Source organism: Manis javanica, chromosome 3 (genome assembly GCF_040802235.1).
Source record: "Manis javanica isolate MJ-LG chromosome 3, MJ_LKY, whole genome shotgun sequence".
NCBI lineage: Eukaryota > Metazoa > Chordata > Mammalia > Pholidota > Manidae > Manis > Manis javanica.
Window position 1 is genome coordinate 177,330,322 of NC_133158.1, and position 72,089 is coordinate 177,402,410.

Sequence of the window (72,089 nt, forward strand, 5' to 3'; positions counted from 1 at the left end):
TAACACAATACTTAAAATGTCAGGATACAATCTAAATTTATTCAGCATATGAAGAACTGCAAAAATTTCAATTTGCTTGGAAAAAGACATACAACAGGTGCCAATACAGATATAACACAGAAGACAGAATTTTCTGACAAAGACTTTTAAGTCAGCCATTATAAAAATGCTCAAACAAGCCATCATGAATGCTTTTGAAACAAAGGCTAAAAATAGAAAGTCTCAGTGAAGCAATAGAGAACATAGAAGAATTAAATGTAAATTTTAGACCTGAAAATTACAACAACCAAGATGAAAAACTCCGTAGACAGACTCATTAGCAGAAAGAGAAAAGAAACTGGATAAATTCCAAAGATCTCTGTCAATCTGAAAAAAGGGAGCAAAGCCTGAGGAACCTGTGAGATAAGGACAAAAGGTCCAGCAGAATGATCAGAAATTAATGAAATTGGCACAGAAAAATAACAGATAAATCAATGAAACCAAAGGCTGAGCATTTTGAAAGTATCAATAAAATTAATGAACTTCTAGGAAGATTGAGAAAGCAAAGGGAAGAGAAGACCCAAATCACCAATATTAGTGATACTGGGTTGAAGATACGAGTTGAAGAATGAACTTCGTGAACAAGCAAGGTAGGAGATTTACGGAGAAAGTTTTATTCAGGATAAGAGAAAGTATGGAAGTATGGAACTCCCCGCAGGTGCAGGGAGGGGCACGGCTGCCGCCTGGGGTCTCCGTGCCTAGGGTTTTATGCCTGCTGCTGTGGGAGCTGTCTCAGGTTCAGCTAGAACGCTAGTTATGTTTTAACCAATCTCATTAAAGGTTGCCCTATTTTAAACTGATGTGCCTACCTGACTGTGGTCAGCAAGCTGTTCCATATCACTGGGTCGGGGGTCGGGGGTGCTTCTCTACATATTGTTACATTGTTTTAACCTCAGGTACCCTGTTTTTCCTTTACATTCCTGAAGCCTTAGTGAGACTTTGTCCTTTTCCAGGGGCCCACACTCTAACTGGGCAGGGGTTATTCCCTGCTGCTTCCCAATCTCAGTAGGAATAAACAAAAAAGGAAATATCATTAGTCTTCACAGGCTTTCAAAAGAATACTACAAATTACTCTCCGTATATATTGGAAAACTTAGATGAAATGGACCAATTTCTCAAAATCCGCAAACTATCAGATCTCACCTAAGACAGGGAACCTGTATTGCCCTAAATTTTTAAAGAAATTGAATTTATAATTAAAATTTTTCCATAAAATAAGTTTTCAGACCCAGATGGTTTTGTGGGCAAATTCTACCAAATACCAATTTTGAGCACTCTCTATGAGAAAATAAAAGAGAAAGAAATATTTTCCAGCTCATTTTGAATCCAGCATTTTCCTGATGCCAAAACCATAATACACTGGCCAAGTGGGTTTTAGATTGGGAATACACACTAATTCAGTATTCAGAGATTGATCCATATAAATCACCACATTAACAGTCTAAAGAAAGAAAACACCGCATAATTACATCAACAGGTGCAGAAAAAGCATTTGGCAAATTCCAACATCCATTCCTGATAAAGATTCTCAACAAACTATGAATAGAAGGTGTGATATTGTGATTTAAAATAAGAAATATATACTTGGTCTGTTCCTGTTCTTGGCATAACTCCTAAAACCATTGGGATTTCCTGTAATGAGAGCAATAAAAGTGACTTATGTTAATAAGGCGACTTTTGCAAAACACCTAAGGATTGAGGCTGGTTGCCAGGAGAACCAACCCTGTGATCAGGGGTTGGAACTTTCAGTCATCACCCACTCCCACTCCTCCAGCATCCACACACACCTACCTAGGAAGAGAGAGGGGCTGGATGTTGAGTCAATTACCAAGGGCCACTGGTTTAATCTGTCCTGCCTATGTAAAGAACCCCCCATAAAAACCCGAAAGAACTGGTTAAGAGAGCTTTGCAGGTGAACAAGTGGAAGTGCTGGGAGAGGGGTGCCCCTGGAGAGGCATGGAAGCTCTGCACCCGTTCCCCATACCTTTCCCTGGGAATCTTTCCCATCTAGCTGTTGCTGAGCTATATATCTTTTTATAATAAACTGGTAATCTACTAAGTAAAATGTTTCTCCGAGTTCTGTGAGCTGCTCTAGCAAATTAAGAGAGCCTGTGAGATTAAAAGACCCTCAAGGAGGGGGGTCTTTGAAACCTCCAATCTTTAACTGTTTGGTCAGAAGCACAGGTGGCAACCTGGGTTTAAGATTGGTGTCTAATGTGGGGGAAGGGTGGGCAGCCTTGTGGGACTGAGCCCTTAACCTGAGGGATCTGATGCTATCTCCAAGTGGAGTTTCAGAATTGAGTTGAATTGTAAGATACCCAACTGGTGTTATCAAATTGCTTGGTGGTATGGAAAACACACATATTGGAATTGGGTGCAGAATTGTAGAGGGAATTTCCTCAACCTTATATAGGGCACCTACAAAAAAGCCTACAGTTAACATCATGCTTACTGGTAAAAGACTGAATATCAGGAACGAGACAAAGATATCCACTCTCACCAATGCTATTCAACATTCTACTGGAGGTATTAGCTAATACAGTCAGGAAAAAAGAAAGAAGCAAGAAGTAAAACTGTACAGATTGGAAAGGAAAAAAATCTTTCACAGACAACATGATTTTCTATGCAGAAAATCCCAAGGAATCACCAAAAAATCTCCTAAAACTAATAAGTAAGTAAGCAAATTCACAAGATATTAGGTCAGCATACAAAAACCAGTAATATTTCTATACACTAAATGATTACAAATAGAAAGCAGAATTTTAAAAAATACCATTTAAAATAGTTCTCCCTACCTACAAATACAATACTTATGTATAAATCTGACAAACATATGCAGGGTCTGTGTGCTATTATAAAAAGCTGATGAAAGAAATCAGGACCTAATGAATGGAAAGAGATACTAGGCTTATGGATTCAAAGACTCAAGAAAGTAAAGTTGTCAGTTTTGTTCAAATTGATCCATAGGTTAATACAATATCAGTCAAAATCCCAGGAAGTTTTTTATTCAATGCATAAAAAGCTATTCTAAATTTTATGGAAAACAAATAAGTGGGAATAGCTAAAATTTTGAAAAAGAAGAATATAGTTGAAAGCATTACACTTCTTGATTTTAAGACTTACAGTAATCAAGAGAGCATGGTATTGGTGAAAAGACAGAAACATTGATAAAATAAATAGACTAGAGAGTACAGAAATACATCTACACAGATGTTCCCACCTTATTTTTTACAAGGTCTTAAAGTAATTCAATGGGAGAAAGGATAGCTTTATCAGCAAATGGTGTTAGAACAACTGGATACCTTTAGGCAAAAATATAAACCTTATACTTTATATAAAAATTTATTGGAAATAATAAAGATCTAAATATAAAACATTATAAAACTTACAGAATAAAAGAAGAAAATCTATGACTTGAGGTTAAGTGAAGACTTCTTAGACCTAACAAAATGATGATCTATAAAAGAAAGTATTGACTTAATTGGATTTCACTAAAATTTAAAACTTCTGGTCTGCAAATAACACTGTTGAAAGGATGAAAATAGAAGCTATAGACTGGTAGAAAATATTAACAAATCATGTATCTGACAAGGGATTTTTTTTCTAAAACATAAAGAACTCAAACTCAACAATAATAAAAAAATTTAATGTGAGTAAAAAGACATGAATAGACACTCCATTGATGATGATATACAGATGGCAAATAAGAACACAAAAAGATGTTCAACATCATTAACCACTAACAATAAATAAATACCCATTAAAATCATGATGAAATATTGTTACACTTCTACCAGAAAGCAAACATGAATACAATTCTAAGTGTTGATAAAGATGTGGAGCAACTGGAATTCCTTACATTGCTGGTGGTAATGCAAATCTTGAAAATAGTTTGTAACAATACGGTTTCTTAAGTTAAACATGTACCTACTGTATGACTCAGCAATCTCACTCCCAGGTATCTAGAGAAATAGAGACTTATGTTCACAGGAAACCTGTACATGAGTGTTTGGAGCAGCTCTGTTCATAATTGCCAAAAACTGCAAACAACCCAAATGTCATTTAATTAGTAAGTGGATAAACAAACTGTGGAACATCTACACAATGGAATACTACTTAGCACTGAAATGAAATGAATCATTGACAAATGCAACAACTTAGATGAATTGGAAACACATTGTACTGAGTAACAAAAGGTTACATGCTGTGTGAATACATTTATATGACATTCTTGAAAAGATAAACTATAGGGATTAAAGAACAAATCAATGGTCACTAGGGATTGTAGAGGGAAGAAGGTGACTATAAAGGAATAGCACAAAAGAGTGAAGTATAGTTTTTGTGTTAGTCATTACCTGAATCTATTTGTTAAAATTCATTAAGCTATACACCCCAAAATTTCCCCAACATAGAGTTTTTTGAGAGTCAAAATATATGCATATATTTAAGTCTTTTGAAAAATATTCCCATAATGACTTTTAGAAGGGCTGTAATTACATTCCAATCAGCAGCATGTATGAGTACCTATGCTCCTACACACTCACTCACCATCAGTGGGATATATTCTTTATCATATTTTCCAACTTGATGGGTATAAATGTTAGGTGAACTTCTTAAAAGATTGAGAGAGAAAGAAGCAATCAATCTTTAGCCTAGTTTGTTTTCTCAGACCATATTTTCAAGTGCCTTTTCAAATTATGAAACACCTATACTTGTTTCCTAACTAAGTGGAATAAATCTTGATCAGTGACATTCCATATTCAGGAATCAGGTACATGACTTCTGCTACTGTATTTATTAAGCTGTGAGTAAGGAATAAAGGGCCATATCAGGAACTACTGTACATTTGTTATTTCTCTTAAGACTTACAGAGACCAGTGAAATATAACCTTGTCTGTCATTGTGGCTGCCACAAGAATGGCACTTTAGAAAAATGGCAGACTAGGAAGGCAAAGTAGAAACCTCCTCCCACACACACCCAAAAGAAACAACCACAGCAAATACGACTAAGCCTGAAAATGACCTGAAGACTGCAGAGCAGACCACTGACACCTTGTGAAGAAGATTACACAGAGAAGGGCAAAGTGTCAGAGCCACAACTGAGTGGAGCCCAAGACTTTCTGCTATCCTATTCTACAGGTTGGAGGAAGAGGAACAGATCAGGGAAGGGGATTGGAGCCCAGGAATGATGCACACCAGGCCCTAGAAATCTGCCCTGGGAACATGAGTCCACATTGTATTCTGGTGATTAACAGAGCTGGACACCAGAGACAGTTGGAACACTCTGGGAAGCTGAGACTCCAGCCACATGTGGAGGGCAGGCACACTCTGTGGGTCCTGAGACCCAAAGGAGAGGGGCATGTTTGAAAGAATTGCCAAAAGTAGGAGGGGTGCCAGAGGGGCAAGGGTTGGATGGACCTCTCTCTTCACAAGAAAGATCAGGTGGATGATACCTCCCCAGCTCTCCATCAGTTTAACAAGTAGGGCAAATGGGAGCGCCAGATGTCCTATCACTCTCTTGGCAGCTCAGCCCCAAGGTGCTTCCCTGTGCCCGGCAAGCGCACCAGCCCATTCAGCCCAGCAGCATCAGACTTTGCTGCCTGGCAGGCACAGGGAGGTTCTCCAGCTTTCCAAGTCCTGTCTCCACCCAATTAGAGTACCGCCTGAAAGAGCCAGCTCCAAGCACTCCTTCCTCCCCCACAGTGGCCCAAGCCTGGACTGTAGGCCTCACTGCCATGAGGGTCATCTGTGCAACTCGCCACCTTGCTACCACACTATTTACCATTTCATGTGGTTGCCCCAGAGCCATGGACTGCCCTGCCCTGCCCATGCCTTTAACCCAGCAGCACCCACATTACTGCAGGGAAGGCAGAGGGTGGCCCTTCCCACAACAATCCCAGCAGAAGCTACTGCTTTGATAACAAAGGGCCAACTGAGGCAGACTGGAGTAGACTTAGGTAGAACCACTGCTGGCAGACAGACAGAAAGTCATCCATGCCCATTGCCCATCAACAGCAACTGAGGCTCCACTATAAAGGAGAACCAGGTACTGGAGAGAACAGAGTCCTGAGCCTCTGGGCACCACAGGATGCCTTATTCATAAAGCCATTACTGTCCAGACAAGGAAGCATAGTGGATCCACTTAAGACAAAGGAAGAAACACAGAAAACCTGACAATATGAGGAGGTAGAAGAATGTGTTCCAAACAGAACTAGAGGATAAGTTACCAGAAAGAGGGCTAAAGGAAATGGAGATCACCAATCTTCTTGATAAAAGTTTCAAAGTAACAGTCATAAATATGCTCACTGATCTGTGAAAAAGTACTGAAGATCTCATGGAGGACTTCAACAAAGAGATACAACCAAGAATCCTCTACACACCAAGTTTATCATTCAAATTTGAAGGAAAGATTAAACATTTCTCAGATAAATGAAGGCTGAAGGAATTTGTAACAACTAAACCAACATTACAAGATATGTTAAGGGATATCTATAGATGGAAATGTTCCTAAACCTAAATAGATTTCACCAGTGAAAATCAACCCACAATAAAGGTAGTAGGCCAATTACTTATCAAGCAAGTATGATATTAAAACAAAATAAAACAAAAGTAGTAAAACCAACTACACACAAAATCAGTCAAGGGATATATAAAACATACAGATTATGATTCTAATACATAAAATATGGAGGAGAAAGAAGAAGAAAAAAATAGTACATTTGGAGTGTGTTGGAAATAGAGCAATCATCAACTTAACATAGACTGTTATATAGTCAGGAAGCTAGCTTTGAACCTTTGGTAACCACAATCCTAAAGCCTATCATAGATACGCAGAAATCCAACCACAACACTAAAAAAACCATCAAATAGCAAGAGTGTAAGAGAGGAAGAAAGGAACAGAGAAGAGCTATAAAAACAAATAGAAAACAATAAAATGGCAGTAAGTATATACCTATCAGTAATTATCTTAAATGTAAATAGACTGAAGGCACCAGTGAAAAGACATAGAGGGCAGAATGGATAAAGAAACAAGACCCATCTAGATGCTGCCTACAGGAGACTCATTTCAGACCCAAAGACACACACAGACTAAAAGTGAAAGGATGGAAGAAGATATTTCATGCAAACGATAGGGAGAAAAAGCAGGAATAGCAGTACTTATGTCAGACAAAATAGATTTCAAAACAAAGAAAGTAATGAGAGACAAAGGAGGACATTACTTAATGATAAAGGGGTCAGTCCAACAAGAGGACATAACCATTATACATATCTATGCACCCAATACAGGATCACTTACATATGTAAAACAAATACTAACAGAAGTAAAGGGGAAAATAGATTGCAACACATTCATTGTAGGAGATTTTAACACACCAGTCACATCAATAGACAGATCAACCAGACAGAAAATAAATATGGAAACAGAGGCACTGAACAATACATTGGATGAGATGGACCTAACGGACATCTACAGAACACTCCACCCAAAAACAGCAGGATACACATTTTTCTCAAGTGCGCATAGAACACTCTCCAGAACAGATCACATACTAAGCCACAAAAAGAGTCTCAATAAATTCAAAAAGATTGAAACTGTATCAAGCAACTTCTCAGAAGAACACAATGGTATGAAACTACAAACAAATTACACAAAGAAAACAAAAAAGTCTACAAACACATGGAGGCTAAACTACTTGCTTCTAAATAATCAGTGTATCAATGACCAAATTAAAACAGAAATAAAGCAATACATGGAGACAAATGAAAACAAAAATTCAGCAGTCCAAAATTTGTGAGATGCCACAAAAGCAGTTCTAAGAGGGAAGTACATGGCAATACAGGCCTACCTCAATATATAAGACAATCCCTAGTAAACAGTCAAAACTCACACAGAAACTAGAAAAGGAAGAATAAATGAAACCCAAAGTTAGTAGGAGAAGGATACAATAAAGATCAGAGCAGAAAAAAATAAAATAGAGAAGAATAAAAAACAGTAAAAAAAAAAATCAATGAAGACAGAGCTGGTTCTTTGAGAAAATAAACAAAATAGATAAACCCCTAATCAGACTTATCAAAAAAAATGGAAAGTACACAAATAAACAAAATCAGAAATGAAGATAGATACCCTAGAAATATAAAGAATTATTAGAAAATTCTATGAAAATTATATGCCAATTAATTAGAAACCTATAAGAAATGGACTAATTTCTAGAAAAATACAACATTCCAAGACTGACCAGGAAGAAACAGAAAATCTGAACAGACCAATCACCAGCAATGAAACTGAATTGGTAATCAAAAACTCCCAACAAAGAAAAGTACAGGACCAGATGGCTCCCCACTGAATTCTACCAAATACTTAAAGAAGAGCTCATACACATCCTTTCTAAAGTATTCCAAAAAGTAGAAGAGAAGGGAATACTTCCAAACTCATTCTATGAGTCCAGCATCACTCTAATACCAAAACTAGACAAAGGTACTACAAAAAAAGAAAATTTCAGACCAATATCCCTGATGAACATAGATGCAAAAATCCTCAACAAAGGATTAGCAAACTGAATTCAAATAAACAGAAAAAAGATAATCCATTAAGATCAAGAGGGATTTATCAAAGGGATGCAAGGATGGGACAATATTCATAAATCAATTAATATTATATACGACAATAACAAAAAGGATAAAAACCACATGATCATCTCAATAGATTCTGAAAAAGCATTTCACAAAATTTAACATCCATTCATGATAAAAATTCTCAACAAAATAGACACATAGAGGTTGCATATCTCAACATAAGAAAGGCCATATACAAGAAACCCACAGCTTTTCCTCTAATATTGGGAACAATACAGGGATGCCCACTCTCACCACTTTTATTCAACATAGTACTGGAGGTCCTAGCCATGGCAATCAGACAACACAAAGAGATAAAATTAATTGAAACTGGTAAGGAAGAAGTTAAGCTCTCACTATTTGCAGATAACATGATATTATACTTAGAAAACCCTAAAATATCCACCAAAAAACTATTAGAATTAATAACTGGATTCAGAAAGTTGCAGGATACAAAATTAATACACAGAAATATGTTGCATTCCTATATACTAACAATGCCCCAGAGCAAAAAGAGAAATCAGGAAAACAACACTGTTTACAATTGCATCAAAATGAATGAAATACCTAGGAATAAACCTAACCAAGCAAGTAAAAGACCTGTACTCTGAAAATGATAAAACACTCGGGATAGAAATTAAAGAAGATGTATGTAAGTGGAAATCTATCTTGTGCTCATAGGTAGGAAGAATTAACACTGCAAAATGACCATCCTGCCCAAAGCAATTTGCAGATTCAATGCAATCCCTATCAAAATACCAACAGCATTTTCAAATAATCCTAAAATTTATGTGGAACCACAAAAGACCCCAAATAACCAAAGCTATACTGAGAAAGAAAAACAAAGCTGGGGGTGTTATACTCCCTGAATCCCAGGTATGCTACAAAGTTATGGTAATCAAAACAGTATGGTCCTGGCACAAGAACAGAACCATAAATTAATGGAACAAAGAGCCCAGATACACCCCATGCATATATAGGGGTCAATTAATATATGATAAAGGATCTGTGAATATACAATGGGAAAAAGACAGCCTCTTCAGCACCTGATGTTGGGAAAACTGGACAGCTACATACAAGAGAATGAAACTGGGTTGCTGTCTAACTCCATACACAAAAGTAAACTTGAAATGGACCAAAGATGTGAATGTAAGACATGAAACCATAAAACCCTTAGAAGAATACATTGGCAAAAATCTCTTGAACATAAACATGAGCAATTTTTCCCTGGATACATCTCCTTGGCAAGGGAAACTACAAGAACAAGTGGGACTACATCAAACTAAAAAGCTTCTGTACAAAGGGCACCATGAGCAGAAAAAAAGGCATCCTACAGTATGGGAGAATATATTCTTAAATGACTCATCTGATAAGACGTCAGCATCCAAAATATATAAAGAATTTATATGCCTCAACACTAAAAAAAAATATCCAATTAAAAAATAGGCAGACAACCTGAACAGACACTTCTTCAAAGAAGAAATACAGATGGCCAACAGGCACATGAAAAGATGTTTCATATTACTAATCATCAGGGAAATGGAAATCAAAACCACACTGAGATATCACCTCACACATGTTAGAATAGCCACTATCTAAAAGTCAAGAAATAACAAGCATTGGCAAGGATGTGGAGAAAAAGGAACCCTCCTACACTGTTGGTGGGACTGCAAATTGGTACAACCTCTGTGGAAAACAGTATGGAGGTTCCTCAAAAAACTAATACCATTTGACCCAATAATTTCAGTCTTAGGAATTTACCGAAAGAAAACAAAATCCTTGATTCAAAAGATACATGCATCCCTATGTTTGTCACTCCATTGTTTGCAATAGCCAAGATATGAAAGCAACCTAAGTGTCCATCAACAGATGAATTGATGATGAAGATGTGGTCCATATACACAATGGAATATTATTCAGCCATAAGAAGAAAACAAATCCTACCATTTGCAACAACAAAGATGGATCTAGAGGGCATTTTGCTAGGTGAAATAAGCCAGGTGGAGAAAGACAAATATATGATTCACTTACTTGTGGCACTGCAGCTTTGGAGGGTAGGGGTGGGTGAATAAACCCGTGCAACCAAAAGCAGTCAAGGGAAAGGCAGGTTGGGAGAAACCCTTTTATTGCTCCTAATGAGGCCTGGGTCCATCCTCTGGCTGCCACTCTCACTCCTTCCCTTTCTCCAAGGCTCCCCTAGCAGAGCCCACTTGGTGCTCTCTGTCTCTTTAGCCAGGGCACATGCTCACTTCCCCACTTGTCCCTTCTGGGAGGACGTCCATAGGTATGTCCCTGGTGACTGACAAGCACCAGACCAATTATGTACCCGGAACAGAAGGGAGGCAAGAACTGCTATTCTCCCTGGAGGCTGTAGGGAGCTGCAGTGGTGAACACCTGTTGATACATAAATGAACTAAGGCCAGCAGGAGAGTCTGGAGACTCGGCGCTGCACCCCACAGACATACAAAAACAAAACAAACAAAATAGCAGTAGACTCACAGACACTGAGAAGTGACTGGTGGTTACTGTGAGGGAGGGTTGGGGCAGGTGGGTGGGAAGGGTGAGGGGGATAAAGGGGCACAAAAATCTCAGTCATAATATGTTGGTCACGGGGATGGTAGCACAGCATGGAGAACATAGTCAAAGATTCTGTAACATCTTCTTATGCTGACAGTAACCACAAGTAGTAGTGATGATTTATTAATAGTATGGGTAACTGTTGAACCACTGTGTTGTATATTCGAAACTAACATAAGATTGTACATCAACGATACTTCAATTAAGAAAAAAAGAATGTCACTTTGGGCTCTAGAAAACATAAGAATCACCACTGGAAATGTCCAGGTGAAGGTGAAAGTTGTTTCTTTCTATGCAAAGGACCATATGAAAAAATAACAAGGTTTTTGCCTGTCTTGACTATTGTAAATAATGCTGCTATGAACATGGCGGTGCAGATGATCTTTCTGAGTTGTGTTTTTTTTTCCATTGGATGTATTCCCAGAAGTTGGAATTGCTGGGTCATATGATAGTTCTATTTTTAATTTTTGATGATCTTCCACTCTGTTTCCCATAAGGGCTGTATCAGTTTACCATCTACCAACAGTCCACAGGTGTTCTTTCTCCACATTCATGACATCATTTGTTATTTCTTGTCTTTTTGGTGATGGTCTTTCTAATAAGTGTGAGGTGATATCTCATTGTGGGTTTAATTTGCATTTCCCTAATGATGTATCTTTTCATATACTTGTTCTTCATTTGTACATATTCTCTGGCTAAGGCTTGTCTCCATGAACAAACTCACAGTGCCTGCAGGCAAAGCTGCCCCAGTAGCCACGGCACAATCTTTCTCAGAGGGTTATGGGTTCAGGCACTGAGAAGGGCAGGGAGGGGCACACAGAATGGTGAAAGGAATCTGAGGGAATCTGGGTAGTGCTGCAATAGCATCTCCTACAGGCGAGGTTTACCAGTGAGCCCAGCATCTGCTTTTACAGGACTGCCTTCTTGGAAAGGGTGCCCTCACAGCATCACGGGGCTGGCGTTCAAGCATTGTGGCAGTGTGAGAGTAGGTAGATAGCCAGACATAAGCAGGGAGAAGGAGGGGGATGTCTGTTGGATACGTGCACATTCCAGGGAAACTGCTCCCATGGGGTGGAGAGTGAGGGCACAGGTAATAGAGCCACCCAAACTGGCTGGTTCTGATACGGAGAAGTTGACCCCGACTTCATCTCCAAATATATTATACAGTCATTAACATAGTAAAATTCATGCCCCTCTGTCATTAACAAAGTAAAAATTATGCCTCTCTGCATCATGCCAATTCCGAGGAGAACCAACTATAGTCAAAATTCTACCCCTGGGGATGTGGGGGTGGGAAGCCAGAACTCCAGGAAGCCTCCATCTGTTCACTTTGAACCTAAACTCTTAGTAAATATTAATTTCCTTTCATATAAAAAAGACTGCCTATTGTTCCCTTGGTGTGACTCCCTCTGGGTCTGCCTGTGTTCCAACCTTCGGGTGTGTACTCTTTCTCTGAACTTTATTCTCCAAATAAACTCTGAGTGTTCAATGACTTTTCTCTGTGCTTTCTTGAATTCCTTCTCACACCAAGATCAAGGACCTATCTGGCCACAGCAGCTCCTGGAGAGTCACTTCAGTGGCAGGCCAGGGTCGTTCTTCTGGGCACCCCTTATTTAGTTGCAAGGAATAATTTGGGATCAGTCCATGAAAACCAGAGCTCTGCAGAGGACAGTGAATGGCTGACTCCATTCTCTGCCCACAGGGGATGAAACAAACGTCCTGACATTGGGCCTCCTACTCAGGGGCAGCCTATCAAACAAAGCGGTGGTTGATGCAGCTTATGTGATTCTCTCATGTGGCTGTTTCTAGGTATCTTTTAAAATTAGTTGTGCTTAAATTAGCAGCACTTTACTTTTAATATTCCTCTCTTGAAGCAGCTAGCACAGTTTCAATCAGGAGCCTGATTAATATGCAAAAAATGATTTGTTTTGATTTTGGTCTAGTGGGGTTTTTTTCCTTTGCCAGGCAACTACTTTACCAAATTTCTCTGCTTTTAAGGGAAAAGAAGAAATGCATCTTCTTAAAGTCAGAAGGCACAGTTTCCTTGAAATTGGAGATGGAAGACCTCTCTGGGAGCCGGTCTGAAATTTTAACACCACAACTTTGCCGGTAGCAAAACCTCTCTTTGTGACTTTGTCTGCCTCCAGGTGCCACGGCCCTTGGCTCTACCCTGTAGTCCTGTCCACTGGAAGTAGCAACTGACATGATTCTATCAAAGTGTATAATATTTTGCTACTTATTGTGTGATCTCAGGTAGGTTGCTTAACATCTCTAAACCTATTTTACTATCCTTAAAATAAAGATAACACTTACGCCTTGTGGTCTCATGTCATATAAGTCTGTAATCTCTTACCTAAAAAGCCTTGACATATTTCCAAATTCAGACCTTCTTTGGATTTTTAGGATAGTGATTCAGCACATATATCATATTATTTAACATCCCCAGTGGAACCTGGGGAAGTACCCTATAATCAAACACATATATTTCTGCAGCCAAAACTGAATATTCACACTGAGTAGCATAAAGACTAAAAATAACCTCTTGTCAGTCCATTGCAAGGTTTGTAACTAATTGACTTCCAAATAAATCTTTCTGCTTCCAGACCTCTTTGGATTTGGGGATTGGGAACCAGAGGCTGTTGTCCTATGATGAGACAATCTCTGTGTCCGTCTATCCATTTCGCAGCCAGTTCCAGAAAGACTGAAGGCCATGTAGTGTTGCATATGGGGAGGCTGGCTCCCAGAATCGTTGTTTCCCTCCCTGCTTTTGATGTGTGTGGGCTCTCGTGAATTTCCAGAAAAGAACTCCGCAATTCTTAATCCTGATTTGCCTGAATAGAAGAGGTCATTCTTAAGGTTCTAGAGAGGAAAAAACAATAAGCCAAACATTTAATTGGTAGGCTCATTGAGCAATTAATCAAATTGTCTAAAAGTTGGTAGGAAGTTCTAAGGAATTCTCCTAGTGATAAGTTTCAGGAAGTTCAGAACTAAATATATAGCAAGAGTTTGTCAATATACAAATAGGGCTGCATGCCTGTGGCAGACCCTCAAAGCTGCCACACCCCTCTGCTCCCCATGGCCTTACCAGTGCCTGCTTAGCTGTGACACGACTATGTTTAACTTTTATTTATGATATCAAAATATATAATACTTATTATAAACCCAAGAAGATAAATTTTGTACAAAATTTATTTTCACCATATATGCTCCAGAAATTTTCTTGTGAAAATTTAAGTTGGTGTAAAATTTTGCCAAAGTTTATTAAATCAGTGACCTTGATCATGTTTAGGGTTTTTTTCTTCTTTCACTACATTTGTATTTCTCTTAGTAGAAACTAATAATAGTTGGCATTTATTGAACAGTTACTATATGCTAGGGACTGTTGTTAGTACCTACACTTACTGCCAACAATCCCTTATTCATTTTGGGGTTTTAAAAAAACAGTGCATGGAAGATGTTGATTATACTGTTACACTTCCTGGGGGTGTTTGTGGCACCATCCCCCAAATCACACACAGTGATATTTCTGTAGGAAAAATGTATGAAAATTCCCACTAATTGGGATGTAAATGTTGCCACTAAATGACTTATGAGAAAATTCCAGGTTTAAGAGCATTTGGGATTTTGGAATTGCATGGAATGGTATGCTTCTATTAATCCTCACAACAGCCTCATAAAATAGGAATTGTTTTTACCCCCTGTGTAGGGAAGAATTAACCTTACTAAAAGAGTAGTCTTTACCTTTGGCTCTAGGCTCCTGGAATGTCCTACCTGATAGAAGTACCTTTGTCTTGGGGTTTTGGCCACCAGACACTCCAACAATATGAGTTATGATGGGGCTTTGGGTCACTCATTATTAGTTCTGGAGGAACTGGAGACTAAAGGTATTAGCCTAATTTCTGGGAGGGACTGGGGACTAAAGGTATATGATCAAGGCTTAGTAAATATTCTGGATATCCAAGGCTTGGTGACCTTCCCTAGCAGGCAGTACTCTTTGTGTGTATTGTTTTACCCTGTGGCTAAGAAGAGTACTGCCCTCCAGGACCCTGTGAGGAGGGGACAAATGGAAGCTCTGCATTTGAACCCCTCCCAGACTCTTCTCTATGAGCATCTTCCTTTGACTGATTTTAACCTGTAATTTTCATTGTAATAAACTGTGAGTATAATAGCTTTCAGTGAGTTCTTCAAATCCTTCCAGTGAATAATTGAAGCTGTGGGCAGTTTGGGGAACTCCTTGAGTCAGCAATTGTCAGAAGTGAGAGAAGTTTTGTGTGGACTGTTGTTCCCTCAAGCTGCATAGCTACCTAAACTCATTGCATCCCCATTTGCCAGAAACTTTTTAGTTTGGTATAGTCCTACTTGGGTTTTTTTTTTGTTGTTGTCTTTGCTTTCAGAGTCAAATCCAAAAAAATCATTGCAAAATCATTTCAAGGAGTTTACCACCTGTGTTTTCTTCTAGGAGTTTTATGGTTTAAGGTTTTACCTTCAAGTCTTCAATCCATTTTCAGTCAACTTTTGTGTATGGTGTAAGAGTGTGGTCTAGTTTCATCCTGTTCCATGTGGCTGTCCAGTTTTCCCAACACTATTTATTAAAGGACCTGTTTTTTTCCCCATATATTCTTGGCTCATTTGTCATAAATTAATTGACTTTTAAATTTAATTTTAGTACATTTCTGGGCTCTCTATTCTGTTCCATTGTTCTATGTATCTTTTTATGCCAATACGCTACCGTTTTGATTACTATAGCTTTGTAATATAGTTTGAAATCAGGGACCATGATGCCTCCAGCTTTGTTCTTCTTTCTCAAGGTTGCTTTAACTATTAGAGGTCTTTTGTTGTTCCATACAAATTTTGGGATTGTTTGTTCTATTTCTGTGAAAAATGCCATTGCAATTTTGATAGGGACTGCACTGAATCTGTAGATTGCTTTGGGTAGTATGGACATTTTAACAATAATAATTCTTCTAATCCATGAGCACAAACTATCTTTCCATTTATTTGTACTGTCTTCATTTCTTTTATCAATGTCTTACAGTTTTCAATATGCAGGTCTTTCAAGTCCTTGGTTAAATTTACTCCTAGGCATTTTATTCTTTTTGATGCAATTGTAAATGGGATTGTTTTCTTAATATCTCTTTTTGCCTAGTTTCTTATTAGTGTGTAGACATGTAACATATTTTTGTATATTGATTTTGTGTCCTGAAACTTTACTGAAATTGTTGATTAGTTCTAAGAGTTTTTTGGTGGGGTCTTTAGGGTTTTCTATATATAATATGCTATCTGTTTTACTTCTTCCTTTCCAGTTTGGATGACTTTTACATTTTTTCCTGCCTCATTGCTCTGGCTAGGATTTCCAATAGTATGTTGAATACAAGTGGCAAAAGTGGGCATCCTTGTCTTGTTCCTGATCACGGAGGAAAAGCTTTCAGCTTCTCACTGTGAAGTATGATGTTAGCTTTGGACCTGTCATTAATTGTGTTGAGGCATATTCCCTGCATACCCATTTTGTTCAGAGTTTTCATCATAAATGGATGTAGAATTTTGTCAAATGTTTTTTCTGCAGCTATTGAGATGACCATATGATTTTAACCCTTTATTTTGTTAATGTAGTATATCACATTGGTTTGTGATGTTGAACCATTCTTGCATCCCTGGAACAAATCCTGCTTGAATATGGCATATGGTCCTTTTAATGTATTTTTCAACTCAGTTTGCTAATATTTTGTTGAAGATTTTTGCATCAATGTTCATTAGGGATATTAGCCTATAGTTTTCTTTTCCTCTGTGTCCTTGTCTAGTTTTGATATCAGGGTAATGCTGGCCTCATAAAATTACTTTGAAAGTATTCTCTCCCCTTCTATTTTGTGAAGGACTTTGAGAAGGACTGGTATTAATTCTTCTTTAAGTGTTTGGTAAAACTTATCAGAGAAACCATCTAGTCCTGTACTTTTGTTTTTTGGGAGGTTTTTGGTTACTGATTCAATCTCCTTACTAGTAATCAGTCTGTTCAGATTTTGTACTTCTTCATGATTCAGTCTTGGAAGACTGTAAGTTTTTAGGAATTTATTTCTTCTAGCTTGTCAAATTTGTTGGTGTGTAATTGTTTTTAGTGGTCTCTTCTGATCTTTTATTTATCTGTGGTATCAGTTGTAACATCTCTTTCATTGCTGATTTTATTTGAGTCCCCTCTTTTTCTCTTGGTGAGTCTTGCTAAAAGTTTGTCCATTTTATTTATCTTCTCAAATAATCAGCTCTTATTTTCATTGATCTTTCTTATTGTCTTCTTAGTCTCTTTTTCATTTATTTTTGCTCTGATCATTATTTCCTTCCTTCTTTAAATTTGTTTGGGCTTCATTTGTTCTTCTTTTTCTAGTTACTTTAGGTGTAAATTTCAATGGTTTATTTGAGATTTCTCTTGTTTCTTGAGGTAGACCTACATTGTTATGAACTTTCCTCTTAGAACCACTTTGCTGCACCCCCTAGGTTTTGATGTTGTATTTCTGTTTTCATTTGATTCTAGGTATTTTCTGATTTCTCTTTTGATTCCTTCTTTGACCTGTTTTTTTTCATGAACATGTTGTTCAATCTCCACATATTTGTGAATTTTCATTTTCCTTTTGTAACTGATTTCTAGTTTCATACCATTGCAGTTGGAAAAGATGCTTGATAAGATTTCAGTCTTCTTCAGTGTATTAAGACTTGTTTTGTGACCTAACATATTATCTGTTCTGGGGAATGTTCAATGTGCACTTAAGAAGAATGTGCATTCTTTTGCTTTTGGATTGAATGTTCTGTGTTTATCTGTTAAGTTCATCTGATCTAATGTGTCATCCAAGGTCAATATTTCCTTATTGATTTTCTGTTTGGATAACCTATCCATTGATGAAAGTTGGGCAATAAAATCCCTTACCATTATTTTTTTTGTTGTCTATTGCTCCCTTTGGGTTGCTAATATTTGCTTTACATATTTAGATGCTCCTATTTGGTGTGCATAAATATTTACAAATGCTATCCTCTTGTTGGGTTGACCCCTCTATCATTATGTAATGCCCTTCCTTGTTTCTTACTACAGTCTTTGTTTTAAAGTCTATTTTGTCTGATTTAAATATAGCTCTCCCAGCTTTTTTTTCTATTTCCATCTGTATGGATCATCTTTTCCATCCCTTCACTTTCAGTCTATGTGTGTCTGTATATCTGAAATGAGCCTGCTGTAAACAGCATAAAGACGGGTCTTATTTTTTTATCCAAAGAATACAAATTCTTTATGCTTGTTTGCATCATAATTTAAAACATATTTTTGCATTTATAATTTCATTTCTTCCTTACACCATTCCAAAATGGGCAGGCAGTACAGTTGAGAAAGCGTAGATATTGGAGCCTATATTGAGTCATTTTCTGGTTGAGTAATGTGATGTGTTGCTCAGTGTCTCTGGGCCTCAGCTATAAAATGGGGATACTTATGGTACCTCTCTTGGAGGGTTGGGTGGGGAATAGGGATGTGTGCAAATCACCTGACACAAGACAGGCATTCATTTATTGTTGATTTCATTATTTTACACATGAGAAAAATGAGTTTAAGATGTTGATAGCTTCCCTAAGTCACTTACCTCTATGAGGCAGGAGCATATTTTGAGTCATGTTCTACGAAGTTATAAAAGATAAGGATAGAAAGGGCCTTAAAGAAATATCTGGTCTAGTCCAACCTCTGCTGTACAAATGAGATTGCTGAGGCTCAGTAAGGTCATTTTACTTGCTCAAGGTCACATAGCTGGTCTCTGGCATGGGTGGGGCTTAAGCCTTCTTGACAGAATCTAAGCTTAATGCTCTCCCCATTCTACCTCAACACTTTTGTCAGGCAGACACCACTCCCCTTCTGATGACTGAGGGTATGTTGCTCTTCATCCAAGGAATTGTCTGTGGCACCTCAGCTTCACTCACATTCTTCAGTACTGTCCTTTGCCATCTGCACTGTGAAGGCTGAATGCATTGAGTTGCTTTTCTAGTTAACTTTCCCAGTTGGGTTCCTGTCAGGCTTTGCCAGCGTAAGGCAATTGAAAGAAATCAGGAGAGGTAGAAGTCATTGTGCAACTGGTTCTGGAGCTGCAAACAACTGAAGGTGACTTTGCAGATTTCAGCAGCATCCATGTTTCTAGGAATAGCATCTACAGAGACCACTCTATATGTGGCTTTGTGACAATCACCTCATTTTGAACGCCATGGCATTTAAAAAAGCTCTCTGAAAGTAACAACTACTTCCCCTGGCTAAGGAGGACCAGGGGCATATGCAGCGATATACTGTTTAATGATGGAAAACACATATAAAGGTTGTTCTGTATCACATCTCCTTGGCCTACACCTGATTTCAGCACCACAGTGGCGGACAGCTCCCAATCAACGGCTGGAGTCCTGCCCGATTTGTGTCACTTCGGGTACTCCTAGCGGCAGTTGCCAGCCGAAGCAGGATTAGATGAGCAAGAGGTTTCTAAGGGGAAACTTCTGTGAAGGATAAAGGGAAGGAAGCAAAAGTAGTCAAGGAGAGCCTCAGACCATACTATAATTCTGAGGCAGTCTTGACTAGTTCAATGTGGAGCCAGCCCCTCAGCAGAGATGTTTAGAGAAGTCCTGTACCGGGCAGGAATGACCTGGTTCCAGAGCCCCTGCTGTGGTCTTGTTGGCTGGGGGCAGCCAGGGACAGCATGGCCTCCGGGTGAGTGCTGTGGCAGATCTGAGGGTGCTGAAGCAGGAGATACCCTGCAGCAGGTTCTGCTAGAGAAGATCTGAGTAGTGAACCCCCATGGGTGCTGTGATTGGGCCCTGCAGCTTCTCTCTGCTCTTCTGCCTTTGAATTTTCTCCAAAGCTGATGAGGTCCACTGGACTTTTTCACACACCATCAGCCCAGAAGTGTAAAGTTCATGCGCCTGGGGGATGGAGGCCTATGGATGAGTGTGCAGCTTCTCATCTGAGGTAGATTTATACGGTTCCTGAGAAGATCCCCAGCAGGATTGTAATCAGTCACCCATAGTAGTAAGCTGCTCATTAATGTACCCTTTATTTCCTCTGTTTCCCACTACCGCACTCTTGTTCCATGAGATCAGTCTATAAATGCCCGCATACAGATACTATCTCAGAATCTGCTTTTGGGGGGAGCTTCTCCTTTCTGAGAAGCTGAGCACTCTTGATAGTCAGTGGCAAAGTTCAGAGTAAGAGCACCCTAAGAGGGGATGACACTCCAGAGTGAAATCTGGATGGTGCCAGACTTCTGCTTTTTATAGGGGAGACTGGGTGGCCCAACACACTCCATTTTAAAATTTCTCATCTTTTTAATCACAAGGTGGCTCTCATCTGCTCCCCTGCGTCCCTGGTCACACAGCATTTATCCTCTTGTACTCACTCATGCTAATGGTGTTTTCCAACCTTTTCAAACCCATGCTGCACTTTGGTAGCTACCAGACTTCTCATGATCTTCCATTGCCCAAGAGTCTATTACATAAGGCTCATCAACGTGAGGATCACTCTTCTGTTTTCTGTGTATGGTAAGCTGTGAGATTTCTTTGAACTTTTCTTTCTATATTTGTATTCTAAAAAAGCAGTACCCTCTAGCTCCATGTGAAATTATATTACAATGTTTTCACACCAGTTGTTTTCCCCTAGAGATCACTCTTACCCTTCCTTCATCTTGAGAGGTGCTACATGAGAAATACGGTGATGAGAGTGGATTTTCTCCCCTTCACCCTCTTCCTTCCTTCCCTCCACTGGTCTCACTACTAATAGGAAGTGATCCTTGATAAGACAGTGAAGAGGCAGAGAATTCTATTAGCCTAAGAATCTGTAGCTCCTTCTGCCAATGCCTGTGTCCCTTTGCCCTTATCACCCTGCCATCAGACTTCCATCTGTATTTTTTTCTCCTGAGGACTTATTCTGGCAGCAGAAGATATTTTTCCTAATCATGTGGTGGCCTGAAGCTCCAGGGAATTAACAAGCCCCTGGGAGTAGGCATCAACTAACAAATACCCCAGTTTTTCAGGTGTTTGTCCTACACCAAATCCTGGAATGTCCCTGTGGGTGGCATTAAGCTCCAGTGAATCCCAGGTATGACTAGCTTGGTAAGGAACCCTTCCTGTCCCACTTTTGTATTCCCCTCACAATGGTTCATTCCTAGGGTCACTTCCCAAGTAAAATTGCTTATACTGAAATCCTTATCTTGGGATCTGCTTCTGACAGAATCTAAAATAAGATATAAATCATCCAAGCCCTGCCCAGAGGGAGTTGAATATCCAAAGGGAAGTTTTTCTGAACCCACAGAACAAGAACTTTTCCCAGCAATTCCATGTTGCCTCTCCAGCTAAAGCCAGGACCCTGGGGAGGAAGGAAGATAAATAACTATGGGGCTTAGGAAATCAAGAGAGGGAGGCCCGGAGCTGGTGGAGGCGCAGTGATGTGGTCCTCTGGATAACCATCTGATGGGGACTGATGGGGACATGGTGGATAAGTACAGTAACGTGTTCACATCTTCTAGTCATAACAATGACCCCTTCCTGGAAATGAGCTGGACCTAAGCCTCCTTGGAGACCAAGCCAGCTTAAAGAGAGGTTATCCTGTGTGTGGATCTTTGGCTGCCTTCACATATGTGACAGATTGGCTGATGAGGATGAGCACATATTGGCTATCTGTTTCTAACTGGACTTTCTGGGCTTCCTGACTCCAGGCCATTCCCTTTCTACCAGTTAAATCTGCAATATAGTCTAAAACAAGCATCCAGAAAAGGAGGATCCTGCTTCTTAAGATCTCTCTTGCAATCCAGTGTGAAGGAGCAAGCTTTTGATTGGATACCCATTGAGAGCTGACTGATTAACCTCTCTGGGTGGTGGTGCTGGGCTGTGTTATGCTGAAAGGTGACTGCTACAGTGTACATGCCTGTCTAGAGAACTATTTTGACAAATTTCTTTTGTCTTTAGCTATTTTGATGCTCATTTATTTTTAATTTTTCTGAATCTTGATCTGAATGGAGATGATTACATGTCAAACAAGAAGCTCAAGAATGTGCAGGTGGAATATTTCTAAGCAGAATTAGCCAAGCAAGAATGTTGGATGGAGGTGATGTTCCCCTCTGATGTTAGGAAACTCCTAAGGATTTGTATCTGCAGAATCTATACCTGTTACATCCATGCCAAATACCCTAAAGGGGCAGTCTGTGCATTTCTTCTGTTACCATTTGATGTAATTAATTTTATCTCTAGGGAGTGTGCATTATAGTTAGCTCATAGTCCTGAGATATCTATAAATAATCATATTCATGCAACAGAATAGTTTAGTAATGTATAAACTGGTTCATTTGTGGGCTTTTAAACCTCAAGGTACATGATTCTTTGTGAAGCATCAGATTATCAAGCTGTTTGTTCACCTTTGATAGGCAAAGAAGCAGCATTTTCTGATCCACTTGAATATCTCTGGGGGCTTAGGGCAGAGGTGGGCAGAGGAGTGCTTTGAGAAACACTGATTTAAATGAACAAAGTGAGAATCTAAAGATGACCCTCATTGGAATGACAGCATCCCATCTTAAAAAGGAAACTCAAAACCTAAAATCAGCCTCCTGGAGTGGGACGGAAGAGCTGCATTTAAAAAAGCTCCTCCCTTCTCCAGGACTCTTGTCTATACTAAAATTTGAGGCTCTCTGATGTCGATAGGTAAGGGTGCGGTGGGTAGGAGGAGATGAACCTCTCTTTAACTTTCTGATTCAAACTTTCTGTCACAGGTATTCTGATTTCTTTTTTTCCTTTCTGAAAACACACAAAGCAGTCTGTGAAATTGGAGGGCAAAAAAGCCAACAGCTTAAACAATATCAAGGTGTTTCATATCAGAGGTCAGGGACTATGACTCACACTCTACACGTTGGCAGGTGTGTGGGCCTAATTCTATTTTTCTAAGATATGGATACATTATGGAGTAGAATTTGAAAAGCGTATGAAAGTTTCAGCTGAAACAGGATATTCAAAAGAAATGGTAAGCCTGGTGGAATTGTGGGGGAAGGACTGCCTCCAGCTCTCCCTTAGACAGCCAAGGTACACGCTCACAGGAGCTCAATTTGGGGTTCCTACTGCAATGGACAGTATCAGTCACACCTTGGGACAAATTCGTTCACAATGTAGTTTTATTTTTGGCAGCTGAAGTAAGTTAAGTTTAGGAAGCAAAAGAGTTCTCCTACACAGAGGTGGGTTTCTCTTTGGGCAGGCGCCATGAGCCTGAAGGGTGAGCGGAAGAGGGCACCACTTCCTATGTGGATTTTGTCTAGGCCTTCTCTGCTCCAAGCAAAGACTCTTGGGATATAGAAGAATTTAGAAGAATTTTATTGGAAAAACTGATCTAGAAGACAGAATCTCTCTCAATAGTCCCTGTGAAGATCAAGAATTTGGCAGATGACCATCCACAGTAAAATCCCAGATTAGAGGCTTTCTAGCTCAGGTAATATAGAGCTCCAAAATGTACAAAATGCTTCTGTATTCAAACTCTACTCCATCCCCAAGTGTGTGTAATATGCATAACAAGAGATAGTGTTATTAAAGTGTTCCCTGTGCTCTGAGCATGACATGCATCCTCAGTCTTCCCCACGCCATGTGTGATGGGCCGTTAGGTTCAGTTATCTCCAAAGAAGGCCCTGAGACAAAGACTCAGGTGGTTCATCTGGGTGATCCCCGGACAGTGCGGGGAGGTGAGACAGGCAAGGGACGAAAACTGATACAGGGTACATGAGTGGGCAGGTGGCACAGTGAACACTCAGTGCTCCAGCCCAGTGGGGACTCTTTGAAAGAATCTGTGGAGCACACTTCAGAATCACCTCCCCTGGGCAAGAAACCCAGAGCATCTCCCCACCAACCCCCATCTTCTTTGGCTGAGGCTGCTTTTGGAGTGTTCACTCTTTAGTACTTAGGGCCTGCCCCAGGTGTGCAGGCAAGGTCAAGGCTGTGGCTGGAGGATACTGTCAGGTAGGAAGGAAGTTGTGGACTTTAAAACTATCCCTAGGTAACCTCTGGGGAAGCCAAATGGCTATGAGTGGGACCCAAGAACACCTGCTATTGGCGCACATTACTTCTGTTTGAAAGATGAGAAAACCGAGACTTTAAGGGACTTCCAAAGCCACACAGCTCAGGTCTGCTCAGATCTGCTAGATGAAGATGCTGCTTGATGTCCTTCCTGCTAGGACACGTTCCATGAAGAAGCAGTAGTGAGGCCCCGAGCCACTGAACCTTCATCTACGCCTTCAGGGTGATACCAAGGCCACCAGAGCAGACTGCAAAGCTAACGTGGTCCTGCCGTAGTCCTGGGACCTCCTCTTACCTCTGTGGTATTCCAGTGGCAGCACCCATAAGTGAAGCCATCTCACAAGAGCCCCTACCCACCTCACAGAGCCTGGTGCCTAGAAGGGCACTCACAGGGACCCCATACTTCTGATTGCCTCTCTCTAAACACATCAGCACCTTCTCAATTGTACCTTCTGGGCTATTCCTCCCTTTGGTCTTACAACAGCATGTTAGACACTGACAGTCCGGAGTGGTCATTTTGTCTGCCAAAAACCTGGGGGTGAAGAGACGATAACAAGAGTGAGCAAAGATCTGAGGCTAATAGACAAGCAGCCAGCCCTTAACATCCTGAAGCTCTATCATCACTCACAAAAACAGAGCTGGCCTCTCTCTGCTCTCATGAACACCTCTTCAGCCACTCTCTTCCCAGGCAGGGCAGTCCTAGCTGATCATCTTCGTGGCATGATGTGAACAAAAAGCACATGTTCGGTAGTCGGACAGGTCTGGGGTCAGGTCACAGCTCCGTGACATGTACCAGCGGCTTAGACAGGCTATTCAGCATCAGGGACGGAGAGACTTGAGTCTCATCTGTAGAAGGCAGGACGGTGGTCCCTTGCAGGGTCATCATTAGGATCAAACGAGTCAGGCACTCACATACTCTAAGTACTCCATTAATGACAGCCGTTGTTTTTATTGTAACTATTATTATTGCATTATCTCCGAGAGGGAAAGTCTCAGTGTGACTTGTCCAGTTGGTGTTCCTGGAGGATGGGCCACACCCACCCCTCTAATAATGTTCGTAATTACTTACGCTAATTACTGATAATTACACCATAGTCCCCTGACCGCTGTCCAAACCACCTCAGAAGTCTTCCAAGTCTCTGAGGGTTTCAGATGACCAGCCTAGCCCTGGGATTTATGCTAACGAGGAAGTAAAGGAGCTTAAGGTGTGCAGGAACTGGTATCTGGCCTGGGTGACACAGGGAACACCAGGACGAGGCTGCTACAGAATGAGCTCGCCCTCTGGTCCTGAAGAGCCAACTCCTTGTCCATGTTTTCCTTTTCTACATGGGGGCTCGGTTCAGCCCAGACCTCCAGCTGGCTCCTCTTCTGCAGGGCGGAGGAGGTGGGGTCTGTGTTGGGCAGACTCCCTGCCCCCTGAGTGCACCGTGGCAAGCTGAGTCATAGCCCATCTCGACCGTGAAATAGGTCACTCCTGGGGAAACTTCTGGTCTTCCAGGCGGAGCTGCGGCTCACAAGGCCACTTGGGCTAATCACGGATTATAGTGCTCCCCACAGGCCTCTAAACCTTTACACTGATTACAAAGTGAAACTTCTGGAAGACTTGGACCCGTGTTGGAGGAAGAAGTGCACCGGGCTGGACTGGCCTCTTTTCCAGGAGCCGCCTCTTGCTGTTTGACTCCCTGGGCAGCCCTGCATGCGCTGTCATGGGGCTTCTTGCATTTCCTTCCCGAGGGTATTTTCTGTGTGACTTAGAATGAGTATTGGGTCATGTGGATGTTACCATGGCAACTGGTGTTTTATATAAAAATAGTCCTATCCCCCCCACCCCCCACCCCCCTGCCGTAGCTGTCAGTGTGAAATGCGCCTATACAGCAGTGAGAAGCTGTTGGCAACTGCAGCCCTTGCATTCCCAGCAGCAGCCTCCTGGTTCCTCCAGGCCAGTCCCCCCAGGCCGAGGACAGGACCGGCAGCTTGGTACACAGGGCGGGAACCCTGGCTGGGTCAGGGAGAAGGTGGGTGGAGGGCACAGGCACCTCCCAGCTGGCCAGGGGTAGGGGTGGGGGTCCCCTCCAGGGCACTTTCTTCCTGGACCCCTGTCAGCAGTGGAGGGTGCTGCTGTTCTCGCAGCCTTTCTGGTGAGCAGATTTAACTGATTCAAGAGGGGCTTTCCTTGAGGTCTATTCTGGGGGAGCAAACTGAAACAAGGACTTATGTGCAAGCAATTTATTTGGGAAGTGATCCAAGGAAACAGCAGTGGAGCGGGGAAGTGAGACAGGGCAGGGCAGGCATGCTGTCAAGGTGAGTTTTCAAAAATGACTGCTGAGGCAAGGGGAGCTCCATCTCCTTGCCCCCTGAGGAACTTTGGGAGACCATGTTATCCCCCAAGGGCAAGGGAGCTGCTGAATTTACCTAGGAAATGCCCCTGTTTTGCGGGGTGGGGGGGTCTCCCACCAGGGGCTGTAACTCTACACTCCCAGCTTGACCTGTGAGCAATCAGAATGAAACAAACAAAACCCCACAAAAGCCCTTCAGCGCAGAGTCACTGGCAGGCAGCAGCCTCCAGCATTTGAAGGTGAATCCCCACCTAGAGGCTATGGACAGGGCACCACATCACAGCTGCGGGTCTCCTGGCAGAGCTGTCGGCCTTCTGCGTGTTTGTGAATTTCCCCAACTATCAGAACGTTTTAGGGTTGGGATAAGGAGCTTAATTTGAGAAAGGAATGTGAAACAGCCTTTAAAAATATTAATAAATCCTGAGACCTTTGAAAAGTTACCAAAATTTGAGAGAACTGGCGATGAAACTGGTTCTATCAAAACCTGATGTCTTCCATCAGGGTGAAAAATGGAGGGAGAGTTAGGGTGGTAAAGGGGTTGTTCTCTTTTGGAGGAAAGGGATGCAGTTTAAGACATTCCAAGCAAGTATTTTTGAAAGAGCTTGAATATACCCTTCCTGATTCCATAACTGATACTTTTGGGGGGATGGAAAACACTTAAGATTAAGCACAGTGCTACTGAACCCAAGAAAGTCAAAACACTCGGAATAGATGGATGGTGGTTTAGGCAGGCCTGAGCAGGTGGAAATGCACTGGCGATAAATGGCTTTTGAGCTCTTGGCACACACTGGGGCAGGGCGGGCATTGCTCCTTCCTGTTTGGTTTGCCATGTGGCAGGTCCATGTACCTGCTGACAGGCACCTCCGACTTGACTGGATGCAGTCACTGGTTCTGTCCATCAGCAGAAGAAAAGTTGCTTCCGAAAGTGCCCTACTGCCTCCTGGGACACCTTCTCCCTGGAATCTGAACCCTAGTGGGATATTACAAGGACTGAAATTTGACCAGAACTTAACCAATGTCAACAGTGGAGTTCTGGAAAAGGGAGAGCTCATGATTCCAGGCGAGTGTGAGCTGTTGGGTCCCTGTCTATATGGAGCCTGGTCTTTAGCTTTTGCCTAGATTCTCTGAGAATCCCATAGCGTTCCAATAAATTCCTGTTGTTTTTCCTATTAAATTACCTAGGGTCTGTTTCTATTGTTTGCAAACTGATCCTGATCCTTTGGGGGGATTCCACTGAGATTAGAGTCTGGAGCCCCTCCGACACAGCCGTAAGAAAATCCTCTCTACTGTGATTCTGTGCAGTAGTGGGTGTATTCATAAATAAGAGGAAGAGGGTGATGTTTCAGCACCATTCTCCAGAGGACCCAGCTGAAAGGGAAGCAGTAGTTCGAGAGCTTTGTTTGGGGCCTGGGAGGGTAGGAAAGGGAGGAAGCAGGACTGGGCAGGAGAACCCCAGGCTGCCCTCGGGTCTGATGAAGCAGATGGGAGCTCCAGAGGGAAGATTTCCCCTCAGAGAAGTCCCACAATGGAAGGAAAGTGCCAGGCTTCAGTCTTTGCTGTGCAGTCCCTGGTGGGACTGACTGGAAAGAGAAGGGCTACCGCCCAAATGCTGAGGCAGAGAGGAAGGTGCTGCGGCTGGAGGCTGCCTGCTTGGCTACACTCCTTGCAGCTGGACAGCGAGTCCTTTCCTGAAGCCAGGTCTGAGAAGTTCAGTTCCACGGCTGCCTCAGAAAGGGCAGCTGCCTTCTGCCGAGCACCTATCTTGTGCTGTCAGTGTTATTTCCACTCCCACTGTTGGTGAAACGGAGGCCTGGCAAGTTACTTGCCCCCTGAGTTCGCCTGGCTAGTGAGCGGCAGAGCTGGGGTTTGAACCGGGGTCTCTGTGGCTCAAACACTCCTGGGCTGTGGCCATTGCTTCAGCTGCCATTGCTGAGGACTTGGCGCGCCGCAGCCCCAGCAGCTACCTGCCGCCCCCACGGCCTCTGTCCCGTGTGGGTAACGTGTAAGTTTATGCAGCTGGGTCTGTCTTGGGCCCTAAGCCCAGCTCTCTGTCCCAGGCACCGCGGTGTGGGTTCCCTCAATGGCAGATGCCGAGACAGGCAGTGTATTTGAGAGGAACCTGCGGGAGGCAGGAGTTGAGGGGAGGCGTTGGAGGAGGGGCGTCAGGGAGCCGGTCCCCCGGGGCCAGCGGGGCTCCACCCTGCTGGGGGCTGTCCGAGGAGCCATGCAGCGTGGCGGGACTGTTTTGCCTGCTATTCCTCCCTGGTGAAGGCAGCCCCGGGGACCCGGGCTCCACGCACGGCCCGGCAGACGAGGTCCGCACGGAGGCCCAGCGGGCTCCAGCCGCAGCCGCAGGAGCTCTGGGCGCACAGCCCGAGAGGGGACCAGGCAGCGCACAGGGAGCGGCCCACCGCGGTTACGGGGAACCCACGTTGGCTTGGAGTACGGGTGGGTGTCCACAGCTTCCGCCACGCCGACGCACAGCTTGCGGAGAGCACCTGCCCCCGGCGTCAGGCCGGCGATTGTTCGGGCTCGAGCCGCGGGAGCAGCCGCTGTGATCCGCTCAAGCACGGGGCCGCATATGAGTCTGGGGCCGCGGCCCTAACGCAATAGCACGGGGTGGCTGCCCTCAGCAAGGCCAGTCACCTGAATTCTGGAGATGGAAGGCCAAGAGCAGGCTTGGTTTCTCCCGAGGCCCTTTCTTGGCTTGCAGGAAGCTGCTCTGTGTTCTCACAGGCCGCCCCACTGCGGGTGCCTTGCCGGCCTCTCTTCCTCTGCTTACAAGGACACCAGTGCTATCAGACCAGGATCCAGCCTTACCACCTCACCTGACCGTAATCACCTCCCCAAAGGCCCTGTTCCCAGAGACAGCCGTATTCTGTGGCATGGAGGTTGGGGCTTCAACACAAGGCCTGTAAGGGGACACAGTTCAGTTCACAGCAGGTGTGAAGGGGACAAGAGGACCCGTTTCTGAGCCAGGCTTCCTCATTTGTACTGGTTCCAGAAACGAGGAAGTGAGAAGCTTAGGGTCCCACAGTGTGAGGGGCAGCACACTGCAGCATCAGGGGCAGACCTGTGTATCCAGGGTGATCCCCACACCTGGGATCGCCCACCCCCGCTGCCTGCTGGGCATCACGTCCCCATGGTCTCCCAGGTATGGCCTCCCTTTCTTGAGAACCCCTGGTACCTGTTCCTGCCATCCAAGCCACTGCACCCTGCACCAAGACTCTCCTGAATCCCAGGGCTTCTGCCCGACCTACTGGTGCTCCGGGAGGTGGCACAGTGGGTGTCAAGGGACCTGGCCTGCAGTCCTGAGGCCTTGGTTCCAGGGCTGGCAGAGCTGTGTGGCCTTGTGGGCGTGCTTCCCTCTGTCCCCTCATCTGGGAAATGAGGGCGCTGGGTTGGGCTTCCGTTCCTGTTGTCCTGGTCTTTTTCTCAGTATTGGTAAAAAATTTGGGGGAGGTGATGGGCACTGGTATTTGCTGGGGTTGTGCATTGGAACACTCCATCTGCTAGGGCGATCTGGTAGGATATTTCAAAAGTGCTAAAGAATGTGCATATCCAAGATTAGTCCCTGATGACACATTCCAAGAGCGAAACTGCTGAACCGAAGATGGAGCTGGGAGGGGCCACTGGTGTCGGCTCCTCACCCTTTACTCTCACGGACATCAAATGCCCAATACGAATGGACTGAATAAACAAACCATGGAACCTTACATGATGGACACACAGACATAAAATGTGAATTTAATGATTTGGGAACAGTTTTCACCCAATCAAGAGGAAAGTCTAATTACAGAGCAATCCATAGTGTCATTTCATCCATGTGAAAATACAAAGATCTGGAAGGGTGATAAACCAGGAATAAACAATGGTTACTTCTGTGTGATGGGATTATAGAGAGCTTTAAATATTTATTTTCTGAAGTTACAATGTATATTCATTGCTTTTATAATAAGAAAACCCATGAAAAGTCATATTAAAAAATAACTTATGCAGTTTTGGCAAATGCTGCTGGCTGGCTAATTTTACAGCTACGGACTCCCTCCCCCCTCGCTGCTCCTGCTTTTCCACTGTCTATTGTTGAATCCCCACCCTTCTTGCTTCCCTGACATGGAGGGCAGCCAAGTGATGGAGCGCTAGCCAGTGAGATGCAAGTGGAAGTCTGCTGGGTACAAGTGGAGGTTTCTGAGAAAGCCACATCTCTTGGTAAAAGGAAGGGACAGTAATGGCCTTTCTGAGTCCCTTTTCTTCTCCTTGGAGTGTGGGGGCGATGCCTTGAGCAGCAGCAGACCTCTTGTGGTGAGGTGATAAGGTCGGGAGAACAGAAAGGAAAGCCTGTTTTTGATGACATCCTTGAATCACTGTATCCACCCTGGGCTCCCTCCCTCCACACTTACTTTAATGGGTGGTAATTCCAATATAACAATTCTGATTAGACTAGTTATGAATGCTTTTAGCTGCAAGTAACAGAATTTAGGTCTCTCTTCTACGTCCTAGATCATTCCTACTGCTTCACATTGGCTCCGTGGAGAAACAGGGCATCTTTGCCAGGACCCTCTCTTGGGGCACCAACTTGGAATTAGCCTCTGAATGTTTGGTGGCTGTAGGAGGAGACATGCACTGAACGTCTCTTGCAGGTTGGGGGATGTGTTAAGCATTGCTGTGTGCCAGAACAGAGCAGGTCACTGCACGAGACAGCAAATTAGCTGTCCCTGAGAACACTGACTAAATGCCAGGCATTGTGCCAGGTGCTAGGGAGGCCAAAGAGCAAAACAGACTCTGACTCTGTGCTTCTGAAGTCTCCTGCTTGGTGGAGAAAGAGTATATTGCAAAATCATAGTTATTTCTTTGCTTAATTGAGTGTGCAGGGTTTTGAAGTACATGGTGCCACATGAGTAATGGGTGACTGGCCTGGTCTGGGACTTAGGGAAGGTGGCCAGGAAGCTCTTTTCTTTCTGTGTGTTCTGCATGACGCATCCAAAAGTCCTGTGACAGCCTCTGGTCACAATGCCCCATTGGAAGGCATTCTTCCCTTTTGGCAAGAGCCTTCATTTGTGGGCTTGGTTGCTCCCATCAGTAACATGAAGGGACTGGACTCGATGGGCTTCTGGGTTCCCCGAACTTATGAGTTCCCCGACCTGTGAGTGCAGCTGAGAGGAATCCACCTATGGGAACAGTGCAGAGGCAGGCTGGAGTGGTGAAGATGGCAGCTGCGTCCTCCCCAGCCTTGGCAAAACTGGGTCCCACATTCACTGATGACACAAACACCTACTGTGTGCCAGGCACTGTTCTGTGTACCAGTGAGCCAAGCAGACAATTATCCCTTCCCTCGGGGGGTCACCGTCTAATGGGAGGAGACCAGATCACACGTAAATGACGTCAAGAGTCGGCAGGTGGCAGCTAAGGCAGGGCGGGCAGCAGTATTGCTGTGGACAGGGACACACACCCCATGGGAAGGTCAGGGTGGCTTCCACTAAGGGGAGAGAGTCAAGCTGAAACCTGGGGACAGTGTGTGTGGAGGCCTTGGCGATGATGGTCAGTGCGGGGAGTGCAGGAAGATGGGTGGGAAGCGCAGGTGGACCCGTGGGGCTGGGGGCACTTGTTTCAATAGGATTGCAGGTCAGCCTCTATTTTCTGAGTCAAACATAAAGGGCTCAAGAGTGGGAGACTGGTAACTCATGCAGCAAACTGTTGGTGGGTGTGGCCTCCCTGTGTCTGCCAAAGACGCCAATGACATGTACTTGCTTCTAAGTGGTTCTGATGTACCTTTAAATGCTTCTAGCTTTTGTAATCATAAAAAAAAAATTCACATCATTAAAAAGGGGTTATCTCTGGGGATAGGATTATAAGGGACTTTCACATTCTATCTTATACATCTGTAATCCTTTTGATTTTGAATGGCTTAGTCCTTGAACAGTGTGATTTTTTTTCTGTTATTTGTTTTGTCTCTAAATACTGAGGAGGTATTCCTCTAGGCAATGTACAAGAAAAAATAGTACAGGCAAAGACAGAAAATAATTGAGCTTCACAGTCAAAAAGTCACACATAACCTCTCACATGGAGTCAGGCCCCAAGGGAACATCCTTGGAAGTTCACTCCAGGAGGGCATGGATTTTTTTCTCTCACTTCTGGTGCTTACTCTCCCTGTGCTCAAGTGTTTCAAGCAGAAGACAGAAAAGTCTGAAGGCAGTCTGTCCCACTGGGGTAGCCTGCTTTGGGGGAGGACTGTGCAGGAGGGAGGGGGGCCCTCAGGACAGTAAGCAGCAGACACCTCTGGAGCCGGAGAGTCCACTCCCCAGTTGCGAGACCTTGAGCAGGTTAACCTTTCCGAGTCTGTTCCTCACCTGAAAAACGGGAATAAGAATCCTGCTTCCCTTCCCAGGGTTGCCCGGTGCCGGAATGAGATGACACAGGAAGAACTGTGGCTATGGAAATAGAGGGCGAGGCTGTGTGGCCTAATGCAGGTTACCTGACCTTACTGAGCCCACAATTCTCCATCTGCAAAATGGAGCTGCAACAGGGCAAGGCTGGGTGGGCATTTCCACAGCAGGCTGCAGACATTCCCCACAGCCAGGCCAGCAGCTCCTGTCCCCCAGTGGACCCTGCACTGATTCCATCCGAGACCATGACTGATGGACAGCTGGCTCCACTGCACCCCAGACCTGGCACCATGTGGTGGGGCTTCCTACACTCGAGGCCTCAGCCTCAGGTCTCCTTCCTTCTGTTCCAGGCCATGCCCTAGAAATGAGGGGGAGTGGGATTCAGGAGTCCCTAAGACTGAACTAGATAGCTGGAGGGTCTATCAGAATAAAGAAATCAGGTTTCACTAATTTTACTTTGATCCACTTTTCTATCAAAACTTTCTTCTGGTATGCCTTTTAAAACGGTAATTAAAAATATTCTTTAGTCTGTATGAGGCTCTTTATGAGATTTTTTAGTGGACAGGGGGAGTGGGGGAACAGATTTTATTGCCCTGTCCCCCTTTAAAAAAATCTATGAAAAGCTAACACCATGGCGGAAGCCCGCCTCAGCTGTGGGAGGCCTGTGAATGCTTCCTGACATGTCAGCTCTGTGCGTGCCAGGTGCTCTGGGCAGCCTCACCACAGGAGGTAAGATGCAGCACATGGGAACTTCTGCCTTGTAGCATGGGGGGAAAGGGACCCTCACATCACTATATTGTATTGTCTTACTTCCCTGGGCCAGTACCTGTTGAGAGACAGATGTGTGGGGATGAAAATGTCCTTGGCTGTGGCTTGCACAAGGGATGCATAAGGGGGTGTGTGTGTGCCCAAGGTAAATGTCTAGCGATTACAAGCAAAACAGAACATCATCTCCTCACCTTCAAAAAAAGAAACCCACAAGGTAAAATAAAATTTTCAAGTCCATATGAAATGATTGTCCAGTGGGTTTAGTCTTTTATTGCTTTATGTTTTAAAGTCAGGGTTTCCCCAAATTACCTGCCAATCATAAATGGCTTTTTAAATCGCTCAGACAATCACAGGGCGCTCTGAGCTCGCAGCTGACTCTCCTGGTGCCCAGCAGTTTCTTCAGGAGGCAGCAAATGGAATGCCGGTCCCAGAGTGGGTCTGAGAACACCCACACGCCTCCCGTCTCTGCTCCAGCACGCAGATGCCTTATTCCTGGGGGCCGGGTTACTTTCTCTCTCTTTGCCTCTAGTTCCTTTTTTCCAGATGGGATTGTTGTAAACTCAGATGAAAGAAACAAAGATTTTAAAATGGATCACGTACTGTGCTAAGGATTCAATAAACGGGGGAAAAAATCTAAACCTTTAAATTGGTGGACTTCTACCTCCTAATGTCCCTGCTGTGAGGGATAAAGGATGTTCTGGGGTGTTTATTTGAGTGAAGAAGGAAAGGGTCAGGTTTCCACAGCCCAGAACACCTGAGAATTTACTTTTAAAACTCAGAGAAGTGGGTTTTTAAAAACTTGTTCCACATATAGTAAATGCCCTAAACTTTTCACACGACTGCGGATGGCAGGTGTGGGCACCCCACTACTGCGACCTTTTATCATTCGGTACTGAAGGCAGGTCTTCCCATGTCTTTTACTCTGCTTCAGTGGTGCTCAGGCTTCCCCATCCCCTAGAGGGCTTGTTCCGTCCTGACTGCTGGGTCCTACCTGAGATTTCCAGCTCAACAGGGCTGGAGGATTTGCGTGTCTGCCACGTTCCCAGGAGACTCTGGTGTTGCTGTCTGGGACCAGACTTTGAGGACCACTAATTTATTTAGCATTAAACATTTACTCAGGAAATGTCCTTCCTAAACTAGCTTTCCCCAGAAGCACTGGCCAGGGCAGCAGATGGTGACCAGTCTGAGGACAGATGGAGGAGGTACTGTGTGTGTATGACAAATTTCCCACACCACCCGGGCTTTTAGCTGTTTGCAATGGGACCTCTTGAGGGAACCCCATAATTTGGAATATGGCTAGCTGCAAATGTAGGACCCCAAGGCAGTTATTAGATTCTAAACCTAGAGCTTTAGATGGTATAGATCCCCAAATCCAGGTTTCAGAAAAGGGCTGGGGATGGACACTCTAGTCTTCCCAGCCAGGCAGCCCCAAGTCTAAGTGGAGGGTCTGGAATGTTCTGGAGGAGGATAGGCTGCATTTGCAACAGTGGGTGGAAGTGTGTAGGCCAGGCATGGGCCTCTGACTGGGCTCAGCCCCAGAAAATGCTCAGCTCCAAGGGCACACACATGTGGCTTTGCAGACTCCAACCTCTGAAGGCATCTGGGCACACTTCAAGTGAATTTACCACATAACAACAAAATTAAGTAGACCTTCCTCTGGTTCTTAAACAGCTCTCTCATTCTCTCAACTTGACCCCATTTTTTATTAGGTTTTCAATCAGGTTCATTATGAAGTTGCTTTAAACAAGGTTAGACTCTGACCTCTTAGGAAGGCACAGCCCATAGGAAGGAGAATACTGCCTCGTCTCCCTGGCTTAAGGAACCAGATTGGTAGCCTCTGACAATGGAGAGGGCTTTGCTGGGTCCCTGGAGCCACACTTGGGGCCTTGTGTCCAGCTCTGTCCCCTTCGTTCTGGACCTTCAGCAGCATGGAGCAGTGGCTCAGGGAATGGGCTCTGGGCCCAGACTGCCAGGATTTGAATGCTGGTGCCACCAGTGACCCATGTATGGATGCCATGGTCTTGGTACTTACTTGGCAGGGTGGTCATGTGACCTGCCAGTCCTGAGGACACTGAGGCACTGAGTCGACAGTGGGATGTATACAAAGTGTGGCACCTGGCTTGCTGCTTCTACTCCAGAAGTGCCTGCTGTTATGACTATGCCACTGAAAGGAATCAAAGGCCCAAGGCACCAGTGGGCAAGAGAGGGAGTTTGACCTTGAAGGATACTTCTGGCTCAGGCTGTGCTCAGCCATTCATTAAACACATGTATTCTTGACATTCTACTCAGTGCCAGACACTGAGCTAGGCTGGGGTGCAGCAGTGAATGAGGCTCAATGTTTCTGCCCTCAAGGGCATGTAGCTAGCAGGGACCCATTAGTGGGGATTTCCGGGAAAGAATGCACAGTGACAGAATGAAATGATGCTCTGAAGGGGCAGGATTCAGCTTGCCGAGTGCTGGCCAACCATTACCGGCCTGCTGTCCTGCTTGAGGAGCCTGTAGGCAGTTGTGTTGTCTGAAACTGGGAGGACAGTAAGGCAGCACTCCTGGGGAGGATGGTGGGCTTGGGAGCAGTCCAGGCAGCGCTGGGCCACCGATGGCCCTGGGGCAGGGGGAGCCTAACGGAGGTGAGGACTGGAGAGGGGTCTTGCGGCAGGGTGCCAGGGGGAGGGAGGGCACGGAGGGAGAGTGCATCCCACCTTTAGGTCCCAGTGCAGGCTGGCTGACTCTTTAAGTAGTTTTAAGGCCGTGGGTAGACAGATTCACGTGATGTAGGCTTACATTTTGAAAGGATCATCTGGCTGTAACAGAAGAAATGGGGATGGAATGGAAGCAGAGAGGGTGTGGGGAGCCCGGAGGAGGGGTCACGACTCTGGAGACTCCTGTGAAGGGCCTGTGGGCACACGGCTCCTGAGGCCCCCGGGATCATGGCACAGCAAGTATGCAGTACGGCCCAGGGTGGTGCCCTCCTGATGCACGGATGCTGCCACTGAGCACCACAGTGTGAGCGGCACCAGCTTGGAGCCTGTTGGTGGCAGGGAAACCGGTAAGCGGATGGATTCTGAAATGTGCAGTTGATATGTTTTAAGGAGAAAGCAGGAAGACCTTTCTAAAAAATGGGACTCTTAACTCTCAAGATGCTCTCCACAAGCATGACTTAGTACACATTTCAGAGATGCCTTAGCAGTTCGGCGATGGGTTGCGAGGCAGAGCTTCCCAGAGGCAGTGACTCACCTCCCAGAACTCCAAGGGGGCAGAGCCACGGCTGCTTTAGTCCCTGGCTTCATCCTTGTGGCCTCACTCTGTGCTATGCCTGCACGGCCTTATTTCTGTCCATCCCTCTGGCTTCTGATAGGACAGCAGTGCAGCCCTGAGATGCCATAGAGCCTGGGCTCACCAGGGTGGCCCTGGTGCTCTCTCCATCCCACTGAAGTCTGAGAGATGGACACGGCCTTTTTCTCGTGCCTCAGGAAGGATGCCAGTCAACCCACACATCCATCTTTAAACTCCCCCTTGGCTCTGAACTACATCACACATAAGATTTAAGTCAGGCATGTAGGCACTTGGACTTTTTTCCACCTCTGCCAGGAGGAGAACCCACCTGCCAGCACAGGTGCCAGGCTGTGCTCCCAGGACAGGAGACCCCCAGGACAGGAGACAGACACCCTAGGAAGGGTCTTCCTGTGCTGGCTCCCATCCAGCATGGGGACACATGCCTGATGGAGAGCCTGGAACTCACACTCAGAGCAGCTTTACCTCACCAGGGAGTCTGTTTCCAGCTTGGAAACCGGACATGTTCCCTGTCTACCTGGCTGCAAAAGGCCTTCTTCTCTCCGGGAGTGTCCCCAGAGGCTACCACCCAGGAACTAAGGCTTCCCATCCCTCCACTTTGCCCTATTCAAAGCTGCTACTACCATGTGTCAAAACAAAGTCCAGTCCAGCACTGTGTGCTCCAGCGCCCGGGAGGAAGTGTCCAGTTAGGGCCACTTTGCACATGACTCCACATTCACAGTGGGAGCCTCGGCAGCACTGTTTCCTCTGTGGGAAGCTGCCGCCCCAGGAGTGGCCTCTCCTTTAAAAGAGGAGCTGTCTGTATTGCGGGATAAGCCGTTAGGGTGCCGTGTCTGCGGTGGAGTCTGCGTGCTGGGACCCGGAGTGCAGAGGTGCCAGGGTGCTGCCTGTGGTGGGGTGCGACCCTGGTGTTGTGAAGTAGCCGTTTTCTGATTGGCAACGGCCTGATTCACAACACCAGCTGCCCCACCGCACCTGCCGGGATGTCTCTGGAGCGGCTGGGGCCATGGGCTTACTCCACAGTGCTGCAGCTCTGGACAGAGGACAGAGGGCAACCGTAGGTTAGAGCAGGGACGTGAGCAGGCTCACTTCCGTCTCCCTCTCGCCCCCAATCCCACTGACTGTTCTTTTTTGTTGTGTCTTTTGTGAGCCTTCCTGTCCCCAGGGTCGTGGTGGATCCACAGGCCCCATGCAGCCCTGGACCCAAACCTATCCATACACTGGTGCATCCTTGGGAAGGGGTCTCGGGCTGCCAGTGCATCTCAGGGGGAAGCACAGCCTTCTGCAGCTGGCATATCTCTGCCCTGGGACATGTCATGGTGACCAAGTACATTCTGGGTAAAGGTTTGACCAAGGTTCCTTCCTCACTGATACTTATATGGAAGGACCGCAAGGATACCCGCCACCCTGGTGCCAGACAGAGACCATCGAGTGTCACCTTGTGCTCTGCCAAGACCCCTTCCCTCTCAATGTGTCTGCCTGTCCAGGGTCCCTGGAGCTCAGAGTCCATGTGGAGTAGCTCCCAGTCTACTAAGGGTGACATAGGTCAGAAGAGAATCCTCCAAGGACGGAGAGCATCTCCCTGATGCTGGAAACACATTGCAAACAAAATAAGGGCAAATACTGAGGTTTAGGGCCAGTTATGCAAAACAACCAAAGCTGAGTCAGGCTGAAAAGAAAGTAGGTGGTCTCTGAGAAAACAACTGGCCGTTACTGTGTCTGCCCTCCTTGCACCAGGACCTACCAGGGTTCTCCCACTCCGAGATTTGGTGGGGAGACATTGAATGTCTCTGCTAGACAATCTCTGCAGTAAAATGACTTTGACACTCTTATTTTCATATTTGCCTGAATTTTATCACCATTATGAAATTATGCAATGGAAACAGCATTTGAAGTTCATTTGAATCCCTGTTTCCAGGTGTCAATAAACACTTTTAAGTGAACAGCTCTTTGGCCCCAAATGGCTCCTTCCTGCTGCCTGGTTCTTAGTTACCCAATCAAGGAAAATCATATCTTCCACCTCCTGCCATGTATCTTGGAATCTGCTTTATTTTAAGGATGTGAAGTTGGCAAGTTCCTAGTACTGGATATGGCACAGAAGTTCTGCCAAAGTTCTTGCCAGAGTTGGGGGAGGCAGAAACTATGAGTAATTCATCAATCAAGCCATGACATGAACATCACTGTGGACTTGAGTTCAGAAATCTTGATTTTCATGCATTTAGTCAAAGAATCCCTTCTGGGACATCAGCCCATAATGTCTACACTGGGGCTTCCATGGTCCACACACTGCCAAGCCGGGGATTTCTACCATATGGGTTGCCCGTGTCAGGCTCTAAGCAGGACATGGCCCAGCTTCACAGCTCAAAGTGGGCTGGGATAAAAAGATGTAGACGTCAGTGACAGGTGCTGCTCTAGATACAGCATGCGCTCTAACTCCTTGACCCTCATCACACCCCATGAGGGTCATGGACCATCACTGTGCCCACCTGGTTAGGAATGGAAGTTCAGAGGGTGAAGGACTCATGTGGTGGAGGAACAGGGGAGGAGCCAGGGTGGAGAGGACACTCGGCTTCAGCTCCTACTCAGCCACCAACTTCCCTGGGCAGATATGGCCAAATCTGGGTGACTCTTCCTATCAGATCCTTATCTCTTGAATGAGTGCCCTCTATCCTGCAGGCTGGGGCCCTGCTCTCTGGGATGCAGTATGGACCTGGGGGCAGCTGTGTGGCACTCTGGTCGAGCACTGGGACTTTGGAAACAGGTGGCACTGGGTGTGTATTCAGACTCTGTCCCTTCTTATTCATATTCCTGGGACAAGTTATTGAACTTCTTGGGTCTTGGTTTCAGGATCTACAAAACCTTGAATACAGCAAATGCTTAATACATGTGTGCATTCAGTGAGTGTTGGTGCTGAGCTATGTGGCTGCCTTTCTGCACATTGGGTAAAGACCTCAAATATTTTCTTTCCTCTGGGGCTGAAATGTCTTGAGGACCAACATTCACTCACTCTTTGAGAATGAGCACATTCATAAAGTGGGAGTAGCTCCTTGTCAAATAAGCAGGGGGACTGTGCATTGCTACTGCTCAGTGGCCAGAGCCTTTAGCAAAGTTTATGTGCTTTTCTGTCCAAGACTGTGTATCTTGGGATACATACAGGAAGGTTATATTGGTGCCAGGTAAAATATACACAAACTCCAAGGAAGTCCAAACACCATGAACCCAGGACTGGCACTGAAATCCTTGCATCTGAGGGACAAAAGGCAACTAAGGAGTAGGTGAGAAGTTGCGCCATGAGCATAGCTAACTCTTCTTCTTGATTCTGTCTACAACCCACCATGCCCAGGAGGTCAAAGAGATATCAAGAAATGACTGTCTCAATAGTAACATGTGACCTTCACGTTGTAACTTCAAATGCTTCCAAGGAGTTGGCTCTGAGCACAGACCAGGCCTGGCCCTCTTCCTTTCCCCTTATCCCTCACCACTGTCCTCATTGCTCTGCACACTCCTTTAACTTCTCAAATATGCCACACTTCATCTCGCTACAGGGCCTTTGCACACACTGCTTCCTTTACCTGGAATGCCTCCCTCCCCATTTCACATAGTTTAATACCAACTTCTTTTTCAGACTTCAACTCCAAAGTCACTCTCTGGGCTGCCACCCCAGACAGATCTGACTCTTCTCAACACGCTCTCCAGGCTCTGGTACTTGTCCTTAAGGAGCTTAACACACAGGATGCACGATGTCTTCTGCACTCAGCTCTAACTTTACTACTGGGTCCCCAGCACTAGCCACATGGGAGATGCTTGATAAATACCAATGCTTGGGTGACAGTATGATTTCAGCTAAGACTCCTGGGGCCCAAGTACTCTTTTCTAAGCATTTGGATGAATCCCTGAGACTCATCAAAATGGCACCAAGTATCTTAGGGACATATACAGAGCTTTTCTGTAATTATAATTTTAAATTAATAGACTGCCAGACCTCCTAACTCATCTCCCTGCCTTTACGCTAACCCCACTCTGATGCACAGGGAATCAGAGGGGTTCTTCCAGAGGGACAGTCTGATCTGCCTTAATCTCTCTGAGACCCTCCTTTGTGCCCAGGATAAGGCCCCAGATCTTATGGCTCCCTGCTTCCCTGCCTACCCCTCCCCGCATCTGGGTCAGGAATGCCCCCAAGATACCACATCTGCATGCCTCTATGGATTTGACTGCCCTGCCCCTTTCACCCCAGCACGTCCCTCTCTTCCTGTGGTGGGGCTTCAGAATCAGTTACTGAGAGAGTCCTCCTGGCCCCTTGTCAGCCTGAGCTCTGGGCCGGGTGTCTGTGACTGTACCTTTTGTGTCCTTCCATTACTGTTCCATCCATCAGTCTGTCTTAGGAGATGGTGACCCCAAGGACAGAGTCCATCACGGAGTCACCTGGCAGCCCCGCACCACACAGCACCTGGAACACAAGGACCTTCAGCTTGGATGTGCTCTCAATCAACAAGGAAGTCCTGCCAACTTGGGGTGGGATTGGACACCAGACAGTAAAAATTTGTTCTTACTGTCCCTTATGAATCATCAGAGTATCTGTAAAGTCCCAATATTTTGCCATTGAAGTGCATTCTTCATCTCCATGGCTACCCTACACTCTCAGCCCAGACCCCTCCACTGCCACCACTCACCTGGATGATACAATATGCATCTAATTTTTCCCTTTGTGATTCTATATTCTTCACATTAAGCCTGATGGGTCATTTTAAAACAAAAACCAGAGCATGTCACTTTCCTGCTTCAAACCCTCACTCCCTTCCCATTATACCCAGAATAAAATCCAAATTCCCTGTAATATCGCGCAAGTTCTGGTGGTCCAGCCCTGTCTGGTCCACCATTATTACCTCCTCCTCTTTGTGGACTTAGATGTGTTGCCTTTCAGATCTCAAAACATAGGGCTAGACAACGTGGCACCTTCTGAAATGTAAAAAATAGGGCCTTCCTGTGGATGGAGGCTTTCATGCGCTCAAGAAGGTACCCCTTTCCTTGGGCAGATGCAGTCCTAAAACAGGGTTCGTGGCTCGGTGAGTGGCCTTGCACTGGACCACAGAGCCTCTAGGGCTTTGCTGGACATACCCTGCTCCCTCCCACCTCAGAGCCTTGTTACCTGCTGTTGCTTTCCTGAGGACCTTAGCTACTGCAGGGATATTTTAGGGAATGTAAGATTTCTGGTGTTCCAAAATTCTGCAACAATTTTAACTAAAGTCTCTCATTTCATTCTTTTCCACTTTGGCTCACTTATGTTTGTCCTTTTCCATTGCTTGCTTGGTAGGGTCAAGGCAGCTAATTCTGTCTTTTCTTTAAGTGACATAATGATCACTTGGTATAGGCAATCCCAGACACATGACATTTATCTGAGCTTTACATAGCATCAGAGGTCTCAAATCAACAAACCACTTTTCAGCCTGTTACTTTTGCAGAAAGATGACAGCAACAAAACACGGTTTGTTGTTCCTTCATCAGCCACCTCCCAGGTTGACTGTGGGTCAGTGCGGATTCCATTTAGCATCTGACGTCCGCCCCAGTCTAGCTGGCTCAGGATTGGGGCTGAGCCTGGGGGCCTAACCTCTTCTCCAAGATCCTGCTCCAGTCGGTCTAGGAATCCACCCCACCTCAGAGATTCTGATAAGGCAGATTTGGGGACTGCTGCTCTGAATCCAGGGCTCTGTTAAAAACTAACATTCCTAATGAGCCTTAGCATGGTGCTAGTTTGATGTGGTTTCAACATCCTCAGAGGAAAATGAAGTCTTGCCCAGCACCACAGTTTCCAGGTACTGTGAGTGGGCTGGGGCTTCCTGGGTCAGGAACAGGAGGGGTGTGGTGAGCCTGCACACAGACTGGCCACATGCCAGGGGGCTACCAGCCTCCAGCAGCCCTCCCTGTGACGTGCTGGAGGAGGTGGGCACTACTCCATTCTCCTGGCAGCTCAGGCTGGCAGAGGCCCCTATGACCTCACAGCGGTGACCTGGCAGGTGGCTCCCTCTCCTGCTACCTCCCCCACCTCTTACAGGGCTCCCTGGCCCTACCTGCTGACACTCAGCTGGGCATTAGTGATGGTATCAAGTGTATTTAAGTCCACCCAACTTTTGATGGGTCTACCTCGTTCCCATGGGCGTTTTCAGCAGGGCGAGCCCAGGGCAGGGGGAGCAAGGCACTCAGGCTCAGATGCTGGCTGCGCTCCTGCAGGGCCCTGAGCACCGCCTCAAGTTTGCACCCTGCCTCACTTGCTCACCCTGGTCCCATCCTGACTTTCAGGAAATTGGAATATGCAAATTCATTAAAATAACCTATTCCACCCAGGTATTTTCTGGAACTCACTGTACTAATGTTTCTTCATTGTTTTTCATAGACCATAACCCTCTAAACGGAAGGCCCTCTGGCCCCAAACTCTTGAGAGGTCAGAATCATTCTGCTTGGTCAGCACTCACACATTGTTACAGGCATTTAAAACAGGTATCTACTCTAGGACAATGGCATAAACAAACCCAATGGCAACCTGTGAATCCTGCCTGCTTTAGCCCATCTTGGCCAGCACAAAACACACAGGTGGGCTGTCAAAGAAAAACCCCAGGTTCAAAGAGGACTGCCTGGCCTGCTGAGCCCAGCCTGGAGTTTATTAGCACAGTTAATATCGCATGCAAATAGATTTCCCCACTCCGGTCATGCCGGTCCATTAATTCAGCCTCTTGTCTGCTACATCTTTATATCCTTGGCAGGTGAATCCTGCCAAACGCCTTTGCTGTAGCACACGTCACACTATGCCCACGTCCAACAGCGCAACTGTGCTAATGCTGCCGTGTCAGCTCTGTGGCCCTATCTGCTTGAGCCAGCGGCGGCAAAAGGGTATGAAGGGATATTTGGCAAGGATCTTCCCTCTTGCTCTGACACCCACCTCATCCTTTTTTTTAAAAATATGGTTTCAATTAAATAGTTTGAAAGTCAACCACAGTGTCTGGACAGCTGCCAATGCCAATGTCTTTCTGACAAGAATGTCAAGGCTCTTGGAGGGCCCCCAAGCTGCTTCGAGCAGCCTCCCCCAGCCGTCAGCTGAATATGCTAAATGGGAAGGGTTAGAACAGGAAAATCCACCCATCTTTTTCCTTGATTCAACAAGGAGGGGGCTTGAAAATGGCCAGAGGGCATATGTTTCACCATTATCTTTGGTGCCAACCTCTTTACAGTTTAGAGGATCACTGATGTCATTATCTGAAGGAGCCCGTCCCTTCCTGCAATCACCTTTGTCAGGGACCCGCCTGATGCTGGGAGAAGCTGCATCTTCAGGCCCCACAGTACATGGCTCCTCTTGTCTGTGGCCCAGCGGGGTTAAGAGTGTGGGCCTTGTAGTCAGATTCACCCAGGTTCAAATCCTGGCTGGGCCACGCTTTACCTCTGTGACCTCAGGCAAGCTGCTTTACTTGTCTGGCTTTGCTTCCCCATCTATACAATGGGCCTAACCACAGCACCTGCCACACGGGATTCCTGCGAGGATTGCGTTAATACACGTTAATCACTCAGAATGGTGCTGGCACACAGTAGCAGGCACTGGGTAAATGTAAGCTAATGCTAGCATAGATTGTGAAATTTATCAAAATTCACTGTTATTTGCAGCTTACTGTAGTACATATGCAAAGTGGGTGGTAAAATTCCACATGGGCCTTTTTTTTAGGGTCCTCATATGTAAACTCCACTCTCCTGCCTGCTCAGGAATCCCAAAAATCTGAATGTGAGGTGCCCTTTCTACATCCCCTACCATTGGTCTCTGTGCTCCCCCTGGCAGTCTTGGTGGGTGTGAAGAGGGCAGTTCCAGGCATGTAAGCACAGGCCTTTGGGTGATCCCCAGGTACTAAGTTCTGGGCCTGTGACTATGGGACTCAGCAAGGTGCACAATATGTGAGACAGAATCCGGACACTAGGGATGGAGGGCCTTGGTTCTACACTGCAGGGTTATCATACTGAGTGAAAAGGCACATGTGTGGTGCTCGGCATACTGCTGAGAACACAGCAATTGCTCCATAAATAATGACTATGATGGCTGTGGAGGCCCCTTAAGGCCACAGGGCTTCCCTCTCCAACCCTCCATCTATCTGCCTTCTAATGTCCCTGCAGCCTTTATGGAGACGTCACTCACATGGGATCCTGTAGAGAAAGCTCCCAGCACAGGACCTGGCCTCCAACACAGGTTCAGAAAATGAAGCCACACTCACTGCTGCTTAATCACTGTTTACCCTGGCTTGTTTCTTACCCCAGATGTTCTCAGAGCCATACAGTCCCTTGAGCATTAGTCTCTGGTCTGAGTCCTTCTCGGCCTATAGGTGGTTTGTAAATAACATGCACAATGTATAGATTTGAAACTGCTCTTGTGATTGGGTAGAGCTGAAATAAGCATTTTGATATAAGCACTTAAATGCTTTTATGATGACCTCGAGGGCAGAGGATTAAGCCTTTTTGGTACTGGGTGCGTCAGGACAGGATTTCGCCCTCAACGCAAGGGAGGGAATTTTGCTGTTCAGAAGAACTGTTTGCTTCCCCTGGCAACCCAGCCATCAAAAACCACCTGCTTCTCCTAGATCCTGATAGATCTAATAAAGAAAGTCCTATCATTAGTTGAAAACTTACTATGTCCTCAGTAGTAGGTTGGGCACTTCCGTCATTCTCTTGTTGAATTCTAGTTGAAATGAGAGACTACAGTCTCACCAATTTCCCACTTTAAGAAAATGGAGAAATAAAAGTATTACAGTACTAAAACAAACAACAAACAAACAAACAAACAAATAAGACCTGGCAGCTTGGAAATGACAATATACCCGAAGTTGCAGCTAGAAAGTGGCCACAAAGCGGTGATCTGAGCCCCAGGCTGCTGGCTTTCAAGGCTACTAGGCTACATTACATCTTGGTATGATGTCATTTCTTCTGTTGGGCATCTCAGTCAAGGGCAGGCCTCCCAAATTACCAACTAACTTTAGCATTTATTAGTTTACAGCCATGCAGTATTTCCCTTTTCATTTTATTTTTTAATGAATTCTGTTCTTAGGGCTTTTTATTGGGAGGATGGTGTGGGGAATATAGGAAGAAAAAGAAAACCCTAAGATTCCTTTTCTGTAAAAATAAGGAAATGACAGCATCTAGCATGTGCTAGTGATTGGAAATATCCTATATATCTCAAGTCTACTACTGCATAGATCTTAATCCAGCTTTCTTTTGCCAATCTCTTGGATAGAATGGGCTTGTAATATTTTATGCTAATCAAAACATGATGAAATCATGCTATTTGCAAAATGAGCAATTCTGACCCTCTGGCCTCTACAGCTCAGGCAAGTCCACTGAGGCACACCTGTGTGTTGCCTTGGCAAGAATTCCTGGTGAGAGGGCAGTCCATCTAGCTTGAGTCTTAAGAAAGCCATGCTTACCTAGCAGAACGCAAACATCTCTGAACTTTGCTTACTGGATAAAAGGCAGCATTAGCTTCCCATTGCATTTCCTCCAGCAAGATCAATCACATCCCAGCCAGACATGTGGGCTCATGATTAATCCCACAGAAGCAAAGCTCCTCCTTGCAATGGATTGCTGTGTCTGACTGCAGTCTTCCATGGGGAAGGATGGGGGAAAAAATAAAGGCTGGGAGCAGAGTAACAAGCACCCAACATTTGACAAGGCTCCTCCATGCCATGTGCTGCAGGACTTTTCCTGGTTGATTTACTGTAAGAAAATTTGTTTTTGCCAGAAATGCTACTTAGTATCATGGAGGGGGTTTGTGATTTCTTCTTTTCTATGGCGTAAATTTGGTGTCCAAGTTGTGTGTTTCTGTTGTTTCCTGAGTAACTTCAGTCTCTTTGGTGGTTCTAGGGATGTGCCCTGCACTCACATATCCTGTTAGAGGGATAGAAGGTGCTCAGGTTTCTCTACTGAAAGAGGATTTAGCTGATGATTTCATACCATTGAAAGACACCTGCTTTTGACTTTGCTCTCAGGATTCTGCTTTTCTAATTCTTCATTGAATTAAAAATGCTTGAAAGTTGTTGAGTTTCCTCTTTTTTTAATGGTCATTTCAGTTACTAGGTTTGTTGAGTGTGTGTCTAGGAGTGGGGTGATAGTAGGGCAGTGGAAATCCCACATGCCTCCATCAGAGGCGGCGAAGACTGAGGCACTAAGAGCTTCCAAAAGGGCTGTCAGTTCCTTGCCTTTCCCAAATAATATTGCTTGTTGTTATTTTAGGGACCAAGGAAAATGCAGGAAAAGCTTGCTTTAAAGAACCTAATATATGGAAGCCTCGATTTATACAAAAATCACAGAAGGAACGACTCCTTCAAGAGATCTAGGACTCTGTACCTTGAATGTGAGACACACCTCATTTTGCGGATCTGCCCAGTGTATGAAGATAAAGAGGCACAGCTGCATCTATGCCTGAAAGGGATTTCTTTCAAAAAAGCACCTCCCTCCCCTCCAAGTCCTGGAAGGTGTACTGACAACAGGAGGGTTATTTCCTACCCTGGTGTGTGACAAACACCTATTAATAAACAAACAAGACTACGCTGTCTCCATTTTCCCTCAAACACTAAGCCCCACGTGCACTGGCTGGACAGAGGCCTCCATGGGGTTACTGACCTCTCCCGTTCTGTTGCCGGCCCTCTGGACAAGCCTGAGCCTCCTGCACCCAGAGAGACAGGGTTGAGGAGGTGGCTGGGGCTCCCCACCCCATCGGTGTGCTGCTCCCCCTTCCTCCTGGCATGCCCCTTGTCTTGACACTTGGCACTTCCATTGTCAGAGGATAAAATGTTTTCTTCTCAGACAAAATGTAGACTGGGGAGCTCCATCACACAGCTTTTCTCGGGAAAGAAAAGAAACTGTTGATTGAAAGTCTTGACTAGAACTGAGGCCCCGAGGCCTGGCTGGGCAGTTGCGGTTCTCAGCAGAGACTTGTTCTTTTCTGGAAGTCCTGCCCCCTCCTGTAATTCCTGGCCACAGAGCCCTGCGGAATTTTCCCTGCAAGGTTCTAAGGCCTCTGTCCAAGCAGGTTTGCATTCTCCTCTCCAGAATTTCTTCCAAGAAATTTTCTTAAAAAGAAATGCAGCAACTAATATATAGTCTTGGAGGAAGAAATCCTTTAAATGAAATGTGGTTTAACACAGTAGCAAAGGGAGGTAGAACAGAGTGAATTATCTCTAAGACTCCACAAAATACTCAGGAAAAGATAACGGGGAACTGGCATCTGCGAATGGGTGAGTCAGCACCCCCGTTACAGGCGCAGCCTGAGCTGGGGGAAATGGCGCCCCGCCCGCGGTGACTCTGAAGTCTCACGTTCACAGCCTGTTAGGGGCAACCAAATGTTATTCACAGATCACTAGCAAAACCGAAGGACAAAGCATAGACTGAATCTTTCTGTGGCTATTAACCAACTTCTGGTGCTCAGAGCAGTTGTCTCATAGGAGTCACTACCAGGCTCCAGACCTAGGCACATTGCTGGCATGCCTCTTGCAGCTCAAGGACCCACCTCTGCCAGCTGCTAGAGGAGACTCAGCTCTGCCGGAGCGAGTCAACTGCTCTATGGCTCTGGCCTAAGGAGCCACCCTCCAAGGCACTTCTGAGTCCTGGGGGCAGGGGCAGCTTTCTGGCACCTGGAGGGGCTCATATGCCCAGGCACAGGGTTACTCAGAAGAACAGGAAGGGAGGGTGGGTCAAGGCAGACGGCAGAATCCCGAGGTCCCTGCAGCTTCCCTGGTGACACTTTAAAGAAATCCTTTGTGTGATTATTTATGGATGAAATCGAATGAGGACCACTTAGACAAATGTCCCTGGGACTCTGCACAAAGTAAAGCACTTTTGAAACCCTACGTATTTTAATTTAAGCATATATAAAGACAGTACAATTGACCCTTGGACAACATGGGTTTGAAATGCATGGATCCACTTACATGTGGATTTTTTCAATAAATAAAATGGATAATTTTTTGGAAATTAGAGACAATTTGACAAAACATTTTCTTTTTTCTAGCTTATTTTATTTTAATAATAGTGTATAAAACATGCAACATACAAAATATGTGTTAACTGACTATGTTATCAATAAGGCTTCTGGTCAACAGTAGGTAATTAGTACTTGAGTTTTGAGGGAGCCAAAAGCCCTTTGTTGATGTTTGGCTGCACAAGGAGCTGGCGCCCCTACGCCCCTGCATGGTTCAAGGGTCAAATGCATCGTGAGAAGGGGTCCATGACGTGGAAAAGATCCAGGACCCCTGCCCCTTGCAGATGCCACGGGAGGGTGGAGAACGTCACGTAGGTCAGGACACAGCTCCACCCTCAGAACTGTCACTGGATTTTGCTGCCTTCAAAGGCCTTGTGATGAGCCTCAAAGCCAGACCCATGTGCCTTGCACACCACCAAGGCTGCAGCCAACTCAGAACCCCAGCCTAAGGCACAAAAAAACCCCGCTGGCCTTCAGGAACTGCTGAGCCTTTCCACCCTTTCCTGGACACAAAGCAAGACAGCCAGCCTCCCTCATTCTGCAAGAAACGTCCAGAAGATGGTCAGCTCATAATCACTCAAACTTTGAACTCAGCAAAGGCAACCTTGGGACTCAGCTGAATTTCATGGGGGCTATTCTGGCCCAAAGAAGGCTGTCTTAGCTCTGGGCTGAAAGACAGTGGGTGGGGTGGGTGGGCATGAGAGGTGGGGAAGCTGCCAGCCTGGGTACTCACTACTAGATCTGCATTTTTTTTAAGACAAAGTGATAGGGACAGCAAACATTATCACATCACCTTAAAGTGCCTCTTATCTCTTGTTTGACTCACTGCTTCCAGTATCATGCATGGATGGCGAAAGGATGGAGAATTTCCTGTTTTAGGGCTGGGGTGTTCTCGTCCTTCCCTCCTCCTTCACCCCCCTTCCACATCCTTAGGAAGGAAAAGATGGCGAGGCAACATTCTTCAGACAGAGCACCAAGATTGCAACCTGGCTGCCGTCAAGCTTTGTCGCCTCGCTCCCAGAGGCAGCACCTCAGACCCAGGGGCTCTGACGAGGGAACTTCCAAAGAAAGCTGGAGAGAAAGGGGTGAAATGAGAATACCCTCCACAAAGCTGTCTTCTCTGCTGAAGATGCACCTGACCTCCATTCCCCTCATCCTTGACAGGCACTAAAATGGGAGGAGACGGGGAATGGGTCACAGTTTTGTCCCCATTTGCAGATGGGGCAAAATGAGGCAGTGGGTCTTAAACTTTTCTGGGGCAGCCTATTAACCCTTATGAAAATCACAGGTTGGTGGGGGCCATACAGATCTTGTAAATGTCTTTAAGTTTTCTTTGAAGTAAATTTTGTTTCACAGTTTATTTTCTTTGCTGCTATAATGCATTCAGGCCAGATGAAAAACATGGCAGCCTGTCCACATTTACTGACTGAGTTGGCGGGATGCTCCAGCGAGCAGGCTGTACGTCAGGACTGGAGATAAGGCTCACTGCTGTCATGACCAGGGCGCCGGCAGATACAAACGCTTCTGTTGTCTTTTCAGTCTGAACCATCTGTTACTAGGACATTGGCAGCTTATTCAGGTATATTAAATCATGACCTTTCCTCCTTGAGGGAAGCCCTGGTGTCAGAGGTGGGAGCTACCTGGGTGAGCCCGGGCTGCTCACCTACCCCAAGCTTCATCTGCATAATGCAGAACAGAGGACTGGGTTATTATAACCGAACAGGACAATGTGTCCATGTGAGGCTTCACCATTTGAAAAATGCTTCTCCCCCTCAAGCCCAAGCATATTCAGTAGGAAACACTGCCCACGTTTTGTGGCTGTTTCTGAGTGTCTGACCACCCAGTACTTATTAAGTAGAGGGCAGTGTGGAGTCCTCCAAGGGACTCCCACAGACACCCTGGACATCTAGGTTGGAAAGGTGAAGGTCCACGAGACAGAGTGCCAAAAATTAGCTAACAGTTTCCTCATCTGCAAAATGGGATCATGACAGCATGTACCCTCTTTGGCTTTAGAGAGAATACCAGAGGTAAGTCCTGGACTCAGTAAACATTCACAGCTATCATCATCATCATCACTGTCACCATTGCTGTTGGCAGCTAAGAGGCTCCCCTAACATCACAGAAATAAGCGCAGATACCAGTGGGGAGGTCCTGAGCTAGCTCTCTCTCCGGAAGCCTGGGGGTGGGGGTGGTGCACACCTGGAACACTCCCTCCAAATGCATCTGGGCTGAGTTCTTTATGCCAGTGGATGATATGTTGCTAGAACCTGTTACATTCTTGGAAGTGGTTCTCTCCAGTATTAAAGATTAGGAAGATAAATTTAAAAGGACCAAAGTAGAGGCATCCAGTTGATTCATAGCCAGGAGAGCTTACATAATATTCAGGTGTTTACAGTAAAAGCAAAGAGAAATAATGGAGAAAGAAAACATTATACAATTAATGTTGGTAGGATAGCTGGATCTAAAGCAAAAAATGTTTTGCTGGCCATTAGGTAACTGTTGCCCACCCTAGAGGTTAAGTGCTGTCCTTGGCCTCTGCTGCACAGTTACCGTTGGCCCCAGTGAACTCAGGGAGCCTCTGCAGTGTAGCATCCCTGCCCATATCCCTCAGTCAGCCACCACTGAGCTCTTCAAGGCCCTCACTTGTGTATTTCTCAGAGCCTTAGCAGAGAGTGTCCTCTGAGCCCACTCTGGGGACAGCGTGAGGACGTGCGTGTGCAGGGCCCTCGTGGCAGACGTATGCCAGCTTGCCAGTGTTCCTAAGCCTCTGATTCCTTCCCTCCACATTGTGCCAGAGAGGTTCGAGAGCCTCACTGAATGTGGGACCAGCAAGCCTGACTCCCAGCCAGCCAGGGTGGTCTCTCAGGGCCGCTTCCAGATGCTTAGCTGATGCATGACATTCAGAGGCTCTTGGTTCCATCCTCCTCAGTCTGGTATCCTCAGCAGCCATTCCTCTGCTTTTACCATTTAAATGAACAAAACCTTGCCATCCGCTTGGAGAAAGGCCCATCCTGGCCCCTTCCTATTACTGTGCCCTCCAGGCAGGTGGCCAGGGAGGGGTCGGGGCTGAGGTAGGGCTCCTGGGCCCCAGCTCTTTCTGCTACCATCATTGCCACCGTGTTTCCGCTGATGGAGAGTTCTTTGGGAAGTGAAATTTGCTGACAGGGATGCTCAGCTCTATTTTGGTGTTTTGCTTGAGCTTTGGCTTTGATATTGAAATTGAAAAGTCCCTCTGATCATGACAGGGTCCCAGAGGAGTGGGCCTGCAGAAGCGCCCCGAAGCTCCCCAGCAGGCCCGCTTTGGCAATTCCTCTCGAACGTCTTTACTGGCTGGGGCCTAATGGTCACACTCCCAGCACTGTGAATTTGCACCTTTATACTCCCTCCAAACTGCAGAAGATCTGGAGCTCTATCAGAGACAGACTGTGGTCTGAGGTCTGCTGAGGACGAGTGGGCTGCCTCTGGAATACCTCTGTTGCACCTTTCTCCAAGCTGACTGTGCCAGGGGTCATCTGGGTGCCCCATCCACCACGTCTCCAAGCCTCTCCGTGAACCAAGGAGGGAGGTGTCGCTGCGCCATTTGATGAATGAGGAAAGGGAGACTCAGCCTCACTCTGTGCTTCCTCCCACTTTCATCTGTGTCTCTAGTGATCAGGAGGCTTGTTTCGCATTTGCCACATGATGAGAAAACAAAGCACGCTTCCGGATCACAGAGGGGAGTGGGGTGGGGAGCGACAGGGCTTCCAGTCAGTCATGGGGATGACCTGGGCTCTGGCCACAGTCTTCCAGTCTCCCCCACACCCCACCACCACCGTGGCAGGAAACACCGCCCTCTTTTCCACAGGCTGGCAGACTGTCCACCGCTCTTGCAAGTCCCCTGGGTGCAACTGTCCACTGCTCTTGCAAGTCCCCTGGGTGCAGAGGGAGATCAACTCAAGTCGTTACATTTTATTTTTGCTTTAGAAGCACCTCCTTAAACTGTAGTTCTGAAAAGCCTAGAATAGGCAGTAAAGCAGACCTTTCAGATTATCCAAGAAATGGACATGAGAAAGTATATGATTCTTACATACAAAGCAATTCTCTATCAGAAGAACTCAGCATCTGAATAGACTCAGCATCTCATTTGATGCTTTGAGATTATTGACCCAGAGGATAAAAGTTAAAGATTTTTAAATAATTTAACACCAGTGTACAAGCATAATGAGACCTACTTCTCTTCCCAACCATTTTTAGGAACTAAGCCCAGTTCTGAGTTATAGCTGGAAAATGTCTGAAAGAGAAGGCTTTGGTGGGGGAGCTGGGACTGGGGCATCCGACAGAGCCAGAAGCTTGATTCCTCCTTTGTGGGATCTTGGGAAAGCCACGCGAGCTCAGTCTCATCGTGAAATGGGAAGGTGCCCCCCTCAGAGGGTCGTGGTGGGGCTGAATCCAGATGAGCACAGCAAACAAACTCCATCAACCAACAGCAGGAACAGGGGAGCCCGACCCCTCGGTTTTAACTCTCCTTACCCTTGGGGCTCTGATTCTTGAACAGGAAGGGAATTTTTCCACATGTCCTGAGCACTCCTGTAAGAATTTCTTAATGATTGAACATCTAAGAAAATTGGGTTGGCACTACAAAATTTGATGACCAGCAATTCAAAACACAAGCAAAAGACATGGAGGCACCAAAGTCCAGTTAATAGGCTGGTCCTTGAAACCTTGAAGGGAAACCAATTTAATCTACTAGACTTTGAATAGAGAAGCTTCCTTCATAATGATTGCTGGACAGAAGCATTAATTGTCATTTACCAATGGTAGAATTAACAACTTCCAGTTAAAGCTCCTTTTCCAAATAATAAGAAAATAAGTGAAAACCAAATCCTCCCAATCAAACTTAAGAGTAAGACAAGAGAAAGGAAGAAGTACCTTGCACACGGCAGCCCTGTGGATGGCAGGGGTATACATCCTCAGGTGTCACAATTCTGCTGGCACTTCCATTCTTATCCTGCTCTTCAAATACACACCACACTGGGAGTGTAGAACACAAAGGTGCAAAGGCAGTGATATGCAGGGAAATGAAATAAATGGCTCAGCCTGAGTGTTTTGCTGTGTCAGGATGGGTGCGACTGTTGATACTTGCTGCAAACTCCCCAGCTGAACCAGCGGCTTAGACCCCAGAATGTGGGTACCCCCTTGCCTTTGTCAGAAATAGAATCATCTGACAAAGCATCCTCCATGCAAAGGAATCCTCCTCTGATTGGACTCAGCTCGTGGCACTCATGCTTGGAGTCTAATTAACAACAAACGGTCATCACATCTTGGCATCCTGATTTTGTTTTTAGTCCACTTACAATTTGGGTGAGTCATGAGTTGAATCAGTCAGAATGGGATATGGGACGATCCTCCCCATCCCTCCTTGCTACACACAGATCGCCCCCTGCCTCTGTCCTCCACTCCTCAGTCCTTGCTGCTAGGACGAAATCTACAAGCGTGAGAGTACCACTAAGTGACATTCGTCAGAGCACTCTCCTTTGTTCACAGACGTGAGCAGCCAAGAGGTGGAAATTACTTGACATTTCATCTTAATCTGTATTGAAGACTTGCCTGACAAAACATATTAAGTGTAAGAATTGCCGGTTTGGGAATGAAGCTATGTTTATGGCTTGCTCCCAATTTTTCTTTCCTAAAGCAAAGGAAATGACACTTCCCCTATCCTTCCAACCTTCTGTGGCTTACCAGCCCCCACACCACTGGCATCATTTGTGAAACCTCAACATTTAATTTTCTTTCGTGAGTGAAGCTTTTGTTAGCCATGCTTACACAATTAGAATAAACATTCTGTGTCGTCTGTACCAGCACCTCAGATTAATAAACAACAAAAACCCAAGTCACTCTGTCTTTCACTATGGTGTAACCAGCGGCATCACCCTCAGGGAGCAACGGGGCCGTCTAACTGCAGACCACATGGGCTGCGTGCTTGCCTGGTGACACTGTCCCCGAACACTTCTGACAGTGCGCTGCCCTGCTGATGGATGCACATGATCACCGGGGGACCTCCGTCCTCCCTGCTGGATGCTGACAGCCAGCGGGTGCAATGGTTATGCATCGTGCTTGCTGCTGCATTCATTCATTTTCTTTGGATCCTCAAGTGTACACTCTTATCTTTCAGGATACTTTCACATTGTATCAAAAAAAAAAAAAATAAAGGCTCTCAGAGACGGCAAGTTGTTTTTTTTCCTTTTCCTTCTGCCTCTTCCTGGAAGGAGGCTGCTCTTGGGGCAAGGCCCACTGGTGGTCCACACCTTCCATGCGGTAGCTGGCCAACTTCAGGCCCAGGGATCCAGGGGGGGAAGGGGTGGTGGTAGATGGTGGCGGGGGGTGGCCGGGACAGGTCAGCAAGGAACACAGGGACCCTTGGGCTGTGCTAGTTTTATGCTTTCTTTGCTTAGTAGGAACCTTCTGATGTGAACTGGGACTGTGGGCAAGGACAGGAAGCCTGTTCATGTTCTGTGTTGTGTTTTACTGTGATAAAATATGTGCACCGGGCCACTCAAGAGTTCTGCTTCTTGATGAACTTTCTGCTTCCAATCTTTGGGGTATCACAGCCCTGGAAGGTGGAAAGTTTGACCTCTGGTACAGAGGAAAAGAAGGGAGAGAAGTGCTTCGTGCCCCCCTTGGGTGAGGTGCTGGCACTAAAGTCCTTAGCCAGTGCTCCCTAGGGAGCGGGGGCTCTCAGCCCTTCACACTGGGGGGTGTTCTGGGGTGTTCTGGTGGGGCTGCCTCCAGAGGCCACAGTTCCTGTGACAGGTTGAAGGGCACTAGAATCCTGAGGGTCACGGGGGCGGGGTGGAAGCAGGGGAAGCCTCCCCTGTCAGTGGAAGCTTGTGGGCTGGCAGCCCGGCTGGATGCTGAGGTTCTGCCCCACCGCAGGCACTAAGCTCTGGCATGCCTTGCTTCCTCAGCCCCAGAAGAGTGCCTCAGGGCGAGTTGGGTGAAAGCATGTAAGTTTTGTGGAGGGAGTGTGTGAGCTCTTCCATAATCCATGATATAACACAGCTCCCTGTTAAATTCATGATGCAGCTACCTCAGGCTGACACCAGAGGAGAAAAATCCATTATGAAAGTTTGGAGGCTTGTCAGCGATCAAGCCCTGAACAGACACAGAGCTTCCTTCCTCTCCTGGCCACTCCAGGCTACCTTGATGCACTTTAAAACTCATACTCAGCAGCCCTAAGACATGACCTTCTGAAAAGATGTGGAAAAACTAACACCTTCCCTGTTTCTGGTCAGAATTTCAGCCTGTTACTTTTTGATTTGAAGGATAAATGCTGTAAGAGAGACTTGCATATGACCCGATTTTAGGGGCAGATGTGAATGGAATGGTAATTACATGTAAGAGTTGCAGAAAATCATTTGAATAACCTACATGGTATAGTCACATCATGTCTAGAAAGCATAAGCAAGATGATATCTATTCTAAATTTGTTGTACATAGTTCTGATTCTTTTTCACATGAAAATCAGGTTAAACAATACTAATGCCTTGTTGCCTTCCCCTTGAACAAACTAAAAGACTTTTTCTGCAGGAAGTAGGGAATTTCTCAGATTATAAAATGGACTCTTCCAGTTTCTTAACCCTAAGTTCTGCCTATAAGATGTACACAAGCCTGTTTTGTCTCCAAGAAATCCCAAATGACTTAGCATCTCCTATAGATCATCAGCATGGAGTTCCTGGGACCCTTATGGCATCTCCGCACACACTCCAGCCCCAGGGAAAAGATGAAGCACCAGGGAAAAACCCACAGTCAAAGAGGGCACACAGCTGAGAGGACAGACTCAGGGTGCCAGCAGGTACCCTAGCCATTTTTCAGCATCTTTTGTGTTAGCCTCTGATTCTCATCATAGTGCTTATAGTCAGTCTGGACTGATGTTCCTTTCGGCTCTATTTACTAGTGTATACATGGCCCTGCTGGATATAAGCTCTGTGATAGGGAGAGTCAGTCTGCCCTGTACGCCTCTGTCTCTCTAGCACCATGAACAGTGCCTGCAATATAACAGATACCCAAGACATGCTTGTTGAGTAAATGAATGAATGGAATGGGAAGAAACAGCTTTGTCCCATTCAGCTACCACTCTCCCCTTGATCTTTGCCCACAGCAGGAGTGAGGAAGCAGTTTAGATTTCCATGGAAGCTGAAGGAAAGCAGTGAGAATCTAAGCTTAGAATTATGGCTAAGGTAAGAGTTATAAATCAGAAGGATGCACTGAGTAAGAATCTTGGCTAAAAGACTGAAGACCCTGGCATCACAGCCTAGAGACAATCGCTATGATGTTTCCAGTCTAGAGAACTGTGTGAGGCTGTTCAGAACTTGAGACGCGCCAGGTTTCTGTAGGTGTGGGCGAGGAGAGCCCAAAACAACAGGAAACCTGAGGCCCTGGAAGATTCGGGCATGAACTTGTTCAGTTTCAAGGATAAGAAACAGTTCTTTGAATACTTCTCCTTCTAGATTCAACTATGCATACATAATTTCTGACACATAAATGTGCACATTTCTCACAAAAACTTTGCCTAACCTGATCCATCACTGAAAACCTGAGTGCAGGGTAAGACTCAACCTGAAGACGGGCAGACTAGGTACTTAATTCCTTAGCCTGAGTGTGAACTTGTAAGTCTTGTTTACTAATTCCTTTGCATTGCCAGTGATGTTTACTCATAAATCGCAGGCCTTCAATTGATCAGCCAGCCTTTTTTAGGTATGCAGCTAATGTTGGTATCAGTTTGAAAACTTAACTTGCTAACTATTAGTAGCAGAAGAACATTTACATAGCCTAAATATGTCTGCTAGTATAGATGGCTTTTTCTTCATGAACTTTTACATCTCTAAAACATTTATAAAAGGGAGGGGAAAACAGGATGCAGGCTGAAATGGTCACTTTCCTGTTTTGGGATGGGTCCCTACAGACTTTGTTAGAAAATACCCACTGTATGCCGAGTGGTGACACACTGGGGAGCTGAGGCCTGAGCCCTTGGTACAGGCACCTGGGCTGCCAGGGCTGCCAGGGCTCCAAGATTTTTTAACCATCTTCTACTGGATTATTCTCTTATGGACTTAGATTATCCACTAGAATATGGTGATTCATGATAAAAAAATGTGTCTTCCTCTAGTCATAAGGACACATTAGAAAGAACTAATGTGAGATTCTCTGGTCTCATAAAAAATGCCAATGCTGTGAAAAACAAGAAAGGCTTTTTTGTTTCAGATCTTACACTGTTTCAGATCAAAGAAGATCAGAGAGACATAACAGTCAAGCCACTGAGCACCACTGGGATGGATCCTAGATGACAGGAAAAAGGACATTATTTAAAGGACATTATTGAGATAAATGGCAAAACTTGAATATGGATTGTGATAATGTATCAATACAATGCTAAACAACTGATCGATATGATAGTATTATGTCAATGTTTAAGCTCTTGAATTGGATAATTGTATTTGGTTATGTTTTCAGGAAATTCAAGCTGAAATATTTAAAGATAAACTAACTTTCAAATGGTTTAGGAAAAACTGTGCATATATGTATATATGTATATATGCGTGTGTGTGTGTGTGTGTGTGTGTGTAAGAGTGAGGGAGAGAAGTGACAATGCAATTCATCTGGGTCCACAGTATATGGAAATTCATTGTACTATTCCTACACTTCTTCTTTAAGTTTTAAATTATTTTATTTTGGAGGGAGTCATTTTTCAGTCTTTTTTACTTTCTATTTTGAATTATGTCAATCATAAATACAGGCAATTGTGGGTTTCTCTTTTTTTTGAGGCAGAGAAAAGTAATAATATTTGAAGTAATTGACATCACATTTAATGTCTGTTTATTTATCATGGTATTTCTTTAAACTCCATTATTACACTAGCCTAGCAATTATTTCATGTACTACATAATCTTAAACAGTTTCTTAATTTGCTGTGTCTTGCTGAAATGCTGCTTTGGGAGGAAAAATGATATTTTTATTTTATGTAGAAATAGTTATACAGATGGTCTATGCTTTCCTTCCAGTAGTAGAATGTGGCTTAACTCATATCACGTCCTTTGGTTTTTTAATTCAGAAAAATTAATTCCTAGTAGCTAATCAGAGCTTCTTTCTGCTCCTGCCCTTGCTTGGCTAGGGTGGCTATAGGTCCTTGGAAAGTCTGCCCCTCTCTCATATGTGTTCAGTCATCAAGGGGCATTCACTTTTAGCAAGCAAAGCCAACACAAATGTTGCCTATTTGACACTAAAATATTCTTCCTTCCATTCAAATGACAGATGATCAAAAGAATATAAGCAAGAATATTTTGTTGGCACATGGCCTAAAAATTCTAAATTTATGTACTCTATTTTTGCTTCTTTCTCAGATTGGATTAGTTACTAGGCAACTGAAGTTTTCAATTTCATTTGCCAATAGTGACATTGTAACCAGGGCAGCTAGTGTGGTGAGCACCCCCCCAAACAAGCAGCCCTGGCCCCCAGGCCCCTCTGGGCCACAGCGCCCAGCTTCATTCTGGCTGCAGACAAACGCTACTCATGTTCCTACATTGTAGTTATTTGACTTTTGTATACAGGAAAAGGGATGTCTCTTTTAGAATTATTTACAGAAAAATATATTAATTATTTGTTTTCCTCACTCCTAAAGCTACCTGTTTTGTGGCATCCTAAACCCTTTTATACTTGTAGTTCAAGATGACAGATCAAACACATATGTTTTCTTCACCTCACCAAAAAAGAAAATAAATCCTAATAGCATTGAAATGGCACCACCAGCGCCCCAGATATACTGACAGTTGGGGCAGGTTGATAGAGCAAGTTGAATAGTGAAAACTGCTGCTCCAAACAAGCCCAGCCGTAGGCTTGGCAGTCAGGTGAGTCCTCCCGACCGTGAGCAGGAACGACTCCAGACTCGGAGAGAGGCAGACTCGGGGGCACTTATGAGGGAAACAAGCTCCAAGACAGTCTCCGCACACTGGCCCACCCTTTCTCACCCCTCCCCCGCATGATGCAGTGTGCTGCGAGGAGAGCACCTCTCACAGAAGCTGCGCTGGGTCTGGGACAGGGTGGGGCTGTCCTCCTGGATGCTGAGTCTGCAACACTGGAGGAGGGAGCCGAGGAGCCTCGAGAGCCAGAGCGGGGGTGAGGAGAGGTAAAGAGACATACAGCTCTGCTTGACAGAGAGCCGTGGGAGACCACTGGACCCGAGGGCAGACTTCCCTGCGGGCCCCGCTGCGAGGATCCCCAGCTGCCTGGCTGCTATCTTCCCAGGCACCCTGTCGGGGATCCGCAGTCACGCCATCTCCTAACTGACATGGGCTTCCATTCCTCCACCTCAGAGGAGAGATCTGCAGTGGGAACCATTTCCATATGACTGCTGCGGAAACACCAGACCACATATTTCTGCATTTAAAATATGAATGGACAAGCAAGAATTATGAGACATTGGAGGAAATCACATGCACAGCAAAGAAAGAAAAATTACCTGAACTGGACTCCAATGAAGAGAACAGAATTTACAAACAACACACACACACACACACACACACACACACACACACACACACACACACACACACGCTATTTTCAGAGAGCTTCAATCAAATAAAGAGTCCCTGAAAGTTAAAAATGTAAAAATGTGCTAAGATATGGGAAGGGTAGATGAGGTTACAAATTGTGATTACAATTGTATTTGCCTATCTATGATGAAAGGTAAATGCTCTGTTTTAAACAACTAAAGAAGAACAGGAGGTAAAACTTCCAAAGCACCAAAGGAAAAAATAAACATTGAGCACAGCAATAAAGAATAGGGAGACAGGGAGAGGAACGACGAATAGAATGTTAGGTAGAAAATGAAAATAAATGACAAGGATAAGTCCAAACATACCCATATTTATAAAGAATACAAATAATTTAATTCTCCTATTAAAAGACAGACTTTCTGATGGAAAATATGTAGAACTGAGTTATATGTTATTTATAAAATATGTAACATGGCACAAAATAGAATCATTGGAAATAAAGCTAATAAGTCCTATTAAAAAAAGCAAGAAATGCAGTATTAATATCTGACAAGAGTAGAATTCAAAGTCAAAAGCAAGGGAAATTTCATATGGATTTAAGATACAATACAGAAAATAATGGCTCATAAACCTTTTTCACTGAACAACATAGCATGGAACTATGCATCAAGTGTTAGAAAAGGAAGCAGCAACTATTAAATCTGATCATAGTGGGAAACTCAGCATTTCTTCCTCAGAAATTGACAGTTCAAGTAGCCAAAAGGTTGGTAAGGATATAGATGATCTGAATACACAATCATCAAGCTAGATGAATGTCATATTAAATTCAGTTTCCAACTAACAGAAAAACATATGTTTAAATTTCCATGGAACACTTAAAAAAAATCTAACCAAGTACTTGGCCACAAATAAAATCTCAATAAAACCCTCAAAAGACAAATACTGTAGGCCTCTTGGAACTTTAACCCAAAATAATTTATAAAAGAAAATGAAAGCTGAAATTAGACAGTGTACAGCGATGAATGATGAGAGCACTCAGCTCAAAACCTACAGGGCACATCAAAGAGTGACTCCATGTTTAAATGTGTCTGGAAAACAAGGAAGATTAAAAATGCATAAACCAATAATCAATTTCAAAAAAGAGCTAAACAAAGTAGAGTAAAGGGAATCAATAAAGACAAAAGCAAGAACTGATGAAAAAGAAAAGTTGGCTTGATGATTAAAACCAAGAGATATTTGAAGACCAATAAAAGAGACCGGTCTGATAAAAAGGGTAAACAGAACAAAATTAGTAATAAGAAAGAATATAACTATAGACATGGATTTTATATTTTTTGATAATAATAGAATAGAATAGAAATATTGATAATAATTCAAAATTATTAGAGAATATATATGCAAATTCCATTAAATTTGAAAAATTTTGAGAAGAAATTTGAAACAGAAATAAAAACACTTTCTCAGAACACATAAACATTTAAAATGATTCAACAAGAGGCAGCAAACCTGAAAAGGTTTTCTATAGGGAAGGAAAACTGAAAAGGTAGTCAGAATTCCCCTACCCCTAACCTCCACCAACCAGGGTCCAGGTCCAGATAGTTTCACTACTACTTTCGTTTTTTTTTTTTAAACTTTTAACAACCTTTAAAGTTTAAAGTACATAATAATTCCTGTGCTAGACTGCTACAGAACACAGGATATGTGTAATGACTCAATCTATTCTACAAAGCTCCTCTGATCTGGATACCACAACAGATAGGATGTCACTAAAACACCTAAGTACAGACCCAGAGTTCAACAACTCAAAATGCCTATAAAACCCAGGCAGGACATTTAATAGTAAGAACATTAACATTCTACTAAATTAATGTATACATTTCATATTGAGTGGCTATAGGGAGTGGTCCAGGGCAGTATGGAGAACATAAGCCCCATCTGAAGGAGGTCATCAGTTTGGTGTACAATATGGGTTAGAAGCACAATCTTACTAACATATACATGAGCAAAAATCTTAAACATAGTAACAAATCAAAATTAGTAGTGTCTTCCCTAATACCAAAACCAGGCAAAGACCCCACCAAAAAAGAAAATTACAGACCAATATCCCTGATGAATGTAGATGCAAAAATACTCAATAAAATATTAGCAAACAGAATTCAAAAATATATCAAAAGGATCTACACCATGACCAAGTGGGATTCATCCCAGGGATGAAAGGATGGTACAACATTCAAAAATCCATCAACATCATCCACCACATCAACAAAAAGAAGGACAAAAACCACATGATCATCTCCATAGATGCTGAAAAAGCATTCGACAAAATTCAACATCCATTCATGACAAAAACTCTCAGCAAAATGGGTATAGAGGGCAGGTACCTCAACATAATAAAGGCCATACATGATAAACCCACAGCTAACATCATACTGAACAGTGAGAAGCTGAAAGCTTTTCCTCTGAGATCGGAAACAAGACAGGGGATGCCCACTCTCCCCACTGTTATTCAACATAGTACTGGAGGTCCTAGCCACGGCAATTAGACAAAACAAAGAAATACAAGGAATCCAGATTGGTAAAGGAGAAGTTAAACTGTCACTATTTGCAGATGACATGATATTGTACATAAAAAACCCTAAAGACTCCACTCCAAAACTACTAGAACTAATCGGAATTCAGCAAAGTTGCAGGATACAAAATTAACACACAGAAATCTGTGGCTTTCCTATACACTAACAATGAACCAATAGAAAGAGAAATCAGGAAAACAATTCCATTCACAATTGCATCAAAAAGAATAAAATACCTAGGAATAAACCTAACTAAAGAAGTGAAAGACCTACACCCTGAAAACTACAAGACACTCTTAAGAGAAATTAAAGAGGACACTAACAAATGGAAACTCATCCCATGCTCTTGGCTAGGAGGAATTAATATCGTCAAAATGGCCATCTTGCCCAAAGCAATATACAGATTTGATGCAATCCCTATCAAATTACCAACAACATTCTTCAACAAACTGGAACAAATAGTTCAAAAATTCATATGGAAACACCAAAGCCCCCAAATAGCCAAAGCAATCCTGAGAAAGAAGAATAAAGTGGGGGGGGGGGATCTCACTCCCCAACTTCAAGCTCTACTACAAAGCCATAGTAATCAAGACAATTTGGTACTGGCACAAGAACAGAGCCACAGACCAGTGGAACAGATTAGAGACTCCAGACATTAACCCAAACATATATGGTCAATTAATATTTGATAAAGGAGCCATGGACATACAATGGGGAAATGACAGTTTCTTCAACAGATGGTGCTGGCAAAACTGGACAGCTACATGTAAGAGAATGAAACTGGATCACTGTCTAACCCCATACACAAAAGTAAATTCAAAATGGATCAAAGACCTGAATGTAAGTCATGAAACCATAAAACTCTTGGAAAAAAACATAAGCAAAAATCTCTTGGACATAAACATTAGCGACTTCTTCACAAACATATCTCCCCAGGCAAGGAAAACAAAAGCAAAAATAAATAAGTGGGACTATATCAAGCTGAAAAGCAAAGCTTCTGTATAGCAAAGGACATCATCAATAGAACAAAAAGGTACCCTACAGTATGGGAGAATATATTCGTAAATGACAGATCCGATAAAGGCTTGACATCGAAAATATATAAAGAGCTCACGCACCTCAACAAACAAAAACCAAATAATCCATTTAAAAAATGGTCAGAGGAGCTGAACAGACAGTTCTCCAAAGAAGAAATTCAGATGGCTAACAGACACATCAAAAGATGCTCACTAGTCATCAGAGAAATGCAAATTAAAACCACAATGAGATATCACCTCACACCAGTTAGGATGGTTACCATCCAAAAGACAAACAACAACAAATGTTGGTGAGGTTGTGGAGAAAGGGGAACCCTCCTACACTGCTGGTAGGAATGTAAATTAGTTCAACCATTGTGGAAAGCAGTATGGAGGTTCCTCAAAATGCTCAAAATAGACTTACCATTTGACCCAGGAATTCCACTTCTAGGAATTTACCCTAAGAATGCAGCACTCCAGTTTGAAAAAGACAGATGCACCCCTATGTTTATCGCAGCACTATTTACAATAGCCAAGAAATGGAAGCAACCCAAGTGTCCATCAGCAGATGAATGGATAAAGAAGATGTGGTACATATACACAATGGAATATTATTCAGCTATAAGAAGAAAACAAATCCTACCATTTGCAACAACATGGATGGAGCTAGAGGGTATTATGCTCAGTGAAATAAGCCAAGTGGAGAAAGAGAAATACCAAATGATTTCACTCATCTGTGGAGTATAAGAACAAAGGAAAAACTGAAGGAACAAAACAGCAGCAGAATCACAGAACCCAAGAATGGACTAACAGTTACCAAAGGGAAAGAGACTGGAGAGAATGGGAGGGTAGGGAGGGATAAGGACAGGGAAGAAGAAAGGGGGTATTATGATTAGCATGTATAATGTGGTGGGTGGGGGAAAGGGGTGAGCTGTGCAACACAGAGAAGACAAGTAGTGATTCTACAACATTTTGTTATGCTGATGGACAGTGACTGTAATGGGGTTTGTCGGGGGGACTTGGGGTAGGGGAGAGCCTAGTAAACATAATGTTCTTCATGTAATTGTAGATTAATGATAACAAAAAAAAATTAGTAGTGTCTTAAAAGAGTAACACACCATGACCTAGAAGGGTTTATTTTATGAATGTAATAAAATCTTTGAAAGACTCAATATTAGAACAACCTGTTACTATAATTCAACTCATTAATGGATCAGAAGAGAAAAATCACATAATCATCTTGATAAATTCAGTAAGGGCACTTAATAAGACTGCACATCCATTCCTAATAAAAATCCTTGGTAACTTAAATACAGAGAAAACACTGATAAGGAATATAAATAGAAACCTATGAAACAATCTAACATGGAAAGATCATCAGCAGGAGAGGGATGTACACCCATCATTATGACTATGGTCCCACATTGCACCAGTGGTCTTGAGGAAAGCAGTGACCAGAAAATGGAGTAAGGTATAAACATTGGACAGGAAGAGAAAATACAGTTCTTTTCAAAGTATGTGATTGCCATCTGTCAAAATCCAACAGCATCAACTTAAAAATTGCTAACCCACTAAAATTGCTCTGCAAGGTACTTAGATCTAGACTATCTGTTTCTGTTCTCTGTCTCCACACCATCAAGATATGGATATGAAAAGTGGAGAGAAGAAAGCAGACTGGCTGGTGAACTTGGGTTGAGTTTCCTAGGTTTCTTTTATATCTCATACTTGGAGGTGAAGAAGCCAACAAATAGGCACAGACAAAAGATCCCTCTGCTCTCTTTAGCCAAATGACCAGGAAAGAGACAATCTATCATGACAGAAAACTTTTAGACAGTAAGCACTCCACTCCAGCCTACCATCACGAAAAAGACCCCACTCCCATCAGCAAAGACCAGGTAGAAAACCTAGACCTTTACCCTTGCCATGCTGTAACAGGTACCCCAATTTCTCCCACCCCTACCCCTGCTAGAATAGTGTCAGAAAAAGCCGATAGGAATGTTGATTGGATTCTGTTGGTTGAAAAAAATAAAAAAGAAGGAACCTTCAAACATTGGGAGGAAGGAAAATGGAAATAGTGAATATATGGGTTAATACAATATATTATCCCTCTCCTCTTGAATTTTCTAAATTATGTTCGATGGTTGAAACATAATTAACACTGTCTGATGTGGTTCTAAATGTAGGTAGAGGAACTATTTGAGGAAATTATGTTAAAAGTGGGAAAGGGAAGTAAATTTTTTATAGTTCACTCAAATTGTTAAAATGTTGGTACCAATAGACTCTGTTAAATTATGTATATACATATACACACACATGTATATAAACATATACATACATACTTACAATGTAATACTTGACAAACCACTAAAAAATCTATACAGAGAAACACACTCAAGGCACTATAAGTAATCAAAATTGAATTTCAAAAAATGTTCAAGCAACCCACAGGAAGAATAAAAAAGAAAAAAGAGTGAGTACAAACAGAAAAGAAAAATAAAGTGGCAAACTTAAACCCTAGCATATAGTTACATTAAATGTAAATGATCTAAATATACCAATTAAAAGTTAGAGATTTCATGAGTGGATAAAATAACACAACCCAACTATATACTGTCTACAAGAAACTCACATCAAATATAATGATAAAGACAGATTAAAAGGATGAAAAAGGATATATTATATATTCATTACTCAAAAGCTAGAAAGAGTGGCTATATTTATATCAGATTAAAGCAGGTTTCATAGAAAAAAATAATTACCAGAGACAGAAATGGATATTACATAATGATAGAAGGGTGAATCCATCAAGAAAATAAAGCAAATTTAAAGTGTGTATATGCCAAACAAAAAAGCTGCAAATATGAGAACCAAAAACTGATAGAACTGAAAGGAGAAACCGAGAAATCCACAATTATAGTTGGAGACTTCAACATCCCTATCTCAAAAGTTGACAAGAGAAACTAGGCATAAAATCAGCAAGCATATTAGAGGACCTCAAAAACATTATAAACCAATAGAATCTAATGAACATTCATAGAATGCTCTATCTGATAACAGCAGAATACACATTCCTTTCAAATACCCATGGAACACATACAAAGAAAGACAATATCTAGAACAAAACCACAAGAAACAAAAAATTGAAACCATACAGAGCAGTCTCTGATCACAATGGAATTAAACAAGAAATAAATAACAGAAAGATAAATGAAAATTCTCCATTTTGGTAACTAAAGAAAGGACTTCTAAGTAATCCATGGTTGAAAGAGGAAATCTCAAGGGAAATAAAACACACAGAACCAAAGTAAAATGAAAATACAACATATTAAAATATGTGAGACATAGCTAAAGCAGTGCTAAGAGGGAAATTTATAGCACTAAAATAAATACTTAGTTTAGAAAAGAGGAAAAGATCTAAAAAATAATGACCTAAGGATCTAGAAAAAGGATCTAGAAAAAGAAGTGCAAAATAAACTCAAAGTAAGCAGAAGAAAGGATGTAATAAAGAGCAGAAACCAGTGAAACTGAAAACAGAACAATAAAGAAAATGAGAAACAAAAATCTGGTTCTTTGAAAAGGGTCAAGAAAATCGACAAATCTCTAGCAAGACTAACAAAGCAAAAAAAACCCCAAAAACATAAATTACCAATATCATGAATTAAAACAAAACACATCATTATGGATCCCAAAGATGTCAAAAGGATACTAAGGGATTATTATGAACACCACCCACACAAATTTGACAATTTAGATGAAATGGATGAACTCCTAAAAAAATACAAACTATCACAAACTCACCTAATATGAAATCATTTGAATAGTCCTGCAAATATTCAGGAAATTGAATTTGTAGTTTAAAATCTCCCAGAAAAGAAATCTCCTGGCCCACATGGTTTCCTAGGAAAATTTTACCCAAGAAGAATTAACACCAATTCTGTACATTTTCTTCCACTAAATAAAAGAGGAGCAAACACTCTCAACTTTTATTATGAAGCCAGTATTATCCCAATACCAACACCAGACAGGGGCAGTATTAAAAAAGAAAAGTACAGATCATACCATTCATAAAAAATAGATGTAAAATTCCTTAACAAAACATTAACAAATAGAATCCAGCAATATTTAATAGGAATTATATACTATTACCAAGTAGGGTTTCCTCCAAGGATGCAAGCTAGTTCAATATAAAAAAATATCAATCAATATAGTCCACAATATTAATAGATAAGGAGAAAATTGCACGATCACATCAGTTAATGCATAAAAAGCATTCAACACACATTCATGATAAAAACACTCAGAAAAGGAACAGAGGATAAAGCATATCTACAAACTATTGTGCACAGTTAAAATTTTGCTTCATGGTGGAAGACTGAATGCTTTCCCCATAAAAAGAGACAAGGCAAGGATGCTGGCTTTCATCACTCCTGTTCAACTTATTACTGGAAATGCTTGCCATTGCAATAAGAAGAAAGAAATAAAAGGCATAGGAACAAAAAGGAAGAAATAAAATTGTCTCTGTACCTAGATAACATGAGGTTACATAGAAAATCTCAATGAATCTAAAAAAACAACTCCTAGAACTTGTAAGAGAGTTCAGCAAGGTCATATAATACAATAAATAAACACAAAAATCAACTATATTTTTATATGCTAGAAATGAACACATGAACACCCAATTTAAGAATACAATACCATTTATACAATTTAAAATTGCTAAAAAAAATCTCCTATTACATGTAAATCTAACAAAACTTGTAGAGAACTTGGGTGCTGAAGAAAACCACAAAATACTAATGAAAGAATTACTTACAAAAGTTCAGAATAGGTAGAGAGACAAACTGTGTTCATGGATTTGAAAACTCAGCATAGTAATGTTAATTCCACACAAATTGATACAAGTTTAATGTAATTCTTAACAAAATCCCTGTATTTTTTAGGTATGGAGAAGATTATTCTAAAATTTTTATGTAAAGGCAAAGGTACTAGAAATTGCTAAAACAATTTTGAAGATGAATAAAGTGAAATGAATCAATCTGCCTGATTTTAAGACTTATTAGAAAGCTATTGCCAACAAGATTGTGTGGTATTGGCAAAGGGAGGGACATACAGATCAGTGGAAAGAATTGAGAACTCAGAAATAATTTTGCATTATTGCCCAAATGATTTTTGACAAAGGTGCCAAAGTAATTCAGTGGAAGATAGATGGTCTTTTCATAGCATTTGGTAAAACAATTGGACACTCATAGACAATAAAATAAAATAACCTCAACTTAAATCTCACACCTCATACAAAAGTTAACTCAGAATAGATGACAGACTTGTTAACTCAGAATAGATGGCAGACTTAAGTATAAAAATGTAAAAGTATAAAACTTAGAAAAAAGTAGGAGAAAATCTTTAGGATCTGTAACTAGGCAAATAATCCTTAGATGTGACATGATGCCGTAAAAGAAAAAATGTTGATGATTGGACTTTAACAAAATAAAAAAAGCCTTTTGCTATATAGGCTGGGAGAAAAATATTTGAAAGCCACATATCCCACAAAGGGTCTTTATGTAGAATACACAAATAAGTCTCTAAACTCAATATTAAAATAACAATCCAATTAGAAAATGGGCAAAAGATGTGAAAAGACATTTCACTGAAAAGTATATATGGACAGCAAATGAGCATGTGAATAAATGTTCAACACAACTATCTGTTAGGGAAATGCAAACTGAGACCATGGTAAGATATCACCACACACCTATTTAGTACAGATAAAAAAAAGTAACAGCACAAAATGCTAGGGAGGATGTGGAGCGATCTCTAATACATCACCTATGGGAATGCGAAGTAGTACAGCCACTCTGGATGACAGTGTGGCAGTTTCTTTAAAAACACACTATTGCAATATATGACCCAGCAATTGTACTCCTGGGCATTTGTCCCAAGAAAATTAAAACTTATGCTCATACCAAACCTTTATACAATTGTTTATAGCAGACTTCCCTGCAACTGCTCACTGGAAACAAACTAAATGTCCCTCCAAAGGTAAATGGTTAAACAGACCATGGTATATCCATACCATGGGATGTTACTTGGCAATAAAAAGGAACAAATTATTGATATAACAACTTGGACAGATCTCAAGGGCACTATGCTGAGTAAAAACATCAGTTAGAAAAGATCACATAATATATTATTTTATTTATATTAACATTCCCCAAATGAAACAATCACAGAGGTAGAGAATAGGTTAGTGGCTGCCAGGGGTTAGGACAGTGAAGGGCCAGGTGTGTGCGTGACTACAAAGGGGTAGCAGGAGGGAGATCTTTATTATGGTGACAGCTTCACAAATCTACAAGGGATTTTGGATGGTTGAGTTTTGTAATGTACTGTGGTAACATTAGATGTAACCTTGGGGGCTGAAACTGGATAAAGTACAGGACCTATTTGTACTATGTTTGCAACTTTCTATGAATCTATAATTATTCCAAAGTAAAAAGATTTTGAAAAAGTTACAAAAGGTTAGAATACAAGTTATCTGAGACCAGAAATCTTACCAATTCTTTGGTGTTTTAGCTTAAACACCTATACAGTGTCTTGCCCATACTAGGTGTTCAATTGGCATTTGGGAACTGGGTGAACGTTTCTGTAATAGAGACTCATTTTTGATTTTTATTCTGAAAGGCACATGATTATAACTGGCAAATGTCTGGAAACATAAACATTACCTAGTGAATGGTGGTCATTTCCAAAGATGGGATAGAAATGGGAAGCAATAAAGTTAGGAGGAGATGAGGAAAAGTCTTAGAAACAATGCAGAAATGGTCAGAGCAAAAGACTAAGTTTTTCACTCATTTCTACCTCCATCATTCCAAAAGAATATCCCACAGAGGGCAAGGCAGTGAACTGGTTGAGACACAACTTTCATTCAAGACTGGTGCCTTAAAAATGTCCTGCTCAGTGTCCTTGCCATGAGGGAAGTTGCTTGTTAACTGTTAGATCCCTTGTCTCTTCTGTTCTCCCGCTGGGGCGTGGCTTGGATGTGCCTATTTCAGGGTAGCCTTGTAGCACCAGAGAGAAAGGCCACATCAGACAGTGAGACTGTAATTAGTAATATTTTCATTTTACTTTATTCATACAGTGTTTTAGGCTTCTCAGGGTGCCGTCATCCACCTCTCTTTGAAACTACACGACTGCCCTGCGAGCTAGGCTTGATGGAAACAACCTCAAGAAATAACATGTTACACCTAACATTTCACGTTTAGACAGTGGAGGAGTCAGAAATTGAACCAGAGATTTCTGCCTCCCATTACACCATGCTTTCATGTATTCTAGAAGGCCTACTGGTAGGGAAATAAACACATTTATTTGTTGGAGTCTTATAAAAAAAGAATGCCTAATTGCAATGATGGCTCTTTCACTTTGAGGTCTTATGCGAAGCAGGAAGAACAAACTCTATACCTGTTCTTCTCCTAAGTGTAAATTTTTTAATTGGCAGATATTTATTAAAGACCTATTGTAAGAATTTAAAGACCCAACATTCTAGTTATGGAAGAGCTTAATCCACTGTCTAAAGAAATTATGCTGGGAGACTTTCAGAATAAAGGAATCTTCTGGCCCCAAAGGTTTCCTTAATTTGTAAAAACTTATGATCTTTTAAAAAGCAAAAGCCAAAATACATCCTTGCTTTTAGGAAAAAATCTGGCTAAGTATGAGAAAATACAATGAAATTTGTATAGTCTTTAAGACTGTTAAAAGCCAGTAGATTTACTAAGTTGGAAAAGAGTGTAAGGTTATAGACTGCTTAAAGCGTTAAACCATCTTCTTTGGGAGAAGTATGACTATTCAAGGCTGTGCCAGATGAGGAGGGGAAATGGAGCTGCAACATGAATGTGTCAAAAAAAATCAATAGGAAAGTATGGAAAACCTGGAGATCCTACT

At 43.5% G+C, this 72,089-nt stretch overlaps 1 long non-coding RNA gene across 1 annotated transcript; it reads right to left on the reverse strand.

The window, feature by feature from the left end:
* Window positions 1-34,009: 34,009 nt before the first annotated feature.
* Window positions 34,010-45,832, reverse strand: LOC118967967 (uncharacterized). Its single transcript, XR_005055321.2, has 3 exons — window positions 45,701-45,832; window positions 41,383-41,492; window positions 34,010-36,555 (listed from the first exon to the last, which is right to left on the reverse strand). It is a non-coding gene; the product is annotated as an uncharacterized lncRNA (long non-coding RNA).
* Window positions 45,833-72,089: the final 26,257 nt, after the last annotated feature.